Below are 57,651 nucleotides of genomic sequence, written 5' to 3' on the forward strand. Positions count from 1 at the left end.
AGTTCAACAGACACAGATGCACATGGTGTGTTGGAATGATAAGTTGATGGACCAAATGGCCAATTGTCATTCCATAATGCTGTACTTTAGGCCTTAACAATAATTACATCTTCTAAGTTACCTTATCTATGATTTTTATTTTAATATTTGCTTCAGTAATAAAACATAACTTTTGAATTATGACAAGATTAAAGCATAAGGACACAAACATTCTTAAACTTTAAGAACTTGTACAACTTTTTTCCTGTGATCAGTTTATACATTCACTCGCATTTCTACATTTCATTACATTCATTCATTCACGTGTGCTTCATCCAGAGTAGGTACTTGGCTCATTGTTTGCTGATGCTTCATCCTGAACTGTTTTCTTCAGTGTGGTTTGCTATTGCCTTCCACTGTCAGAGACAGGGCGCGGAGGCAAGTTCCAAATGTGCCTCAGCCAGAGCAGGAATCAAACCCGTGCTGTTAGCATTATTCTGAATCAGAAGCTAGTCATCTAGCCAACTGAGCTAGCTGGTCCTCTATTTCTACAGTAAGTACTGAATATTTAGTTTGATCATTGATTACAGGCAGCAGCAAAATATTCTCAAAAAGGTGTAATATACCATGCCATTAATTTTCCCGTGTGCATTAACTAAGCTCTTAATATTTGAAACAAAAAATAACCTCTCTTGGTAAAGGAGCTGAGGCAGAAATCTCCTTTCTACCATTACAGTGGGGAGATGTCCAGTGAACACTCAGTGCCTCCCCACCCACAAGTAAATAACTTAGATTGTTATCTCAAATGCAGTGGTAGGAAAGAATATACGTCCACTGTTCCATGGCACACTTATTATGAATTAAGAATTTAAAGAATAGGATCTGAAATATTTTTCATATTTACAAATCTTTATTTTATGCTGCAGAATACCAAGAGAGTGAATTTAAATGGATGGAAACAGATCAGGCACCCGTTACATACCTCGCCTGATTCAACTGTAATACATCTTTAATGTGTTGGAGTCAAAACTAATCTTCCTTCCTTTGACTCATTCCCTTCTACAGTCTCATATGCCATGGAACTTCCTCTGCACTTTAGTCTTTCCTTCCTCTTGCAGTCTTTAAAATATTAAAACTCAAGCTTGGCATCAGTCACTACTTCATATTCAATTCTTTCCTGTTACTCCACAGCCTTGGCGGTGTCCAAGAACTATTGTTTTTACATTAGAAAAGTAATTGAATTGCAGTGTGAATGTTAGTAGGTTAATATAGTTAGCCTCAATGCCCTTGTGTTCCTGAAGAAAAATATGCTGTTTCTCACTCCTGATCACTATCCATTGACCCTTTCCCTCTCCCTCACCCCCCACTTCTACTGCAATAAAAGTGAGAGGGTGGTTGAGAGGTGAAAGAAGGGTGTGAGACGGGTTATAACCTAATTTCCCCCTTGACTAATTATTAGTATTGAGCTTCATGAATCTTTCAGTAGGATGCATAGGTATTCACTCCTTTCAAGTTCATGCTCCGTGCTCTGGGACAGAAGCAAATACCACATGACTTGTCAATGAAAAGATTGGCGCTACACCTACTTGCTCAGTATCATTTTTTTTAAATCAAAAGTTCTTGGATTTTTCAATAAATGATGCATCAATATTTTATAATTTATAGGGTTTTAAATTTATCCAGACTTCACCAAATTCCTAATAAAGATCATTGTTTTATATCACAGACACAAGTCAACAAAAATAGTTGAACTTCTGGTTGGAAGCAACAAAACAAAAATATGGGACCATAGTTCTCCCCCACCAATCCACCCCCCCTTCCCCCAACACCGGTTTAAGAAGTCATTGAGGGAGAATCCACCCAGGGGAAGAATGGCTAAACCGCAGCCATTTGACGATTGGCCTTTAATAGAGTGGAGGCAGGAAGTCCCGCCTAGAGTGCTGCTGGCCAACCAGAGGCTGTCATCTCTCCAGTACCGATGAACCAGAGGCTGGCAACTGTACAGTACAGGCGGCAGCACAGAGAGTGGTAGCCACTGCCGATATTACGCTGGGGCCTTCACCAGGGACCATTGCTGGATCCCTGGAGAGAAGCAAGTGTGATGGGGTAGCAGGGAGGGTGTGCCAGAAGCAGGTCAAGTGGGGGGCAAGGAGCTGAAAGATTGTTGGAGAGGGTTTAAACATTGGAGGGGGCCTCCAATGTGCACAAGGGGCTCATTGAGGAGGAGACCCCTTGCCCGCCACCAGCCTACACAGAGAAAACTGCCAGGCTGGCCATTTGGTGCAGGCCTCTCCTGCATCGGTTAAAGTGAGTGGGAATTAATACCACTTAAGGGCCTCAACTGGCCCATTGGTGGATGGGCTGCCCAACACCCATCTCCGCCACTGGTATAACTGCACTGGGGGTCAGGGAGGGCGTGCAGAATGTGAGCTGGCCGCCTGCTGGGTTTAACTTGCCCCCCAAACCCCGCTGGCTGTGGAGCATTAAATCCAGTTCATGAACTATTTAATTTAAGTCTTAAATGATTTGTATATGTAGCTTCTGCTTTATTCCCTACATCCAATGAGCAGAGCTAGAAAAGAAAATAAACCATATGTACATATCACTTCTAAAAAAAATGTAATAAATGCTTTTGTTATACTGGGCTTTTCCTTAAAGTCCAAGTTTGTTCAAAACGGAACAAAATCGATTCTTCTGGAAAACTTTACTTCATGCATCTATATACATTCCATTTATTAGGTAATCAATTCTGGTATAGTGCCTTCTATTATATGACTCTGATATTCGTTTACTTATCACAATCATAACTATTATTAGAAATAATAACCCAAATAATAAAGCAGCAATTAGTCCACTCTGAACTTCCACTTCTGAATCTTCCATTTTCTCTGCAGATTTTACCTGACCTCCCAAATTTTGTTTTTGGTCCAGTGCTTTGTTTCTTCCATTACTTGATATTACAGTTATAATCCCAATGAATGGTGTTTTAGAAACTGGAATCCTTGATACAACGGATTGTTGAATCATCTTTGGTATCAACTTTGTTGATGAGACATTAGTGCTAGTCGGGAGGGTGGCTGTCGTTGTCTGAATGTTTTTGACTGGGAGAGTGGTGGTCACTGGGAGAGCGGTGGTTGTTGTCATCTGAGTGGTGGTCACTGGAAGAGCGTTGGCTGTTGTCGAAGTGGTGGTCACTGGGAGAGCAGTGGTTGTTGTCGGAGTGGTGGTCACTGGGAGAGCAGTGGTTGTTGTCGGAGTGGTGGTCACTGGGAGAGCGGTGGTTGTTGTCGGAGTGGTGGTCACTGGGAGAGCGGTGGTTGTTGTCGGAGTGGCGGTCAATGGGAGAGCGGTGGTTGTTGTCGGAGTGGTGGTCACTGGGAGAGCGGTGGTTGTTGTCGGAGTGGTGGTCACTGGGAGAGTTGTGGTTGTTGTCGGAGTGGTGGTCACTGGGAGAGCGGTGGTTGTAGTCATCCGAGTGGTGGTCAATGGGAGAGCGGTGGTTGTTGTCATCTGAGTGGTGGTCACTGGGAGAGCGGTGGTTGTTGTCGGAGTGGTGGTTACTGGGAGAGCGGTGGTTGTTGTCGTCTGACTGGTGGTCACTGGGAGAGCGGTGGTTGTTGTCGGAGTGGTGGTCAATGGGAGAGCGGTGGTTGTTGTCGGAGTGGTGGTCACTGGGAGAGCGGTGGTTGTTGTCGGAGTGGTGGTCACTGGGAGAGCGGTGGTTGTTGTTGGAGTGGTGGTCACTGGGAAAGCGGTGGTTGTTGTCGTCTGACTGGTGGTCACTGGGAGAGCAGTGGTTGTTGTCGGAGTGGTGGTCACTGGGAGAGCGGTTGGGAAGTTGGTGTTTGTCGTTGGCTGCATAGTGATCATTGAAAGAATAGTCTGGCGATTGGTTCTTGTTAGCTGGGTAGCAGTCAATGGCAGATTGGTTAGGAAGCCAGAAGTTGTTGTTGACTGGGTAGTTGGGAGAATGGTAGTTGTCTTTGACTTGTCAGTAGTCAATGAAAGAGTGGTTAGGAGTGGAGTGGCTGTCATTGATATTGGGAGTGTCCCAGTCATCTTTAACTGTTTGGTGGTCACTGGGAAAGTGGAAAATTTTGTAAGGGTGAAAGAAGTTGTTGGCTGAACTGTGGTTGTTTGAAGAGTGATGACTGCTGTTGACTGACGGGTGGTTATTTGGGTAGGAACAAGATTAGATGTAAGATTTTTGAGCAGCTCTGGAGAAATTCCATTATCTGATGATTCTTCCCCTCTGTGAGAACGTGTTTCTTTCATGGGCTCATCCAACTCCTTCATACTTGTTGGATCTGTGTGCAAAAAAGAATAAAATGTCTGTGTGTTTCTGAAATACAAGATATTGAAATATGGTAACTCTGCGAATTGGAGATTTTCAGATAGAAATACCCCCACATTGCATTTTGCTGAGACGGGTTTGAGGGTCTGATGCAATAGGTTCACATGTTGCTCTGGGGTCTGGGTTCAAATCCATGCAAGACTGAGGGGATATAAAGTATTTTTTCTGACGTGTTTAAGAGTGCCATGTGCAATAAAGCTTCAAGGCTTCTCTGTAATCATTAAGAAAGACTGACACAATATTTTGCCCCATTGTTTAGCCACTCAACTACTGAACTGTGCAATTTCCAATCCCCCATCTTTGGTGAGCACCATGTGGGAAGCCTGATATTGGCCGAGATGGCCTAGTTATTTAATCTCAGAAATACCTGAGAGATTGGTTACTACAGATTTGGTAAGGAGCTGTGGTGTAGATCTAAGACCTGATTACTTCTCCCTCAGGAATAGAAGTTCCCACTCTGTGCCCAGCTTTTCACACTACACATTGCAAGGGCTCAGACAATGTGCCTAATCCAAGAATAATATCTGATCCAAAGTCAGAAGGACACTGCCCAACACAGTATTGATTTATGCCATCAAAAGGTGCAGAGTTTAATTCATAGTCTAGGACTTTGGGCAGCAATGCAGTCAACTAAGGTTCCTGCTCTTGAACACAATGTAGATTTGGTTTGTATAACCTAACAACACTCATAGATTAGACTTATCTTTACAAAGAATCAGAGGCTGGGCAGTGCACACAGAACTGCCTCGGCCAGAGTCAGCGTCTGCAGGAGAGGAGGGGAGCCTGAGACAGTGGCTATGGAGAGGGTGTGCAATCAGTGATAATGGCATAGAGTTTGTAGTGGGGAATGAAGACAATAGCTCCCCAAAGATTACTGGGAGGAAATTGCAGCTTAAACAGGTTGACAACATTGAGGAAATGCAGGGTCCAAGAGACGAGGTAGAGCTGGGTAGGTGCCATCAGTTTACCTATGGAATCTGGCATCATGGCCTTGGATGATTTTGCCAAGCGAAGTATGTAGATGAGAAACAGGAAAGGGAAAAGAACAAATGGATAAGGACCAGGAAGGAAAAGAAGGCATTAAAGGAGATTCTCTGACTATGATTGGATAGGTAAAAGTAGAACAAAGTGAGGGCAGTTTGAGTTAGTTGTACAGAGGACGAGAGGAGGCTTGCAAAGTCAACAATTTCAAAGGATACAAACAGGTCCAGATTCAGAAAATGGTTACAGCATAAAAAAGGGTGTCACTCAGCCCGTCAAGTCCATGCTGGTTCTCTGCAGGTGCAACTCAGTTAGTCTCACTCCCCTACCCATTCCCCTGCAGCCCAGCAAACTTTTTTTTTTCCTTCAGATAATTATTCAATTCTCTTTAGAAAGCCTTACTTGAATCTGCCTCCACCACACTCTCAGGCAGTGCATTCCAGATTCTAACCACGTGCTGCATAAAAAAGTTTTTAATCATGCCACCTTTGGCTTTTTTTGCCAATCACCTTAAATCTGTGTCCTCTGGTTCTTGACCCTTCTGCCAAGGGGAACAATTTATCCTGATCTACACAATCCAGAACCCTCATGATATTGAACACCTCTATCAAATCTCCTCTGAACTTTCTCCAAGGAGAACAGCCCCAGTTCCTCATCCCTGGAACCATTCTCTTGAATCTTTCCTGCATCCTTTTAATGCCTTCACATTCTTCCTGAAGTGCGGTGCTTAGAATTGGACACAAAACTCCAGTTTAGGCTGAACCAGTGTTTTATAAAAGTTCACTATAACTTCCTTGCTTTTGTACTCAATGCTACTGTTTATGAAACCCAGGATCCCATATGCTTTCTTAACCACTTTTTCAACCTGCCCTGCCACCTTCAACAATTTGCACACATATACTCCTAGGTCCCTTTGCTCCTCCACCCTCTTTAGAATTGTATCCTTTATTCTATATTGTCTCTCCTTGTTCTTCCTACCAAAAATGAATCACTTCACACTTCTCTGTATTAAATTCCATTTGCCTCCTGTCCTCCCATTCCACCAAGCTATCCAAATCCTCTAAAAGACCATCACTGTCATCTGCAAATTTTGAAACTGTACCTTGAACACCCAAGTCTAGGTCATTAATATGGATCAAAAAAAGCAATGGTCCTAAATCAAATGCCTTTTGGAAATCCATGACACCATATCAACCATATTAATGCCATTAGCGCACACTGTTACCGTATCAAGAAACTCAATCTAATTAGTTAGACACGATTTCCGCTTAACAAATCCATGCTGGATTTCCCCACTAGTCCAAAAAATTGTTAATTTTGCCTCTGATTATCATTTATGAAAGCTTTCCCACCACTAAGGTTAAATGGATTGGCGTGTTATTGCTGGGTTTATCTAGTCCTCTGGCGCCACCCATGTATCTAAGGAAGATTATGGACAGTACCTCTGCAATAAAAATTTCATAAATATTGAAAAAAAGTACTAAAAGGGTATTGTAAACATTGAAACAGCCAAAACTCTTCTCATTTTAAGGACTTCATTGCCCTTAAATTATCTTTTACAGCCATTCAAAATGGGTTTTGAAGGCCAAGGAACACAAGCCTGGCGCAAATCCTAGGAAATTGTGTTCAGATTTTAGTTTAAATACCAGATCTTAATGAGGCCACAGCACAAAATGTTTGCAAGCACTCTAGTACACGAAATGTAGCCAGCCACAAAACTTTGGGCAGAAGAAACTTGATCCAAAACATGTGCAGGGCCTGTTCACTCAATCTTCGGATTCCCTGCACATGCACTACATCTGCAGAGCCAAGCACAAAATTTATTCTCAGGAGCATATGGTGGGCATCAATGTTGTTCATGGAAATCCCAGCGATAAAAGACCATAAGACATAGGAGCAGAAATTAGGCCATTCGGCCCATCGAGTCTGCTCCGCCATTCAATCATGGCTGTAAGTTTCTCAACCCCATTCTCCCGCCTTCTCCCCATAACCTTTGATCCCCTTACCAATTAAGAACCTATCTATCTCGGTCTTAAATACACTCAATGACCTGGCCTCCACAGCCTTCTGTGGCAATGAATTCCATAGATTCACCACTCTCTGGCTAAAGAAGTTTCTCCTTATCTCTGTTTTAAAAGGTCTTCCCTTTACTCTGAGGCTGTGCCCTCGAGTCCTAGTCTCTCCTACTAATGGAAACATCTTCCCCACGTCCACTCTATCCAGGCCTTTCAGTATTCTGTAAGTTTCAATCAGATCCCCTCTCATCCTTCTAAACTCCATCGAGTATAGACCCAGAGTCCTCAAACGTTCCTCATATGTTTAGCCTTTCATTCCTGGGATCATTCTCGTGAACCTCCTCTGGATCCTCTCCAGGGCCAGCACATCCTTCCTGAGATACGGGGCCCAAAATTGCTCACAATATTCTAAATGTGGTCTGACCTGAGCCTTATAAAGCCTCAGCAGCACATCCCTGCTTTTATATTCTAGTCCTCTCGAAATAAATGCCAACATTGCATTTGCCATCCTAACTACCGACCCAACATGCAAGTTAACCTTAAGAGAATCCTCGACTAGGACTCCCAAGTCCCTTTGCACTCCAGATTTCTGAATTCGCTCCCCATTTAGAAAATGGTCTATGCCTCTATTCTTCCTACCAAAGTGCATGACCTCACACTTCCCCACGTTGTATTCCATCTGCCACTTCTTTGCCCAAAAGGTTAATTCAATAGTCCTTTTTTAAAAATTAATAACACTCTTGGTAAGTACCTTGGGACATTTTGCTATGTTAAAGGTTTTATATAAATACAAGTCATTGTTGTTGCTGTTGAAACACACATCCCATTCACTACCTATAAAAAGGTTACATTTCAGTTCATAATGGTCGTGGACCTACAGGTGGAAGCTGTCTATTGCAGGAGTAAAGATTACTGGGAGAAAGAACAACCTTATTATTTTGCTAAATGTAAGCAAAAGATGCACAAATAACTTTACAATGTTGCTAAACAGAAAACCAAAGACATTCCTTATTATTATTTGAAAAATCTAATTAAAGTCATGAGTGCGAGAACTAATTAAAAGATGTGAGGGAACACGCATAACAAACTTTCATGTTCATTGTGATGACATTTGAGTTCCCGTAAATTAGTATCAAATTTAGTATTATAGGGGAAAGCATATTTGCACCACTTAATATTTTATGCTGCAGATATCATAGAATCATCATGTCTGTGCAGGTTCTCAGCAAGAGCAACTCACCTAGTCCCATTCCTTTTCCTTTTCCCTGTCCCTCTGCACGCTTATTTAATTCTCTTTTGAAGGCCTCAATTGAATTTGCCTTCACCACGCTCTCAAGCGGTGCTTTCCAGATGCTAACCACTAGGTGTCTAAAAAGTCTTTTCTCATATCGCTATTGCTTCATTTGCCAATCACCTTAAATTGGTGTCCTTTACTTCAGCCAACAAGAACATTTTCTCCCTATTTACTTTGTCCAGACCCCTCATAATTTTGAGCATCTCTATCAAATCTCCTTTTAATCTTCTCTTCTCCAAGGACAACAGCCCCAACTTCTCCAATCTATCCACATAACAGAAGTTCCTCATCCCTGAAACCATTCTCGTGAATCTGGACCCCCTCTAATGCCTTGACATCCTTCCTAAAGTGTGGTGCCTAGAAGTGGACATAATACTCCAGTTGAGGTCAAACCAGTGTTTTGCACAGGTTTATCATAACTTCCTTGCTTTTGTACTTTATGTCCCAATTTATAAAACCCAGGTTCCCGCATGCTTTATTAACTGCTTTCTCAACCTGTCTTACCAACTCCAATCAATGATTTGGTCCCTCAGCTCTTGCACACCCCTTTAGAATTGTACTCTTTTTATATTGCCTCTCCTTGTTTTTCAAAATGAATCACATCACACTTCTCTGCAATAAATTCTGCCACTTGTCCGCCTATTCCACCAGCTTTCTATGTCCTTTTGAAGTTCAACATTATCCGCCTCAGTTCAAAATACTTCCAGGTTGTGTGTTGTCTACACATTTTGAAATCGTGCCTGGCACACCCAAGTCTAGGTCATTAATACATATCAAGAAACGCAGGGGCCCTAACACCAACCCCTGGGGAACTTTACTATTTGGCTTTCTCTAGTCTGAAAAACAACTGTTCACCACTACTCTGTGTCCTATCACTCAGCCAATTTCATATCCATGCTGCCACTGTTCCTTTTATCCCATGAGCTCTAACTGTGTTGGCAAGCATGCTATGTGGCACTTTATCAAATGCCCTTTGGAAGTCCATACACACAACATCCACATTAACACTCTGCTACTTCAACAAAAAACTCAAGCAAGTTTGTTAAACACAATTTGCTCTGTAAAAAAAAAAAAAATCAGTGCTGGCTCTCCTTAATTAATCCACATTTGCCCAAGTGAGTGTTAATTTTGTCCAGAGTTATCATTTAAAGCTTCCCTACCACTGAAGTTAAACTGACAGGCTTGTTGTTGCTAGGCTTTTTAGACCCTTTTTTGAACAACAGTGTAACATTTGGAATTCTCCAGTCCTCTGGCACCACCCCTGTATCTAAAGAGGATTGAAAAATTATGGCTAGCGTCCGCACCCTTATTTCCCTCTGTAATCTTGGATGCATCTCATCCGGTCCTGGTGACTTATCAACTTTTAAGTACAACCAGGCTATCCAAATAACTCCACTTTATCAATTTTTAGCCCGTCCAGTTTCTCAACTACCTCCTCTTTCACAATAACTTGGACAGCTTCCTCTTCCTAGGTAAAGACAGATGCAAAGTACACATTCGGAACCTCAGCCATGCCACCTGCTTCCATGTGTAAATCAACTTTTCGGTCCCTAATCAGCCTGACTCCTCCTTTTATTACCTTTTTACTATAGATATTAGCAAAGAAGAATTTTGGATGCCCTTTTATGTTAGCTGCCAGTGTCTTCTCATACTCTTTTTTTAAACTTCCCCTCTGAACCTTTCATATTAAGCCTAGTCCATATGCACCCTTCTTCTACTTCATTGTACTATCACTTTCATTATTCAGGGAGCTCTGGATTTGTTGCCTTATCTGAACAAGATCTGCTCTCACTCCATTGTAGTTGGCCCTTCCCCAATTAATTATTTTATTCTGGCTTGCATTCAGACATATAACATTCAGATACAATAAACAAATTTATCTTCAAATTTAGTTTAAAACTTAAAATCAAATTGTAGCCTATAAAAATAAATGTCAACATTACCTCTTTGTATAAAGTGGCTTATATAACCTTTTGAAGGCATCAATGGACAAGCATCTTTGTTTGGACAGTAGAAAAGGTAGCAATTCAGAAATGAAGGCTTCTTTCTAGGATTAAATGTCATAAAGTTGCACAGGTTTTCTCCTTCCAAACAAAAACAGAAAGAGCAATATTTAGTTCACCAGACATCCACATTATCAAGCAGATCTACGGTACTCTGTTTTATTAAGGCAAGCAGAACAAATAAGACCTATGGTAGAATATCAAACCAACTGAGGTTGTAAAGAACTTATATTTTCTGAGGTTAAATTTTCTAACAGAGATTATATCAAAGCATTATCTGTCATTCTAAGCAGCAGATATGAAAATTAGGCAGGAGGCATTGGAATTATAAGGACAGATTTTGACTGTTGGGCAAGCAACCAGCAGAGGGCATCAGCGAAGAGTCTGGGTAGCTTTTGAGTCCTAGGTATCATCTGAACCTGACCATCGAACTAGGTGAATCCCAGTGTAGTTTGCCACTGTTGGGCATGGAATGGTGACCAGCTGGAACACTGGCATTAGCTTCAGGTAGGTCCTATGGTGGGGCAGGGGATGGCATGTCTGAGCTGGCAGCAACCCATCATTTATGGGGTCATTTGTAGGAGCACTACTGCCACTCCCAGTCCTCCAAAAAGAAACATTGGTTTATTTGTGGGATCTTCTTTGGTTGGATGCCAGCTGATCCTGAGCAGAACAGGCAGGACACACATTCCAGCCAGTACTCTTCCAAGATCTCAGTTGGAGTTCAATGAGTGCATCCTTTGCTCCATTCTGTGGTGCTGCTCCTCCTTCATTAGAATGGCACACAAGGTTATGCCTAGGGTACATGTTAATTGGAAATTATTGCTGCATTTGCTGTTTAACTTACTGCATAAGGTAACTCCACTAACAGATCGGTGTGGATGTAATTAGTGAAAATCTTTCCTTCTTATTTACATATTTTCATGAATTTAGTGATAGAAATTTATTTTATATATGAATTTAAGAAACTTAAAAGCAACTTACTGTATCAATGAGTTACACCAGACAGTGGTTTATTTGGAGATATATTTAGAGAATATGTACAGTGGGGTGGAGTTTCCACTTTGTGTGCAAACTGCGTCTGCTTTGAAAAGTCTTTTCCCCAATGTTTTTGAGGAACTCATTTGCATATCACCAGCTTGATCAGGCAGCATTTTGAAACTTTTGTTTTAAAAAAATACTTTGAGAATATTCCTTGATATATTTAACGGTGGTAACCAGCTGTTGTTTAATGAATACAGCTGAAAATGGGTTTAATCATAAAAAAATAAGCATTTTTAATCAAAGTCAATCCACCATCTGCGTAATCTGATTTCAAATGACTGAAAATCACTTAAAAAAAATATACAGAATCATTGGAGTACAGTAGTCAGTTTCTTAGCACATTAATTTAATTTTTAGGGCCTTCTCAAAGGCCCACAAATCAGCACAATTAGCAGAAACTCCCAATGGTGATTAATTCATTCTGGTGCTGTAACCTGCCTTCCAACACACTGGTTTTTTAAAAAAATAAAGCAAAAAATTATGCAGACTCTAGTTGCACTGAATGTAATTTGTGCTTAAAATTCCACAAGCCTTTGCAGCAATTACACCAGTTTCGACCCAATTACACCAAAAAAGTGCAACCAAGCAAAAATTCCAGGACAGTATGTTTACATTTTTAGAACTGCACTACTTTTCACAGGACAGACAGATAAATGTGTCAGCTTACAAAAAGGGATAATTCTGAGTAACTTGGTGGCAGCCACACCCATGAATCTGGTTGTCCTGCCTTCCATGTCCCTCAGGAATGTTTGAATGAGTGAAATTGTGTGTTCTTCCCCTCTGGCCTGGTGCCCTCTGGATCCAGATGGTGTTTGAGTGTTTTTGATTTTTGTACTGGTATAATAGAAATATTGTTTAGCTAAGCAGCTACTTGAGAGTGAAGTGAAAGAGCCAAACACTGTTCTTTTTCATCCTGCTTGTCCTCCAGCCTGATCTATCTTTTTAAGAGCTATCAATAGAATCATTACGGCACATAAGGAGGCCATTTGACCCATCAAGTCCATGCTGGCTCTTTACAGAGCAATTCTGTCAGTTCCATTCTCCTGCTCTATCTTTGTAGTCTGTATGAAAACTACTTGGTAGTTTGGTGTTTTATATCAGTGCCTCTGCCAATTGATGTGCAAATGATCAGTCAGGAAACTCTTATGCATCTCCCTCTAAAGGCCACAAGTGGATAAAACATTCATTTTAAAAGGTGATACAACACTGTAACCATCAAGGAAATTCAAGGCCAATCCAGAACATTTTCACTGGCCACACTGCTAGGTACAAGAAGTAGGTGATTATTCATAGTCCACAAAGGGATGCAATCGATGATGTGGTCCTCAAGCACATTGTCACATGTTTTTATTTTTTGACTCGTTGGCTGAGTTGTCCAACTCACTGGCCTCTTGTTCCTGAAACCTTGATTATGATAATGATGCAGCCAAAGATTAATAATTCAAGTATCAAATCCCTTCAAACTCAAAAAGTAAATATGTAGGAAATAAACTTGCCTTGTCACACCTCTAGGACATTCCAAAGTCCTTCACAGCTAAACAATACACTTCAAAGGTAATTAATAAGTAGGCAAATTTGCACCCAGCAAGGTTATGCAAATAGTAAATTACAACACTCAATTTATTCTTTGTGGTTTTTGGTCAGGGAGTAATGTTGTCCAACAAACTGTATTCCACATGAGGCTGCCTCTGATTAATGCCCCATCAAATGATGCAGTACTCCCTCAGTACTGTTAAATGGCAGATACATTGAAACTGAACCAAATAGGTGGAGGTCATAACCCAGTTTCGATCCCTGGTCTGTGCTAAGTTAATGTATATCTGACCTTTTTGGACTATCTCATCACATCAGCACAATTGAACATTAAATATCAAAGCTGGATATAATTCAAAATGTATAATTTTTGAGTTTTTATTAAATACCCTGTATATCTACAATTAACAAAGACTCAGCGAGTTATTCCGATTAAAGTCATAGTGGGAAGGTAGAATCCAAGGACAAAAGTAAAAACAGAATTATTAAGATATAGATATTTAATTAATATTTTATTAAGAGGTTATTTCTATGTCTGTATTTATGAAGGAAACCTTCAAAGTCAAATATCAAAGTAGCAAACTAGGAAATATGTATTAAATGGAAGAACGGTATAGTGTGTTGCTCAGGAAAAAGATCTAGAGGTTATATAGTGGATAAATCTGTGAATCCATCAGTATAGTTTTGTCTTCCAGTGATTCATGAAGTGCAATCTGCAAAGCTACTGAATTTTCAACCATGGTTCCTGCCACCAACAGCTCTTGTCAATACGGTGCCTTTAACTTAGAAAAGGTGACTATATGATTGTAAAAAGAGCATCAATGCCAAACTAACCAGATACAATGCTCTAAAGCAGGGGTTCTCAACGAGGGTCCATAAGCAGCTTTTCAAGGTGCCCACCAAAAATTAAACAAAATGTGATAGCAGGCCAATCAGAATCGGAATTGGAACAAGCAGTAGCCAAGATGTCTTGTCAGGGTTGGGGTCTTTCTGTGTTTGCACAACTTTAGGTTGAAGTGTGCAGAGAGAGACTAAAAGCAAGGTCCATGTGCAAAGCAGCAGTAGCAACAGGTTTATGGATGCAGCGCAGAAAGGAAGATCCCACAATGGAGGGGAGTAGGGCATTCAACAAATCTTATCCTTGATTATAAAATGTTTTTTTTTTTAAATTGTTGTTGGTAAAGCAGAAGCTAGCAAGGGCTAGTGGATGGTTACAGCCATTACACAAAAGCCCAAACTTTGGAAAAGTATTTATATGCCTTTTGGAGTCAGTGCATATGCAATTTGAACGGAAAAATACATCAAGACAAGGTTTGTTAAAATTGCTGTGCCGCTGAATATTAAATTAAATCATTAATGCAGATTTTAACAAGGTAATTCCATGAGTTAACTTACAAAAGTGGGAAAGCTGCATTTGAGTTACTGCCTAGTGTACCATTGGGATTTAAAAGTGCCCCATATCATATTTATACAATATATGCTTTTTTTCCCAATACAATGCTTGCTTAAAGTACAAAGAACTTGCACATTGGAAGGGTAATTTCCTGAGATGTGTCTGGTCAGTGGGAGTATGGAAAAAGGAGAGAAGCTGAGCCCAGGAAGAGAAAGATTGCAGGACAGCAGTCAAATTGTAAGTAAAATTTAAAAAAATGTATTTTTAATTGTGTAACTAATTTTTCTACAGAAAAAATACTTGTATTGTGTTACAGGTGGTCTGTGGAAGTTTTGTAACATGAGAGGGGCAGTAGCAGAAAAGATTGAGAAACCCCACTCTCTAGAAAACACACACAAAAAGCAGATGCTGCTGCCTACAGAAGGGAGACTGTGACCCAGAAGGCGGTATTCACCTCCCCCAAATCAGCTCTACAACTCAGGATGGAAACTGAAGCCTGGACAAAAATTCACTGCTCCTGCGTATGCTCCAAATCTCCCAGCAGAAAATATTTACAATCCAAGAGAAGTTAGATAGCAGGATCAGTGACCAGAACCTCAGCTGATATTTCAGTAAAACTACTCAAAAGCATAATAAAGCACAATCCCACGTGTCACACTACAGCAGAAATCACTTATAAACATAGCTACCTTCAGTGGCACTTGGTGCCTATTGCTAAATAAATACATTTCCACCTTCTCCACTTAATCTCTGAAAGAAATATAACTGGACTTTCTCTCTTTTATCCCATCCTGGCCAAGCCTATATTCCTTTCTGTCCACTGAAGGAGCTCCATGTTGTTCTTCTCTCCTGCTAGCAATTTCAAATTAAAGACATAGCGACCACAAGGAACCAGAGAAGGCTGCCAACAGGTTGGGCAAATTTTCAGCAGCTGGTTAATGAATCTCAATCACCTGAAATGACTCATTCTAGGTCTCCAATGTGCTCTGTAAACATCAGTGCAAATTGAATCACAGGAACAGGAGGAGGCCTTCAGCCCAACGAGACTGCTCTGCCATTCAATATGATCACGGCTCATTGAACACTTCAATTCCTTTTGCCCACGCTATCCCCATAACCCTTTACGTTATTATTAATCAGAAATCGATCAACCTCTACCTTAAACATACTCAATGGCTGAGCTTCCATGGCCCTCTGGAGTAGGGAATTCCAAAGATTCACAACCCTCTGAGTAAAGACATTTCTCCTCATCTCGGTCCTACGTGCCTTCCCTCTTATTTTGAAATTATGTCCCCTGGTTCTAGACTCCCCAACCAGGGGAAACATCTTACCTGCATCTACCCTGTCTATTCCTTTAAGTATTTTGTAAGTTTTAATGAGATCACCTCTTATTCTTTGAAACTTTAGAGAATACAGGCCCAGTTTGTCCAACCTCTCTTCATCAGACAGTACTGCCATCCCTGGAGCAAGTCTAGTGAGCCTACACTGCACTCCCTCTATGGAAATAATATCCTTTCTGAGGTAAGGGGACCAAAACTGCACACAATACTCCAGGTCCAGTCTAACCAAGCTTCTATACAATTGAAGCAAGACTTCACTACTCCTGTACTCAAATTCTCTTGCAATAAAGGCTAACATTCCATTAGCCTACCTAATAGCTTGCTGCATCTGTATTTTAGCCTTCAGTGACTTATGGACAAGGACACCCAGGTCCCTTTGTACATCTACACTTTGTAATCTCTTACCATTTAGGAAATAATCTGCACATCTATTCTGTCTACCATGTGAATAACCTCACATTTTCCACATTATATTCCATCTGCCATGTTCTTGCCCACTCACTAAATCTGTCCAAATCCACTGATAGATTAAATTTGTCTTTGTAAATTAGAGCATCCTACAGGAACGCCTGAGCCTTCTATGGAATACTGTTTGGCTTCGATATTTATGGAGAGGAGGGAGGGTGTGGACGAGTGCTGTTACATAGAAACATACGACCTAGGCACAGGAGTAGGACTTTTGGCCCTTCAAGCCTGCTCCACCATTTGATAAGATCATGGCTGACCTGGTTATGGTCTCAACTCTACTTTCCTGACTGTCCCCATAACCCTTGACTCCCTTGTCTATCAAAAATCTAACTCTGCTTTGAATAAATTTAATTATCTAGCCTCCACGGCTTTCTGGGGAAGAGAATTCCACAGACTAGTGACCCTCAGAAGAAAAAGTTTCTCATCTCCATCTTAAAAGGGAGACCTCTTATTCTGAAACTGTCCCCCCTAGTTCTAGCCTCTCCCACATGGGGAAACATCCTCTCAGCATCCACCCTACCAAGTGACCTTGGGATCTTATATATTTCAATAAGATCACCATTCATTCTTAACTCCATTGGGTTATGGGCCCAACCTGTTTAACCTTTCTTCATAAAATAAGCCCTTCATCCCAGGAATGAGCCAAGTGAACCTTCCCTGAACTGCTTCTAACAATTAAATCCATTTTCAAATAAGGAAACCAAAACTGTACACAGTATTTGAGATGTGATCTCTCCAAGGCCCTGTACAGCTGTCATAAAACTTCCCTACTTTAATATTCCATTCACCTTGCAATAAACACCAACATTCCATTTGTCTTCTTAATCACTTGCATACTAACTTTTTGTAATTCATATAACAGGACACCCAGATCCCTCTGTACCAGAGTTCTACAATCTCTCTACATTTAAATAACATATTGGTTTTCTATTCTTCCTGCCAAAGTGAAAAAGTTCACATTTTTTGACATTATACTCCATCTGCCAAATTTTTGCCCACTCACTTAATCTGTCTATATGCTTTCCAGGCTCTCTACCTCCTCTTGACAATTTACTTTCCTACCTATCTTGGCATCATCAATAAGTTTAGCTACCATATATTCATTCCCTACATCCAAGTCATTGATATAGATTGGAAATAGTTGAGGCCCTGGCACTGATTCCTGTGGCACTCCACTAGTCACAGCTTGCCAATCCAAAAAGGGCCCATTTATCCCTATGTCCTGTTAGCAAACCAATTCTTTATCCATGCTAATATGTTACCCCCTATACCATGTGCCTGAACCGCAGCTTAGGAAATGGTTGATACTAACTGTTGAGTACTTAGACAACAATTTCAGGTTCTGCCTGAAAAGCCAAGTGTTCCAACAGGAATAACCTGTAGACACTGCAAAGACTCTCCAGAGCTATGCAGCAAATAGCAAGGATGGTAGCAGAGCCCAATGCTAACTTTTGCAGCACTATCAGAGAAGGTTTCTCTACAATTCTGAACATCCTGCGATAAGTGGAAGCTCCAGGGCATTCTGTAGATGTCCTACAAAACAAAATTCCCCCAGGACAATGCTGACACTCCTGTGCAGTATTGGGGAGGCGCTGCACTGCTGGATGTGCCTTTGGAAGAGACTACCTTCTCAGGTGGGTGTAAAAGCTCTTATGTCGCTATTTCAAAGAAGAGCAGGTGCGTTATCCCTGGTGTTCTGGCCAACATGTATCCCTCAATCAACACCGCAAAAACAGATTATTCAGCCATTATCATTTCTATTTGAGGGAGCTTGTTGTGCACAAATTGGCTACTGCACTTCCTACATTACAACAATGATTACACTTCAAAAATACTTCATTGACTAAACAATGCTTTGGGATGTCTGGTGGTTGTGAAAGGCACTTTATAAATTCAACTAATTTGAGAAATGATCCGCTGAGGCTATTCAGACAGGAGGGTCTTGACAAGGTGGAAGTGAAGAGGATGTTTCCTCTTGCAGGAGAATCTAGAGTTAGGGGATCACTGTTTAAAAATAAGGGGTCACCCATTTAAGACAGAGATGAGGAGATTTTTTTTCTCTCAGAGGGTAGTGAGTATTTGGAACTCTCTTCCTCAAAAGTCAGTGGAAGCAGAGGCCAGGATTTTCCCCTCGGCGATTTGGGGACGGGGCCCGGTCACCGAGGGGAAAATGAGGCGGGATGACGTCGGGAGGAATCCCCAACGTCATCCCGGTCCCTTTAAATTTTTAGGAAGGCGGGCGGACAGCAAAATCAGCTGTCCGCCTGCCGACCTGTCAATGGCCAATTGAGGCCATTGACAGGCTATTTAAAGTAATTAAGGATCTGCCCGTCCAACCTTAAGGCTGGCGGGCAGGCCAGGAGCCCCAGCGGGCTTCTGATTATTCATGAAACTTCATCCACTGGCGGGATGAAGTTTCATGTCCGTTTTGTAAAAAATTAATAAAGTTTGTGTTCTTTATTAACATGTCCCATCTTGTGTGACATTGTCACATGAGGGGGACATGTTAATAATTTTTTAATGTTTCTATTTTTAATGTTTTTGACACTATCAGTATACTCCCTGAGACAGGACTTTGCCTCAGGGAGAAGTGCGCTCTTTCACGCACATGCGCGATAGTGCACATTTTGACAGCTGGGGATTCCCTCTCCCCCCCCCGCACAGGATGCACATAGCGTTTCCCGTAGGGGATGCCGCTGGGTGGGCCTTAATTGGCCCGCCCACTTAAAATGGCGGCAGGCCCCGTTTCAGTGGCGGGGGTCGGCTGCCCGCCCGCCATCCAAGCCGGTGGGGCCCGCCCGCCATCCAAGGGCAAGATTCTGCCCAGAGTCTTTGAATATTTTTAAGGTAGAGGTAGATAGATTTTTGATAAACAAGGGAGTGAAAGGTTATCGGGGGTAGGCAAAAGATTACAATCAGATCAGCCATGGCCTTATTGAATGGCGGAGCAAACTCGAGGGGCCGAGTGGCCTACTCCTGCTCCTAATTCATATGTTTGTATGACACATAACAAGAAAGATCAAGATCTCCTGCAGTGAAGGAGAAAAACGTGCAGCTTTTACTTCATTTTAAAGGAATATCCAAATGTGAAATTGTCTCTAGAGAGATTTCCAAATGAAGCTAGGAACTCAAAAATAATGAGGAAAAACAAATTGTTAAATGACCAACTTAAAGTTATCTAACAGTACAATGAAACTCACCTCCTGTCCATCTCTAATTTCCTTCACCACACCACTGGTGGTCATAGCCCTCAGCTATCCAAGTCTTAAGCTCTGGAATTCCTTCCCTAAACTTCTCCATCCCTCTCTTTCCTCTGTAAAGCCTATCACTCTGACCAACCCTGAATAGATGTCATTCTTGAATCGAAGTACAGCTGATGATAGTTTTCAACTTTTTTTAAGCAATACCTTTATCCAATCCAGAAGTTGTTTGGATCAATGAACTATTTGTCACCTTACTGCTCTTCAAACACAAAAAGGTTGTAAATTTTTAAAGTTTGCTTCACATGTAGAAATTGATGTATTACACAATGATAGTAATTACTTTTTCAAATGGTTGCTTACCTATTAAAGGTGGGTCAGTACAGCACTTATTCTGGCACTCCTCCACACTGTCAGTGTGGAAAGGAGCCAAGCTCGTCAGCCCTCTTGCTAGGGCAACTTTTACGTCAATTGTGGTATCCATGGTACTTGAGAAAGTGCACTTGGACTCTTGCAATAGACTCTTGTGGTTTGTAAGTATTGTCAAGAGCAGCAACAGAAATGATTCACTGTGATGCCAAACCATCTTGACTTACAAATTCTTAGGCACTTAATTGACAATGACTGTGCACACATTAGAAGCAGAGTAACACAAAAGTCTTAAGTTAGTTCTGAGAATGTGGTGTCTTCAATATACAAGCAGTGGGAACCAGGTCCTGTCAATTTGCAAATAAAAGATATTTAAAAGTGCTATCAATTAATCCACGTTCAATCATACATGTTTCAAATAACCTAAAAGCTGCAGCATAATCTAGATCATCTAGAAAACTTTATATCAAACTCTTCAATGCACTTTGATGACTGAAATACTGAAACATTTTTAAACAAAAGCTAAACAGCTGACACCTAAAAAAAAAATAAGGAAGCGACCACATAGCCCCCTTCATTGGGCCACCCCCTGCAGAGCCCAAAATAATGATTAAATCTTAATCTTGACTGATGTTTGCATTGAGGGATGCCCCTCACCAAGTGGGAACTGGGTAACCTTCCCTTGGTAATGCCTTGTGGTGCATTGACCAAGTAGCAGCAAGGAGAAAAGTGGGTTGGTTAAATACATAACTGAGCAGCATTTGAAATGAAGGCTGCAAAATGACCACACACAAGTGCATCTTAATCAGGCTTCTGCAGGTCATAACATTCATTCCTGCCCCAGTATTTTTTATCCATCACATGTTTCTTGCAGACATAACAATGATAAAACAGCAAGACACAAAAAGTAACAGAATTAAGAGAACAGCTTCAGCACATGCATTTTTTGGAAGAATCTAATGGTCCTTAATGTTAGTAAATCATTTGGAAGGTGGCATTGCCAGAACAGAGGTGATGGAGATGGAAAATCTGGGAGAAGTGGAGTGGAAGGAAGTTTAGTCAAGGTAGTTGTGGGAGTCAGTGAGCATTTAATGAATGTTGGTTGATAGGTTATACCCATCCATCTTCAGCTACTTTATCAATGACGTTCCCTTCAACAGAAGGTCAAAAGTGGGGATGTTCACCGATGAGTGCACAGCATTCGATATAATTCACAATTTCTCAGGTACTGAAGCTGTCAGTGCCCGCATGCAGCTAAACCTGAACAACATTCAGGCATGGGCTGATAAGTGGCAAGATACATTGATTCCACACCAGTGCCAGGCAGTGACCGTTCCAACAAGAGAAAAACCAACCATCTCCCTTTGACCTTCAAAGACGTTACTATCACTGAATATCCATTATTAACGTCACAAGGGTGACCATTGACCAGAAACTGAACTGGACCAGCCATATAAATACTGGGGCTACAAGAGCAGATCAGAGGCTGTGAATTCTGTGCTGAGTAACTCACCTCCTGACTCCCCAAAGCCTGTCCACCATCTACAAGGCACCAGTCAGGAGTGTGATGGAATACTCTGCACTTGCCTGGATGAGCGCAGCTCCAACAACATTCAAGAAGCTTGACACCATTCAAAACAAAGCCATCCAAGGCCATTCGATCAACACCCCATCCACCACCTTAAACATTCACTCCTCCCACGAGCACCACACAACGGCAGCAGTGTGTAACATCGACATGATGCACTATAGCAACTCATCAAAGCTCCTTGGCAGCACCTTCAAAACCCACAACCTTGCCAGCTATATGAACAAGGCAAGCAGATGCATGGGAACACCACCACCTGACCACCTGCAAGTTCTCCTCCACATCCATATTTTTCTGACTTGTAACTATAACGCCATTCCTTCATTGTCACTGGGTCCTGGGACTCCCTCCCTAAAACGTTGACTTTGCCAGCAACACTCAAATCCCAGAACAAATTTTTAAAAAGCAAAATTTGCAGTATTTTTGCTTTTGTGTTGCAGTAGGCTAATGGAATGTTGCCATTTTTCATAGGCGGCTATCATAAAAGTGGGGGGGAAACAGGTTATACTGCTATTTAAAGCCTTGGTCAGACCCCATTCCATTCATTACAAAAGCAAATATACATACTCCATTCAGTAGTGGGCACCACATGGGATGGCGGGACTTTCCTGTGAAGAGAGATTGGGGAAAGTGGGCCTGTATTCTTAAGAGTTTCGAAGAATGAGAGGTGATCTCATTGAAACCTACAAAATACTTAAAGGAATAGACAGGGTAGTTGCAGGTAAGATGTTTCCCCTGGTTGGGGAGTCGAAAACCAGGGGACATAATTTCAAAATAAGGGGGAAGCCACTTAGGACCAAGATGAGCAGAATTATTTTTTTGCTCAGAATGTTGTGATTCTTTGAAATTCTCTACCCCAGAGGGCTGTGGACGCTCAGTCCCTGAGTATGTTTAAAGCAGAGATTGACAGATTTCAAAATGCCAATTACATAAAAGGATATGGGAATAATGTGGGAAAAAGACATTGAAGTGGATGATTAGCCATGATCATATTGAATGGCAGAGCAGGCTTGATGGGCTGAATGGCCTACTCCTGCTCCTATGTTCCTACATCTTTGAATGATACAGTTGCTTGGAGGCAATGCAGCAGGATGATAATAGAGTGGGGTGGCATAAAGGGTTTAATTATGAGGTCAAATTGCATAAAAGTGGCTTCTATCCCATTGAGTATAAAAGATTGAAGGGTATGTAAAAAGATGAAAGGATTTGATAGGGTAGATAAACTATTTTCTCCGATGAGGAATTCAGAATAGGGGTAAACTGGAGCCAAGCATTAGAGTGAAATCAAGAAACACTTCCTCACAAAATGGTTGCTAGAAATATGGAACCATCTCCCCAAAATGCCGTGGACACTGAGACAATTCTAAGAGCAGTAGATGTTTGTTAAGCAAGGAAATCAATGGATATGAAGTAGAGCGGGCAAATGGGGCTGAGATACTGATCAGCCATGACCTAATAGGATAGCACAACAGACTGGAGGGGCTGAATGGCCTACTCCTGTTCCTATTAGGTGATGGTAGCCTGGTGATAATGTCATTGGACTAGTAATCCGGAACAAAAATAAAAATAGCTGGAATGAAACTCAGCAGGTCTGACAGCATCTGCAGAAAGGAATACAGAAAGGAATTCGAGTCCGTATGACTCTTCATCAGAACTGAGAAAAATTAGAAATGTGGTGAAATATAAACTGGTTGAGGAGGGTGGGACAGGTAGAGCTGGATAGAGGGCCAGTGATAGGTGGAGGCAAAGAAGAAAGGACAAAGGGGTGTTGACGGTGGTGATATTAGCTAAGAAATGTGCTAATGGCGACATTAAGGATAGAAAGCAGGACGAGCAAGTGACAGATAGCCCTAGCGGGGGTGGGTGGGAGGGAAGGGATCGAAATAGGCTAAAAGGTGGAGAGGAAACAATGGATGGGAATGCATTTAAAAATAATGGAAATAGGTGGGAAAAGAAAAATATATTTTAAAAATATAAATAATTAGAAAAAAGGGGGATCGGAAAGGGGGTGGGGATGGAGGAGAGACTTCATGATCTGAAGTTGTTGAACTCAATATTAAGTCCGGAAGGCTGTAAAGTGCCTAGTCGGTAGATGAGGTGCTGTTCCTCCAGTTTGCGTTGAGCTTCACTGGAACATTGTAACAGACCAAGGGCGGACATGTGGGCATGAGGGCAGGGCGGTGTGTTGAAATGGCAAGTGACAGGGAGTTCTGGGTCATGTTGGCGGACAGACCGAAGGTATTCCACAAAGCGGTCACCCAGTCTGCGTTTGGTCTCTCCAATGTAGAGGAGACCGCATTGGGAGCAGCGAATGCAGTAGACTAAATTGAGCGAAGTGCAAGTGAAATGCTGCTTCACTTGAAAGGAGTGTTTGGGACCTTGAACGGTGAGGAGGTGGGGAGTAAAGGGGCAGGTTTTGCACCTTCTGCGGTTGCATGGGAAGGTGCCGTGGGAGGGGGTTGAGGTGTAGGGGGTGATGGAGGAGTGGACCAGGGTGTCCCGGAGGGAACGATCCCTGCGGAATGCCGCAGGGGGGGGCGAAGGGAAGATGTGTTTGGTGGTGGCATCATGCTGGAGTTGGCAGAAATGGCGGAGGATGATCCTTTGAATGCGGAGGCTGGTAGAATAATAAGTGAGGACAAGGGGGACCCTATCATGGTTCTGGGAGGGAGGGGAAGGTGTGAAGGCAGATGCTCGGGAGATGGGCCGGACACAGTTGAGGGCCCTGTCAACCACCGTGGGTGGAAAACCTCGGTTAAGGATGAAGGAAGACACGTCAGAGGAACTGTTTTGGAAAGTGGCATCGTCAGAACAGATGCGACGGAGGCGAAGGAACTGAGAGAATGGGATGGACTCCTTACAGGAAGCGGGGTGTGAGGAGCTGTAGTCGAGGTAGCTGTGGGAGTCGGTAGGCTTGTAATGAATATTGGTGGACAGTCTATCACCAGAAATTGAGACAGAGAGGTCAAGGAAGGGAAGGGAAGTGTCAGAGATGGACCATGTGAAAATGATAGAGGGGTGGAAATTGGAAGCAAAATTAATAAATTTTTCCAGGTCCAGACGAGAGCATGAAGCAGCACCGAAGCAGTCATTGATGTACTGGAGAAAGAGTTGCGGGAGGGGGCCTGAGTAGGACTGGAACAAGGAATGTTCCACATACCCCATTAAGAGACAGGCATAACTGGGGCCCATGTGGGTACCCATGGCCACACCTTTTATTTGGAGGAAGTGAGAGGAGTTTAAGGAGAAATTGTTCAGTGAGAGAACAAGTTCAGCCAGACGGAGGAGAGTAATAATGGATGGGGATTGTTCGGACCGCTGTTCGAGGAAGAAGTGGAGAGCCCTCAGACCATCCCGGTGGGGGATGGAGGTGTGGAGGGATTGGATGTCCATGGTGAAAAGGAGGTGGTTGGGGCCAGGGAACTGGAAATTGTTGATATGATGTAGGGTGTGAGAGGAATCACGGATGTAGGTGGAAAGAGACTGGACAAGGGGAGAGAGAATGGAGTCAAGATAGCAAGAAATGAGTTCCGTGGGGCAGGAACAGGCTGACACGATCGGTCTGCCGGGACAGTCCTGTTTGTGGATTTTGGATAGGAGGTAGAAACGGGCTGTCCGAGGTTGGGAGACTGAGGTTGGAAGCTGTGGAAGGAAGATCTCCAGAGGAGATGAGGTCAGTGACAGTCCTGGAAACAATGGCTTAATGTTCAGTGGTGGGGTCATGGTACAGGGAGAGGTAGGAGGAAGTGTCTGCGAGTTGACGCTCAGCCTCTGCGAGGTAGAGGTCAGTGCGCCAGACAACAACAGCACCACCCTTGTCAGCGGGTTTGATGACAAAGTCAGGGTTGGACCTGAGAGAACGGTGTGTGGCAAGTTCAGAGAGAGACAGGTTAAAGTGGATGAGAGGAGCAGAGAGATTGAGACGACTGATGTCACGCTGACATCTGTGATCTGGAACCTGGGCTAATGGTCTGGAGATATCAATTCAGATCCCAATAATTGGGGGAATTTAAATTCAACTCATTAATAAATCTGGAATAAAAAGTTTCTTTCAGTAATGATGATCAAGAAACTACCAGATTGTCACAAGAAATCCATCCCGCCAATAACTTGCTCCAGGCTTGTATGTGACTCCAGGCCCATAGCAATGTTATTCAATGAAATAGTCGCCAAGCCACTCAGTTGTCTCAAACTGCTGCAGAAAAGTCAACTTGACACTCTAGTGGAAAACGGGCTGAGGAATTATTTTGTAACTCCTGCACAATACAAAGAAAGTTTGGGATGAAAATTCCTCTGGTCGCTAAACGTAGCCAATTCTAAAAGGACGTGATTGTGACTTCACTCGAGAAAAATGGCCAAAAAAAAAAGCCCACATTCAGTGCTTCACTGGACACGGCATCTTTGGAATTCTTACATCTCTGTGGTTACAAAGAAACAAAAAAACTGCGAACTGCAGAATCTGGGCCAAAGCAACATTAGATTTCAGACTGTGGTGGGAAGCTTCGCTCGAACAAGAACATCCCCATAACCTGCTCGGCCAGCCTGGGCCGGAATCAGAAATATGGTCAGAAGATCACCACAAGAAGTTAGGAACAAAAATACAACGGCTTTTCACAAAAAAAATACCAGAGTGTAGTGGCAGTGCCGCTCGGTGCAGTGTGGGCTGCAGTAAATAACACAGACTGCCCGAGACTGAACCCCAGTCTGTATTCAACCTCTCAATCCCAGCCTGGGGGGGGGGGGGCATCACCTCAAAAATCTACTCAAACCCTTTCTATATATATATATATAAACAAAACTACTCACTCTACAGTAGCACGTTCTAAGGTAAAATCATTTCAAAAAAACATACCTTTCAATCCAGGAGTCCCCGAGCCGATAGGCGAAAGTATCCAACTCGGAACAAAGTTACCGAGCCGATGTCGGCGCCCTGCAAACCTACGGGTTTCAGGCCATTAAAATGAAATACCAGGGTTATCAGTTAACGTGTTTTGCGTTACGATATGCCATTTTGTGAAGCAGTCCCTTTACAGAGAAAGCAAACACTAAAGCACACAAACCCAAAAGAGTGCGGACAGGCACAGGCTGAGTGACTTGCCTAACAATCCAGTGTCTGTAAATATGGGTGGAACTTCATTGTGGCTGAAGGATTTGGGTGTGTCGCACTGAACTTTATGCCTGTCATTCAGCCTGATTCTGAGCAAACTAGTGTGTGATTTTTTAAAAATATATTTCCGCAAACCCAAACTAACAATTTAAGATCACTGCAATGGACTGAAAGCATTTGCAAACACAGTCAAGATTTTTTTTTTTGCTTTGTGTCATGAAGCCTTGGGAGGCCACAAACGCCAATGCTCCATTTCTATTTCTATGTCAAGTTATTGTTACTAACATATCTTTACATCCTTTCCAATACTCCATGCTCACAAAAGCAGGATCGCTAGAAATTGAGACTGCATGTGCCCCATGGGCTGCACATTCAATACCAATGGTAGAGAGAAAACAGTTCTCATTTTCGTATTGTATCTATGCTAGGATGGTGGATAATGTGGTTAAGCATATAAGGCTTTCAAAACTACAAAATATTTGGAATTAAGTTTATGCTCAGGAAATGAAATAAATGCCATATTTGCCATTCTAAAGAGGGCTGAGGGACCTGGGGTTATATGTACACAAATCATTGAAGGTGGCAGGGCAGGTTGAGAGAGGAGTTGAAAAAAAACATTAACCATCTTGGGCTTGAAAAATAGGGGAATGGAGTACAAAAGCAGGGAAGTGGTGATAAACCTGTGCAGCCTCAACTGGAGTATTGCATCCAATTCTGGGCACCACACTATAGGAAGGATGTTAAGGCATTATAGAGGTTGCAGAAAAGATTCATGAGAATGGTTCTAGGGATGAGAAACTTCAGTTACATAAGTACATTGTAGAAGCTGGGGCTGTTCTCTTTGTAAAACAGAAGGTCTAGAGGGGATGTAACAGACTTATTAAAAATCATGAAAGGCCTGGACAGATTAGATAGGGAGAAACTGTTCTCATTGGTGGAAGGATCAAAAACCAGAGGATGCCAATTTAGGGTGATTGGCAAAAGAAGCAATCGTGGCTTGAGGAAAAGCATTGTTTTTTACACAGCGAGTGGTCAGTATCTGAAGTGCACTACCTGAGATTGTGGTGGAGGCAGATTCAAATGGATGCCTTCTAAAGGGACTTGGATCATTATCCGAAGTGGAAACATTTGCTGGACTATGGGGGGTGGTATGGCAATAGGTGAATTGACAGAGACGGCATGAACTAGACAGGCCAAATGGTCTCCTCCAATGCTGCAAACATTATATGATCTTATGATTCTATCTTATTTAAAATATGGAACTTTTTTTTAAGAATAAAGTATAACAAAATGGTATGTTCAAACAAAAAAATCCGTAATCAGCCAAACGCTTTGTTCTCTTTGACATGATGAATCACCTACCTTTGCTGAGAGCACAGAGATGGAACTGATAAACCAAGAGTTTGGAGTGTGTTGTTGAAGGTCAGGTCTTTCTCTTGAGATTGTTTCAAATGGAATTCTGAAAGTTACACCCATTAAAAACCAGATTTATTATAAGTGGGTGCTACTGATGATACACTCTTCCCCATTGATATTAAAGTTAGCCACAAGTATGCAATTCTATCTCTAAAAAGCAATGCAAATTGTGTGTTGTGGCACTGTTGAAAAAAAAAAAATCCCCACCAGTCCATGTTCAACAAATTTCAATTAAGCTTCCACTCTTCCCACATCACTGAGATTATGCTAGTCAAAGTCAGAAATTGCTTATGATTGTAACTATCATTCACTATCCCATTCATCCTCCTAAAGCTCTCCAATGCCATCAACATGATAAAACATACTTGTCTCTTCAAATGTGCTTCTTCAACAGATTTCCACGGTGACAAGTGACGCTGTTCTCTCATGGTTCCGATCCTGGACACATGGTAGACATTATATTGTCTTCAATAGCTTCTTCTCCCTTGTCCACATGAATAGCTCTTATATCTCAGAGATCAATTGTTCCCTTCCTCTTCATCATATATGTGATACCTTTCGGCTATATCCTTTGGAAACATGTGATCAACTTCCAGTTGTACATTACGCTGATGACATTCAATTCTACCTCTCTCCTTCCTTAATTGACTCCAAGGCTGTTACTACTCTCTCCAACAACTTGTCAAACAGTATAATCTGCATGACCTGAAACTTCATCCACCAACAACTCAGCTTATGCATAATACCAAAGCTCATGTCCTCATCTCAATGCTGCATCCCAATTACTCCATCCTCACCCAACTTCATTGGTTCAATGAGCCCAATTAATTGACTTTAAGATTTTTGTTGGCACCTTCAAATCTCTTTAGGGTCTCCATTCAGTCAACCTTAAATGACTTCCTCCAGCCGTATATCTTGCATGCACACTACACACCTTCAACACCAGCTTATCCCATGTTCTGTTTCCACTTCTCCATTGTCACTAGCCACTTCTTCAGTCATTATGCCTTCACTTGCTGACACTCTCCTTCTCAACACTGTCTTCAAAATCCTCCCTCAGACCTTTCTCTTCAACCATTCCTTCACCTCCCAACTCTTCCCCTTTTCTCTCCTCTTTTTTCCCTTTCCTCCTCTCAGATGGTATCTACTTTTAGTGCATTGTTCCGTAAACATGTTGGGACATCTTTCAATAGGTCAGGAGCACTACAGAAATGCGGGTTGTTGTTCCTGGCTGTTTTTAGTTTGTGGCAATATAAAATTCTAATTTTCTATACTGTTTACTCATGCATCAACCAAAAAAAAATAATTTTGTACATGGACACCTGTTTATTTTAACATCCTTCACTTCCTTTGTGAGAGCTTTTTGTTTGTATGAAGAAAGCATTTAGTTCCACCATACAGAAATATTTCTGCGTACTATTTATACTTAGTTCTGTACCTTCAGTTAATGCTGTTGTACAAAGGTTTGTCCTGTCATTTTCGATTGGTTTGCCTTTATTTCTAGACTGATAGGGGGAAAGAAAATTAGACACATTAAAGATTTTAGTGGTCTGCAAATACAGTATTAAAATGTCAGTGAAATTTGTGTTTATACTCTGGATAGAATACATATCAAACATTGTTATTAGAATCATTGAATCATATAGCACAGGAGGAGTCCACCCAGTCCACCTATCCCTTGGTGCATTTCTAATAAACTTGAAACCCATTTGTTGACAACAGCTTATCTACTTCCTTCTTTAAATCCATTAAGGTTTCTTGTTTCACTACCCATGCCAGTAATCTGTACCATCTATGAGCCATACTTTTACAAACAAAATTCCTCCTGCATTTTTCATGTTCTATTGTTGTCCTTAATTTGTAATTTTGAGCCCTTTGCCTAAGGGTATATGACAGAAAAACTTAAGTGGGTCCATTTTTTTTTAACCCTTTCATAATTTGTAATATACTTAAAGTTCACTTGTATCAAATTGCCTCTCAGTCTTCACTTTTCAAAAGGTAAAGACCAGGTCCTTGTGTCACTCCTTTCTCACATCATCTCCTTATGTTCCAGGATCAGCCATGAAGCCTTTGCCTCCAATAACCCAATACTCTTTTTGAAATAGCAAGATCAAAACTGTGTGCAGAATTCCACATGTGGTCTCGCCAGGGCCAAATACAGTTTTAAAACAAGAACATAGGAACATAATAAATAGAAGCAGGAGTAGGCCATTCAGCCCCTCAAGCCTGCCCCCCACCATTCAATAAGATCATGGCTGATCTGCCCCAGGCCTCAACTCCTCTTTCGTGCCAGCTCCTCATAGCCCTCAACTCCCCGATATTTCAAAAATCTATCTACCTCCTCTTTAAATACTTTCAGTGATCTAGCCTCCACAACTTTCTGGGGTAGAGAATTCCAGACATTCACTACCTTCTGAGGGAAGAAATTCCTTCGCATCTCAGTTTTAAATGAGTGTCCCCTTATTCTGTACCTACATCTTCTCAACGTCTACCCTGTCAAGTCCCCTCAGAATCTTATACATTTCAATAAGATCGCCCCTCATTCTTCTAAACTCTAACTCTAATGAATAAAGGCCTAATCTGTTTAGCCGTTCTTGATAAGTCAACCCCTTCATCCCAGGAATCAGCCTAGTGAATCTCTTTTGAACTGCCTCCAATGCCAGTATATCCTTTCTTAAATACGGGGACCAAAACTGTACACAGTACTCCAGGTGCGGCCTCACCAACACCCTGTACAGTTGTAACAAGACTTCCCTATTTTTAAACTCCAACCCCCGAGCAATACAGGCCAAAATTCCATTTGCCTTCTTAATTACTTGCTGCACCTGCTTGCTAGCTTTTTGTGTTTCATGCACAAGAACACCCAGACTCTCTGTGTTGCACTCGTTTGGAGTATCTCTCCATTTAAATAATAGCCTGCTTTTTGATTCTTCTTACCAAAGTGCATGACCTCACACTTTCCAACATTAAACTCCATGGGGAGAAATCTCTCCCCCCCCCCCACCCCCGTTGGGGGGGGGGTTTGTGCCGGGGTAGGCGCAGGCGGGTGTGGACCCGCTGTGCGTGAAAGAACACAGAGATCTCCCCGAGGCACAGAGGTGCCTCAGGGAGATTAGTTTTAAGTTTTAACAGTTCAATATAGTGTTGAAAAATTTTTTATGTCATGTCCCCTTATGTGAAACTGTCACATGAGCATTAATTTCAATAAAAATTTTTGAGAAAATTTAAAATCATTCATGAAACCTCATCCCGCCTGTGGATGAGGTTCCATGAAAAATGCGAAGGCCGCCTGGGCTGCCCGCCATCCTTAAGGTTGGACGGGCAGCTCCGTTAATTATTTTAATTGTTAGTTAAATGGCCTTAATAGGCCTTTGACAGTTTGGCGGGTACGTAGCCGACTCGGGTACGCGCCCGCCAAACTGAGAATCTAAACGACGCATGGTGACGTCGGGACGCATGCCCGATGTCACCCCATGTAATTTTATGCCTCAGCGAGTGGCCCCCACTTGCCAAGCTGAAGATTCAGCCCCATCTGCCAAGATTATGCCCACTCACTCAACCTATTTATATCCCTTTGAAGATTCCTTATGTCCTCATCACAACATGCCCTCCCACCTATTTATGTATCGTCAGCAAATTTGGATATATTACACTCTGCCCCCTCCTCCAAGTTATTAAATAGATAGTAAATAATTGAGGCCCTAGGACTGATCCTTGTGACTCCACTAGTTATGTCTATCCAACCCGAAAATGACCCTTTAATCCCGACTCTCTGTCTTCTGTGTGTTAACTAATCCTCAATCCGTGCTAATACATTACCACCAATACCATGAGCTTCTAACTTGTGCAATAACCTTTTATGTTATGCACCTTATTGAATGCCTTCTGGAAATCCAAATACACTACATCTACCAGTTCCCCTTTATCAACTCTGCTTGTTGTATCATCAAAGAACTCTAGCAAATTTGTCAAACATGATTTCGTTTTCACAAAACCATGTTTGATTACATTAAATTGACATCACTGGATTTATATGCTATACCCCTCACTATGCATTCCAACATTCTGTTTGTTTTTTTAACAGACTGGGAACATTGGTCTGCTAGATTTAGTGACCTGTTCATTAGAATCTCAAAATTCATCTCCTGCTTCAATACTTCAAATATATTCCCCATTTAGCACATAACTAACATTAACCTTTCTACCAGATTTTATAACCTTATATTTTCCTGTATTAAATATATCTGCCTTTTCTCCGCCCATTAATTTAGCTTGTCAAGATCCTTTTGAATTCATCTAGGCCTGTCAATCAAAGAAACAAGTCAAGCATGACCTCCCACTCTTAAAACCACATTGAGTAGTTTGAATTAGCTCATACAGTATTTCTTATCTTATCCCTCAATATTTTCAATACTTTCCTAGTAGAAATGAGTTATACACAGATATATAATTTGACGGTGCATCCCTTGTCCTTCTTTTTGAAGAAGGGAGTCACATTTGCTATTTTTTGACTCTTTGGAATTGGACCTGAGCCCAGTGAATTCTGAAAAAAAAGAGGACTTGTAATCATTTGAACCAATTCCTTCAAAACTCTGGGGCGAGATGTCCAAAACCAGGAACCTTATCAACCTTGTGCATCAACCTCCTCCATATGTGCTGCCTTGTGAATTTTAAACTTTTCAGTCTACATTCACCTTTAACACTTACTCCCAATTCTGACACTCCTTCATCCATTTCTTAATCGATTGCTGTTGAAACAGTTAAAGTTCTTCAACTATTTATCTTCGAGTGCCGAGAGTGAGATCTTAACCCATTCAAATCCCATCCACTTCCATAGACTTAAATTTGAGCCCCAATTCTCCATTGTTATTTTTAGTGTGTCAACTCTTCTTTGTTTACTCTTGACATGATCGAAGAATGCTTCACTGTTCCAATTTATGTTTTCAGCTACACTTTCCTAATACCTACTGTCCAACTTACTGTGACCAAATCTGTTTCGTTACAAAAGCTGACAGAAGGTGGGCAGACCCAACCATCACTTTAAATACAGTGGGCGGAATTTTCCCAGATTTGCACTAAGTGTGGTAGCGGGCGGGTAAAACAATGTTTTACCCACCAGCTGCGATGACGGGTTTTCACGCCGTATCATCCCAAACCCGCCTCATTATTTATGCATTCCCGAGAAACACGCTGTTTCCATGGCGGGCGGGCTCTCATTCGCCCTCCTGCCATCACCCCGTCGTTGCATCACACCAGCTGCCATGTTTAAAAGCCAGCCACCAGCACACCGCTCATGGCTACCAGCTCACCAACGCTGTCCAGGAGACATAGCCAGCAAAGGAAAAAAAACACCACAGCTCCCCTGTTTAATGGTGGGTCCCTCGAGCGACTGCTGGGCGCCGTGGAGGCCCGTCGGGATGTCCTGTACCCCAGCTCTGGCCGCAGGGTGGGCAGCATAGAGTCATAGAGGTCTACAGCTCAGAAAAAGGCCCTTCGGCCCATCGAGTCTGCGCCGGTCAAACAAGTACCGAACTATTCTAATCCCATTTTCCAGTACTAGGCCCATAGCCTTGTATGCCATGGCATCGCAAGTGCACATCCGAATACTTCTTAAATGTTATGAGGGTTTCTGCCTCTACCACCCTTTCAGGCAGTGAGTTCCAGATTCCCACCACCTTCTGGATGAAAAAATTCTTCCCACATCCCCTCTAAACCTCCTGCCCCTTACATTAAATCTATGCCCCCTGGTTATTGATCCCTCCACCATGGGGAAAGGTTCCTTTCTGTCTACCCCATCTATGCCCCTCATAATTTTATACACCTCAATCATGTCCCCCTCAATCTCCTTTGCTCCAGGGAAAATAACCCCAGTCTATCCAATCTCTCCTCATAAATAAAACTCTCCAGGCCAGGCAACATCCTGGTAAATCTCCTTTGCACTCTCTCTAGTGCAATCACACTCTTCCTATAATGCGAATTCCAGAACTGCACGCAATACTCTAGCTGTGGCCTAAACAGCATTTTATACAGTTCCAGCATAACCTCCCTGTCTTATATTCTATGCCTCAGCTAATAAAGGCAAGTATCCCATATGCCTTCTTAACCACCTTATCTACTTGTCTCGCTATCTTAAGGGACTGGTGGATATGCACATCAAGGTCCCTCTGAACCTCGGTACTTCCCAGGGTCCTACCATTCATTGTGTATTCCTGTGCCTTGTTTGTCCTGCCCCAGTGCATCACCTCACACTTATCTGGATTAAATTACACTTGCCACTGATCAGCCCATCTGACTAGCCCATCTATATCCTCCTGTAATCCAAGGCTATCCTCCTCACTATTTACCACCCCACCAATTTTCGTGTCATCTGCGAACTTACTAATCAACCCTCCTACATTCAAGTCTAAATCGTTTATATATACCACAAACATCAAAGGACCCAACACCGATCCCTGTGGAACCCCACTGGACACAGGCATCCTGTCACAAAAACACCCCTCGACCATCACCCTCTGCTTCCTGCCACTCAGCCAATTCTGGATCCAATTTGCCAAATTGCATCGGATCCCATGGGCTCTTAACTTCGTTATCAGTCTCCCATGCGGGACCTTATCAAAAACCTTGCTGAAGTCCAAGTAGACTACGTCAAATTCATTACCATCATCTACTCACCTGGTCACCTCTTCGAAAAATTCAATCAAATTGGTCAGGTGTGACCTCCCCTTAACAAAACAAAACCATGCTGACATGCTGACTGCAACATGACCAACCCGGCTTGGGAGGCAGCGGTGGTCAGCGCCAATGCCCTTCAGAAGAGGACAGCCAGTCAGTGTCGCAAGAGGATGAATGATCTCTTCCGTTCCACCAGGGTAAGTCACTCTTTTCATCACTCTCAACTTACACACTCACAAACTCATCACAGATCCACAGGGCCCTCACTCACTGGCAGTTCAAGGGACATCACCATTCACTCTTTCACACACACCTTCATTGTCCTCATCCTGTCCATGGGACCACTCATCCCCCACACAGGCCAGGCACATTTATCATCTGGCCTGGCAGGCGTCCTGCTTACACTTTCTCCATCTCTTTTTATGCAGGACAAGCTGGCACACAACAAGAGGGAGAGGTCGCAGACCAGTGGGGGAATGCCTGAAATCAAGGCCCTCACGGACTTTGAAAACAGAGCCATTCAGCTGGCCGGCAAGAATCTCAACCAGTCCTATGCTGATGGTAAGGTCAGCGCTGCTGTACCAAGTGAGGGTCCAGCAGTGCAACATCCATCAGACAACCATGCTGTGAGTGATGTGTCCTCTTTCACAGGCCACTACCATGCACTAATTATCTCTCCTTGCTTTCGCAGGCACTTCTGCCAAACAGCCGACAGAGTCCATAACCCAGGGCCCCCAGTCAAGCCCTGAAGAAACCTCTGAAGGGGAATCTGAACTCACTCTCTGTCACAGCACTCACCCACATCCTCCACCAGCACAGAGGCACACATCTTGGTGGGACCTAGCTTTAGAATAGACATGGGATCACAATCTGGTGAGCTCATCGCACTGTCTGATCCACAGAAGGCAGTGGCAGGGACTTCCCAGGTCCCCGGCACTCGGAGCACTGCAGGAGGTCAGAAACTTGCTGAGTCTGACTCAGATGAAGAACGTCTGGACTTGGTCATGTCTCAGTTGCTGGAGTTGCTGAAGCTCAGGCACATTAGGAAGGGATGTCCGCTACACTCCTCAGATTGCAAGACACGATGGAGGAGTCTGTCCATCTTCAGGCTGAGGTGATAGCACCGGCAATGCCAATGCACCAAGGTCAACGCTGGTAGGATGGCAGCCACCATGGAGACCTTGGTCCAGGATGTCACTCCTGTACTGCTGGGTGGGTTTAACTCTATCGCTGATGCCATAGTTGGCCAACAACAGTGTGTACATTAGAGGGGTGCGGGGCAGCTTGGTCTCACCCCAGCTACCCCTACCCCTCAAGGGGGGGAGCCCACGGGAGGAGGATCAGCAGGTCCAAGCCCATCCACCCAGGTGACTCCGGGAGTCACCGGCCCATCCGAATCCCCTCTTCCTGTGACCTCAGCAGCTCCAGCTCCACAGGCCGAGGAGGGTGCCAATGCCACACAGCAGGACCCCGAAAGCAGGCCGGGGCTCTCCAGGTCTCAGCCCCCCAGAGGACGCCTGCCAACGTCATCACAGACAGGGTGTCACAGTCAGCAGGCTGTCTCCACCTCTGCTGTGGATGTCTGGGGAGCACCAAGACGTAGCGGCAGGGTTAGGAAAGTGTACGGGTGTTGATCACATGTACATACTGTTCACTACTGTCAATAAACTCTCAAAATGTCTCCCTGCCTATGGCTCCTTGTTCTGATGAGCAGTGTTCGTGTCACTCAGATGCGAAACCTTTCTGCACAAGATAAAAGGCAGGTGTCTCAGTCCAGGGCCTCTTCCCTGTGCTCTGTGCAGCCTCCAGACCACAGTGATGGTCCAGCCTCACACTCCCTGGAAACATTTCTGATACCTGCACCTCGGCGGTGCTCGTCATTGCTGCCAGCATGTAGTGGGCAGGCGCCACAGAGTTCTCTCATTCTCTCTCTGTGCTCTCAGCACCTTTAAGGTGGGGCTGGCCCCCATCACACCAGCATCTGCGACCAGTGATGCTGTGCACCAGCTCCTGAAGGGCTCAGGTGCTGAAGGCGGACGAAGTATCAGATGCTTCTAAAATGTTTTGGCTGCGTCTCCATTATATGACCCTGATCACGGAGCATGAGTCGGCCAGACAGGAGTCAGACATTCTCAGGGGCTATGTGAAGATCTATGGAGTGTCCTCACTGCGTGTTGTCATCATTCTCCTGCAATCGAGCGACTATTAAAGCCTCCACTGCGTCTCCATGACAGGAGCATTATCACAGAGGGTATGTGTGCTGCCATAAGCCAGACTGGAGTCAAACATTCACAACTGCGATGTGAGGATCTATGGGGACACCTCATTGCATGTCGTCATCATTCTCCACAAATCTGGCAGCTATGAGGGCCTCCCGAGCATATCTGCCTCGTTTGGACAGTGTGAGGGCCTCATCCCCATCATCGTTGCCTATGAGACTTCCTCACCCTCATCCCCATCATATCCTCCTCATCGGAGGAGACGTGCAGCTCCTCCATCTCCTCCTCAGCCAGCTCGTCTCCCCATTGGAGCACTAGGTTGTGAAGGGCGCAGCAGATGATGACGATGCTTAACTCTCTCTGTGGACTGTGTTGCAGGGCTCCACCAGACTGGTCCAGGCACCGGAACCACATCTTCAGATCCCAATGGTTTGCTCCACCAAGTTGTGAGCTGCAGCATGAGCCTCATTATAGGGTCGCTCTGCTGCAGTCTGAGACTGCCCCACGGGTCCCATCAGCCACGGCCTATGTGGGTAGCCCTTTTCCTCAAGGAGCCATCCCTGCAGCTTCTGTGGACCCTGGAAGACTCCAGGGATCTGTGACCAACTGGGGATGTAGGCTTCGTGCACACTCCCTGGAAACCATGCGCACACCTGCAGGATGTTTTTTCTGGTGGTTGCACACCAGCTGCATGTTCAGTAAGTGGAATCCCTTTCGGTTGATGTAGTTGACCGTGTATTGCGACACATGAGTGCAGTCAATTGCACTCTGCACCTGTGGGAATCCTGAGATCCAGGAAAATCCAATGGCCCTTGCATCCTGGCTGTCCCGGTCCCGGGCGAAATGCACAAAGTTGTGTGCCATGGAGAAGAGGGCATCTGAGACCTCATGGATGCGTTTGTGGGTGGCGGATTGTGAAATCCCACAGAGGTCACCTGTGAAGCCCTGAAAGGAGCCACTGGCATAGAAATTGAGCGCCACGGTCACTTTCACAGCCACTGGCAGTGGATGCCCTCCATGTTCCCTTGGTGCCAAGTCCTGCAGTAAGTGGCAGATTTGAGCCACCAGGTCCCTAGGCATGCACCGTCTCCGGCGACACTGGTTCTCAGTCATCTGCAGGAATGGCAGACGGCCTCTATAGACCCTGGGTGTCACTAAGTGCCGACCAGCCACACTCACTGTCGCTCCTGGGCAGCGCGTGCGGGAGCCCCTGCTGCCCCTTCTTCATGAGGTTGCTGCTCCTGCCTTTGCATGGCCAGGAGCCTCAGTCATTCTCTCCTCTGGCTTCTTTGTTCTCTGTAGGCCATCAGGCATACAGCTAGGTCACCAGGATCCATGATCCTGACATGATCCTCATGCAGCATGAAAGAGAGAGAGACGTGGTTATCATGGGTGTACTTAGCACCATTCCTGGCCCTGTGTGACCGCTCCTTAACGCTTCCCAGAGAGAGCTGGTCACCCCTCGGATGGCCAGAGATGAGTGCGCTGCATGGCTGCCCTGTCAGCCTGCGACATGGGGGACACTGGTCCAAACCAGGTTGCTGAGATTACAAGGGGCTGTGAGCACCTCCGGCAGTGACTGTTACATGGCCAGCGTTGGCGAGGAGATTGTACGTGTGCAGTCCAACTGGTGGTCGTGCACTCGCAGTCTGTGCTGGGGGAGTGAGGGTCGGGTAGGGAGTCGGGTAGGGGGTCAGGGTAGGGGGTTGGGTGGGTAAGGTCTGGAGCGCTTGGTGGAACTTTGGTGCCTCCGTGTTGCTTGTGTGGACGGGCAGGCTAGGTGCCTGACCTCAACCATATCAATGTGGCTGCTCCTGAGCTGTCTCAGTTGGAGAGGAATGGACAGTTTATACAGGTGTCCCCACCGTGTGGCTACTTCCCTCACCTACCCTGCGCCCACCTCGATTTCTTGTGAGCGGATCCAACGCCAGGGCAGAAGTACAGCAGTATCCCCGACCACCACCCCCCCCGCACACACCTGACCCCCCCCTGCGCACACCCAACACCACCCCCCACACACACCCGACCCCCCCGCACACGCCTGACCCCCCCGCACACGCCCGACACCCCCCCCCCCGCATACACCCACCCCCCTGCACACACCCGACCCCACCCCGCACACACCCGACCCCCCCCCACCCCCTCCGCACATGCCCGACTCCCCCCCCCTGCACACACCCGACCGGCCCCCGCACACACCCGACCGGCCCCCGCACATACCCGACCCCAGCCGCACACACCCAACACCCCCCCCCCCCCCCCCCCACCCCCTCACCCCCGACAATAGCAACAGCCGCCTCTGAGGCTGGGCAACAGTTGCCCCAGACACTCCCCCCTCTACCCTGGCAACAGTCACCTCCGCGGCAGGGCGGCTCTTCACCCAGGCACCCCCCCCCCCCCCCCCCCGCCCCCAGTGCCCCTGAAACCTGCAAAGCAACAGGCGACCCTGGTGAGCTGTGGAAAAAGATTCTGTTCCCTCACCTCAGATCCCCCAAAGTGAAGGCTGCCAAGCCCGCCCACATGGACAGATGATCCAGCGGGATGGCCTTTCAATGATATGCTGATGTATTACAATGAGCTCCCCAACGACCATTGTCAGTAAACGTGACCCACCGTGGGCTGGCTTCGTGGATGATCGCGCCCTGCCTTCTCACTGTTGTGAAATCGATCACACCATATTGTCTGTGCACGCCACCTATCACGCCCTCTGCCAGCGGGCACGGAAAATTCTGCCCAGTATGTTTTAGTGCACCGCCATAAAATGTTAAAATACACATCATGACAGTCCATGTGGAAACATAATTGCTGTGTGCGTAGATAAGCTCCATGACTACTGAAATTGTACCTATTAAGATGTGATAGTCTAGGAAAAGCTAGTGGAATGTGCCAAAAGTTCCCTTGAAGTCACTCCTGGGCCAAAATGAAATTGGGCCATGATTTGTGGCGGTCAGGCATCTATCAGTGTCTGCTGTTTGTTAGACTTGTCCTTGCATGCTTAGAGTTTTACATTTTTTGTGTAGCAAGTTGCTGAAAGTGTCAGCTGACAATATGGCAACAAGAGAATCTAAGCATCTGGAACCTGAATGAACAGGACAAACATTTCCTTAACCAATGATCAGATTGAAAAGATTGTGTAGTTAACAATGCAAGGGCTCAGAAGGAAATGTAAATTAGAGTGGGCGAATTCTTCCGCCAGGTCCCACAAGGAATTCTTGGGCCACTCCAGACTAGCCACGGTCACCTTGTACCACAACCCCCACCCCCCCGTTCATTTACCTTGCCATTTCTTGAATTAATGATGGTGGTCTTTTGTCCACTCCTGTATATTGGCATAGTGTCATTGATGCTGTGATTTGCTGTAAGTGAAGCCTACATTTAAATCAAGCCTGGGAGTTAAAATGGTTTGGGCTCATATTTGTGAGCCAGGTGAATCTGAGACTCATCCCACTAGCTTCTCACCCATAGTTAAAATTGGGCTCTTATACTTACCTCAGTCTCTAAGTGTTTGGATGGGTTTGCACCACTCCTTCAAAAAAAATGGACCACACTATCACCCTTGCCAGTTTGGCATATTGATCTTTACCTAGCGAAGGCTAAACACAAACCCACTGACACCTCAGCCTACCTCCCCCGGACCATCATCCCATCACTGATCGTCACGCTATTGTTTCCAAGACTGTCACTGTCCTCATCTCATCTGCAGATCTTCCCTCATAGTCCCTTTACTCTATACAGCTGCTTCTGCCAACTTGCGAAGATTCAAACAGGAATGTCCTGGCAGTCTAATCATTTCAACCTGTCCTTTCCTCATGAACTGATTTCTCCTATCTTGATTCTATTCTATATCCCCTTGTCTTGTCACTTCCCAACTAAATGAGTGACTCTTCCAATGTTGTCTGTCACTTATCACAGTTTCCGATGTCCTGACCCTAATTGTCCTACTTGCCGTCACCTTCCACCCACCACCTCCACAGTCAATGGATCATCCTTCACCATTTCTGACTCCTCCAGCATGATGCTGCCAGCAAACACACCTTCCCCTCTGTCCCCTTGTAGCTTTCTAAACAGACTGTTCCTTCTGCGATATCATGGTCTACTCTTCAATCACCCCTCACCTTCCCCTGTAACTTTCTATACAGACACAGGAGATGCAACAGTTATCCTTTTACCCCTTAACTTTTCCACCATCCAGAGCCTGAAACACTCCTTCCAGGTAAAATAGTAACTTACTTGTTTCTCTTTCAATACAGTATACAGTATTTGTTGCTCGTAAAATGGTCTCCTGTATGTGTGAAGGCCAAACACAGACAAGATCATCACTTTACATAACACCTCTGTCCAGTCCGCAAGTATGACTGTAAGCTTCATTTTAACCTGTTATTTTAATTCTTTGCCCAACCCCCACTCTGACCTCTTGCCCGTCTGCCTTCTATACTGTTCCAATTATGCTCAACAGAAACTGGAGGAACAGCACCTCATCTTTGGATTCAGAACTTTCCTACTGTCTGGGTTGAACATTGAGTTTGGCAATTTCAAATCATTACTACTGCCCCCCCATTTTTTTTGGACAGCAACTGTTGGTGATGATTCGATTATTTCCATTTACAATTCCTCTACCTGCCTTTTGTTTCTTTACTTGTCCCATTACCACCCCCTTTTTGATGTGCTCCATCACCCCTTGCAACATTTAATCTCTGCTGCCTTCCGCCTTATCACAGGCCTTCTGTTTTGTTTTCCCCTCTGCCTTTTTCTCTCCCCCTTTGTACTTGCTTAAAACCTATTGCATCTCTAACTTCTTTCAGTTCTGACAAAGCTCAAACTAAAATGTTGGATGGATTCTCACTGCTTTAGTCTCTGACACAGCAGTGGGACCACTTTCCGATCTGGAACCCAACCTCCCAATAAAGCAGGCCTTCTGGTTGCTTTTTACCAGAGCAATCCAATTGACAGCCCACCTCTGGGCTCTCTGATCAATGGGAAGGGCAGGTTGATGTGTCCATTCTGTCAAAGGAAGGATTTCTAATTAAAGAAGTCACTGTATTTATCAGAGAAACTCATCAACACTTGGGGCAGGAGCTTATGGACAGATTTCCTGCCTGCCACCCAAAGAGTCAGTGAGGAATGCATCCCTGTGTTAAAGTAGGGGACAGAGCCTCCAGTGAAATCTCTGACAACAAAAGACACATCTGCAAAAGAGATATAATGATGTCACAACAAAGGAAGGAACCAATTGGTTTATAGCTAGTAAGTGTTACTCTAGATGGTAGTCCAGAAAGTAAAGGGATGGTAGGGCACCTCGGCCCTGTGGCATGCGCATCCTGTACCATGTGGGAAATCTGAATGATCACATGTGCAGCAAGTATCACCGGCTAGGAGCTCCAGGTTTCGGAGATTGAGCTGTGGCTAGAGTTATTACGGGGCATCTGCAAGGCTGAGAGCTTCAAGGATGTCCTATTTCTGGAAGTGGTCATCCCACAGCTTAAAAATGTGCAGGCATAAAGGGAATTGGTGACCACCAGAAAGACAATGAGGACCAGGCAAGCAGGACTGAGATCCTATGAGTGCATCTCGCTCGCCAACCAGTATTTGATTCAGAATACATGTGAGAGTGATGGTTCCTCTGGGGAGTGCAGGCACAGCCAAGTCCACAGCACTATGGGTAGCTCAGCTGCATAGGGGGGTGGGGAGGCAGACAAGTGGAAGACCTACAGTGCTAAGGGATTCAATAGTGAGGGAAATGGACAAGCACCTTTAATGTGAATCCAGGATCAGCTGAGTGGCTGAAGGATATTCTGAGGGAGAAGGGTGAACAGCTCGAGTTCGTGGTCCATATCAGTACCAAAGACAGAAGGATGAAGCCCTGAAGGGAGAGTTTAGGGAGCTAAGAGAGAGATTGAAAAGCCGGACATTAAAGGTGGTAATCTTTAGATTACTCCTGGTGCCACATGCTATTGAGCATAGAAATAGGAAGATAGAGATGATGAATACATGGCTAGAGAAATGGTGTTGGAGGAAGGGCTTTAGAGGCATTGGGACCACTTCTGGGGGAGGTGAGACCTGTACAAGCTGGATGGCTTGCGCCTCAAGGGCCAGGACCAATATCTTCACAGGGGGTTTTGCTATCTCCTTCCCAAACCTGTTTGAACCTTAGCTTGTTTGAATTCCACCCTAAAGGCATTAGTGATGATTGGTGCAATGGAGATCCCATAGCCACAACATTTGTTTGTTTGAAATAGGAACTTCACTATTGAAATGATGCTGAATTTAGACATATCAGTAGAAGATTGTAAATTTGATCTGTTGACTTTGGAGTTCGAAACTGACCATCGTGTCTGAGGAGTTGATTGTCTACTCAATCAGTGACAAAAAACATCTACAACAAAAACTTTGCCATATTAAGTAAACACTTCAACTCACTGGTTTCCCTTCACACAACATTAACATAAGCCCACCTGATACTCGCTCCATAACAACTACTTCCATTAAGAGAAGAGTCAGCCTTCCATACATCGGCTTTGCCTCACACATATTGTATATATTGTATACATATACAATGTATACTCAAGTCAGCAGATAAAGAAGTCTGACACAAATCTTCTAAGAAGTTCCACTTCACCCCTCATATTCAAAAAGACAAGAAAACATCACATAATTAATCAGACTCGTCTACATAAGGGAAATAGGCTTTAGCCTACGCACTTAACTCACGGAACATCAGGCCTGCTTCAAAAACAGTGGGCTGAATAACATGCTCCATGATCAGGAGTATTTCCCACATTGCGGAGTGTATTATGGGGCAGGGTGACATTGGGTGCCGTTCATGATATCATCACACCAGTTTACAAAAATACCATACGTGGGTGAATCAAAAAGTCGGGAACCTGCCCGTATTATTTAAATGCCAATTTAAAACCTAATTGAGCCAATTAACTACCTATCTCACTGAAATAATACGGTCAGAAGGCAATAAGATGCCTTCAGGGGAGATTTACGACAGGTGGGGAATCAGTTTTTTTTAAGGGCAAGCTTATCTCGGTGGGGTTTTAAACTGCAGCTGAGAGCAGAGTCTCAACCTTGCAGTTCAAAATCAATTGACTGCAGGGACTGATCATTTCCGTGGGCAAATTGCATTTTGGATACTTTTTCATTCAAAGGACTCTCCTCTAATTTGGAGAGCTCTGACGATTGTACATTGAATATTCTCCTGTAGGTAACCCAGGGGTGAGGGGTGAAAACTCTTGAAGACATATGGGGATCATTGTCTCTGTTGGAGACACAACCTCCAGCGAGGAGGAGAGGAGGATTAGGAGGAGGAGGAGGAGGAGAAGGGTGAGAGGAATAAGGGATCACAGGGAGGCTCAGGATACTGTGGGTCCTCAGGAAGGGAACAGAGCAGCGCCAGACCCCAATGGTCAGGAGGAGCCTAGAAGCCCTCAGCAGAGACGCAGATTGCCCTTGTGCTGCCCCAAGACTATACAGGCAGTGATCCAGCTACCTGCAACTGAGTGAAACTCAGTGCAGAAGATGACTTAGGCTTCCAAGGGCAATAACGAGTATAATGAAATATTTTCCCTCCATCTCCCAGTTGCAATGAGAGAGTCCTGAAGCCCTTACATCCAAACCTTCTCCATAAATCCACATGTTTCCCTTGACCTTGATTTCGTACCTCAACCTTCACACACAAGTCACATGGTCATAGCCATCAATAAGAACATAAGCATGAGGGAATGTGAGTTGTGTTTATTCACAAGCCTTCAATGCATACCAACATCATTAAAGAAAAGTGTCACCCATGTGCTCCGATTCGTGATTAATAATGTGGATATTTACAAACAGGTTTACGAGTGCTCCAGTATAGTGATCCCCCTCGCTTGCGGCTGCATTGGAGAGAGGTGTTTGATCTGCCACCTCAATTGCCCTGGATGACTTCAATGGGCATCCTCTGTGAGGCTGTGGCCTTGAGCGGCCGGCCACTCCAGGAGACTCTTGCTGAGATGCATGCAAGTTCTGAGCCACAATGGCAATGGTCGAGGCCCTTGTCAATGGCCAATGAACGGAGGAGATAATGCCACCATCAGAAGTGCCTCGAGTGGAACTTTCAGATGGAGGCAGCTGCTGCTCATCACCTGTCATTCAGACTGGTTGGTCCTCCCTGCCAACCGGTGAGGTTCCAGGAGCTGGGTGGGCAACCAAGCTCCCAGTTCCCCTGTCGCCCTGGGTCTATGCCTCTGAGCTCAGAGCCAGGGCGATGGTGTACAGGCTGGAGCGCATCCCAATGACTGCATCTGCAATGTGCTCAGCTTGCCCCTCCAGGACAGTCACCAGTCTGTCTATGGGGTAGCTTGGTGCTCTGAAGAGTGGGTGACCACAGCGCTCATGGCCTGGATGGATACCTCCACAGTCCAGGCCCGAACACACAAGCCCTCTGGTATACCTGCCAAATCTACATGGACCTTGCACTGAACACCCAGCATCCGCTGCCTTATGGATGCCTCCAGAGGCTCATCATCTGACTCAGAATCAGTCTCTGGATGACCTCGGACACTCCTCCAACTGCCTGAGGCCTGCTCCAGCACACTCTACAGCAGCTGCACGTGTGAATGTGAAGTGCCCTCACAAGTGTGTGCATGGCCCCCTGTCCGACCCACTGAACCTTGTTGAATTGCCAGTATCTGCGAAGGTGCTGGGTACAGAGAGAGGATGTAATGCTGCATCCTCCAAGGGTTCCTTCTCCTCATCAAAGGAAGGCTGCTGCACAGCCTCTGCTGCAGCCTGTGCTGAAGAGGCTTCTCCTGCAACAGAGAGAGATCAGTAAGGGGGTAATCGGGTATCAGATTACTTGACGCATCAGCCCAATCATACAACTCACATAAACCTTTTTGCAGCCTGACAGGCATGAATGAACTCTGCAGGCACTATGAAACCTTGTATGATGATGTGAAGCTTCTGATAATGAAGCTTGTTAAAGTTCCAGTGCATGAACTCTATTCACCAAACATATTGCACATTTCCTAACCTCCTTTAAACTAACATTAGCCATTCCCCCTTATCAACTAGTCTGATACTTTTGCCATCTCATCAGAACCAGGCCTCCCTGCAATCTCGTCACTGCCTATACTCCTGGATATGTCGGGTTCCAGCAGGGCCAGCACTTCTCCTCAAAAGGAGTCAGGACTGTAATGTTGGTTATATCCCCGCCTGTATGGGCTTGCTCTCAGGCATTGTGGGCCCGCTTCTCCTGAAAAGATTTGACACAGAGATTTCATCAACAATTTCAAACTATAACATGTCTCAATCCCATTGCCAAATCAGCATGTGCTAGACCGAAATCTACACTTCGTCAAAAAGTGATCCTGCCAACTACCCATCGTTGAACTAGATCATTGCTTGGAATGTGCAATGGCACAGTCTAGGACAGACTGGTGTGAAAACATGCAACTTTTGATGAGCAGCTAATCTTGAATACCTACTGCATTCGCTTGTGAGACCTGTATCACGATGGACCAATATTGCTCATACTGATGCCATACTCACATCTTTGCCACCCTCATGAGGTCATTGAGCCTTTTGTGGGACTGGGACCAGATTCCTCTCATGTCAACACTGTTGACCTCGTCAGCTGCCTCCTTCCACGTAGCACAAATCTGCCTGGGCTTCCTCCTTCTTCTTCCCAGCGCTTCACATCTATACTCAACTGCACACAGGAGGGCACCAAGGGCAGCCTCACTAGGGACAGCTTTGCCCTTTTTGGAGCATCCCTCCCCACACTCCGATGGTGCAGACATCTATGTCATTCAAATGCAACTCCTCAATGGTTAAAGGTTGGAGACTTGCTAATTTATGAAAGTTTTGCCACCTATGAAGATTGAGATGATTGTCAGGCAAAAACTCAAATTAAAATAGACTTACCGGGATAGACGGCAAAACTCAGAAATCTTCACAATACACAGTTTCTCCTCTTCAATGGGCATATGCTGGGTCGCCTGACACTGACCCTTACCCTTTAAAGAGCTGACCATGTCCTTGTTCCGGGTCATGGCCTGCAGCCTCCGAGACCAGACATCCTGCCCTCCAGCACACATTGGGCGGGATGATGGTCTGTAACCCACCCTTGCCGCTAATTGATGGCAATTAGCGTATTATCAGATGTGAGACTACGGCAGGCCCGGAAGGCGGAAGGCTGTCATTGGTGCCAGACTGTTTTATTCAGCCCAGTGAATGGAGCAAGTCAGTTATCTTCAAATATGCTCAACTTAATAACCACTGCATTCAATGGTCCAACTCTAGACTTACCTCATCCATCATGCATTGGCATACAAGACAGGTCAGGGAGGCAATGGAGATCTAACAACACCACACCACCCCCCAAGACCGTGGCTTTCTCCTCAATGACACCTAGATTCAAGAATCCATTCTGCACTGCTGACCAACCAGCCACAAGAATATCAACATGTAGCGACCTATTACAAACACGATTGACTGACCAGTCGCCAGTAAGATCCTGCTCATATTTCCCATTCGCCGCTATATAAATGCCTCTTTTATCTGTTCCAGTCATTCCACTAGGGAACACGACGCAAAATGTTGAGGCCTACCAGTTCTTATAAGCTACTTTTTTGGCAATAACTGCTCTTTTCAGTAACCTTGATGTGCGTCTGGGGGAACATGAAAAATCCAGTGGGTGGTCTTCCTGCCACCTACCCGCCTGCACCCAAACTGTCCAAAATTTTACAGGAGGACTGGGGAGGAGTCTGGCTTTGGGCCTACTGAGGTCCTTAAGTGGCCAATTAATGGCCACTTAAGGGTCTCATCCTGCCCCCGCTGGAATTTTATCCTCAGTAGAGGGAGGCCCATGCCATACAGTAAGCCTACCAGATTTAGCTGTGCAGGCTGGTGTTGGGCAAGGAGGTGACCCTTCTTTGCTGATCCCCTGGACCTATCAGTGAAGAGTGCAGGAGGACATGCCAGGCATATCTAAAAATGAGGGATTAACCTTGTAAAGCTCCAACACACGACTACTTGCATGCCAAAAAGTGGAAGCTGCATGGAACAAGCAGAGCTAAGTGATCCTACAATTAATGTTTCACATCTCAGGTCTGCAGTCCTGAATGACAGTGGACAAGCAAACAACTAGCCGGAAAAGGAGGCTTCACAAATATCCCCAACCTCAATGATGGGGGGAGCCCAGCACATTAGTGCAAAGTCAAGGCTGAAGCATTCGCAACAATCTTCAGCCAGAAGTGTCGAGTGGATGATCCATCTCGGCCTCCTCTGGAGGTCCCCAGCATCACAGATGCCAGTTTTCAGCCAATTCAATTCACCCCACATGATATCAAGAAATGGCTGAAGGCACTGGATATGGGCCCCGACAATTTTCCTGCAATAGTACTAAAAACTTGTGCTCCAAAACTAGCCATGCCCCTAGCCAAGATGTTTCAGTACAGCTACAACACTGGCATCTACCTGGGTATGTGGAAAATTGCCCAGGTATGACCTGTACACAAAAAGCAGGACAAATGCAACCCAGCCAATTATCACCACCCATCATCGACTCCCCCCGACAACTGCATCAATCTACTCTTGGTCATCAGAAAGTGATGGAAGGTGTTTCTGACGGTGCTATTAAGCAGCACTTGCTCATCTGCTCACAGATGCTCAGTTTGGATTCTGCCAAGGCCACTCAGCTCCTGACCTCATTACAGCCTTGGTTCAAACGTGGACAAAAGAGCTGAACTCCAGAGGTGAGGTGAGAGTGACTGCCCTTGACATCAAGGCAGCATTTGACCGTGTGTGGCATCAAGGAACCCTAGCAAAACTGGAGTCAATGGGAATCAGGGGAAAACTCTTGACTAGTTGGAGTCATGCCTAGCACAAAGGAAGATCATTGTGGTTGTTACAAGTCAACCATTTCAGTTCAGTTCCAGGACATCAGTGCAAGAGTTCCTTAGGGTAGTGCCAAGGCCTAACCACCTTCAGCTACTTCACCAATGACCTTCCCTTCATTCCGCCCTTCAACTCTCCCTTGACCTGTTGAACCCAGCAGCCCCCACACCACACTCCTTCACTGAGAACCCTGACCCGGGGCTTACCTGGGCTCCTTGATGTTGTTTTTTTTTCCCTTGTGCTTACTTAGTAGATAAACATCAAGGCACCAACCATCAATAAGGGATTGGTTAACACAAAAATATGTAGGTTCATTTATTAAGGATTTGAGAAGTTGGTAGCAGCATTTCACAGTTAGAGAACTTGTACACATGTCTGAGTTGGTAGCTTTCTCAGAACAAACTGTGACTAAGTCTGAGTCACATGATACATTACATCATTTCCCTCTAGTAATGTATACAGAAAACATAACCACACCCACTTAAAGCTGTACCACAACATCCCCCTTTTTTCATATAACTGCCTTACAAATAACCATAACTATTTACAATACATGGAAATGCTTATTTATACATTACAGAGTTCCGAGTTAAGGAACTCAAAGACTTATAAGTCCCTGTAATGTAGTGGAGGTCTGCTTATACTCCCTAATTCAGGAACTGTTATTGTTAGCTTGAGGTTGCTGAGTTTTCTCACAGTGGCCTGTGGGAATGTCTCATTTGGACGTTCCTTTGGATTTTGACTTGGATCTTGTCCTGGATGTAATGGAGTTACACAGTAGATGATTTGGTGCTCCCCTGATTTGTCCTCTGTTCCACCTCACAATTGCACCATTGGTGTGATGGCTTTGTATGATCTCAGCTCTGGTCAGATCCTTGTCACTTCAGCTGGTTGTCACATGTCTTCCATGGGCTGCTGAACTCAAACCTGGGTTGTCCTACCTTTAAATCTGGCCACTCTTTTTCTCCATTCCTGTCATGTGTGTCTTTCGTTCTCCCCTGTTTTCCCAAAAGTCCTTCTCTGGCTTCTGAATTGGTGAAAGCTAGATTTGGGGCTCTGCACACCCTGAAGGACAAAGAGATTTAATTGGAAAGGACAAGCTCTTAATAATGCGGGTTATAGACACTACCAGAGCACATGAAGCCACGAGTAGACAGATGAAGACTCTGACTACTCAAACAGCCAGCTTTCAGTTAAGCCAAGAGAAAAGCAGCAGGGTTGATGCAGTGAAGCAGCAACAAAGGAATGCACACCAGACAGAGAGAAAGGTGTGCAGGTGCTGTGGATGGCCACATGAGATCACAGACAGGAGGAGATTCCTACATACGGATCAAACTGCAGAGCTTGTAGAAAGCCAAATCACTGGGAAAAGATGTGCAAAGCAAAGAAAAAAAATTCTGCCAGTGATGGAATGGTTGCACTTAGGGTTGTTGCTCTAAGGTGTAGCATTGTAATGTGTACATCTTCTTTGGTCTGTCTACACTTTAAAATGAAAGATTTCACTGTACAAATCATTCTTCTGGCTAAGCTGTTAGATCTGAGGTAGTGCAGGGAAGTCACATGATCTATTCCTCACTTCTCATACATGCCCCTGAATGGTTTACCAGTAAATTGAGAACCATTATCTGAGATTATCTCCCTGGATGCCCGTAATGAACTGAAAATAGCTTTTCAGTGTGTGCTACATTGTGCTTGGCGTAGCATGCAATTGACAGATGATAGGATATTTAGTTAAATAACCAGTGACAGCTGAGAAATCATTCCCCTGCATGTGAAAGAGGTTGGAAGCAATCTTGGCCCAAGGATGAGTAGGAACTTCACCTGGTAAAGGCAGTTTCTTGTGCTGATTTGGTATATTTTCCTGGCATGCCTCTTCTGATGCTGATCTGCCTTCCAGTACCTAGCTGATTCCATGGATAGTTACTAATATGAGTAGACCTGCTATCCTTTGGTTTCTACTGTGTAGAATATCAGTGACACCCAAGATGACTGGTTGTTTTTACACTCTAGCATGTTGGATCCTACACATGGTATTACTGAGCCATTACATGCTGAAAGCTTCATGGTAGTGGGTTTTGCCAAGGCTTTCCACTTCAGTGGGTACAAAAGTCACTTGCCCTCATGCCATTTTTGCCAATAGTGAATGTTTACCGACTTTCTGAGGACAGATGATCTGAATCATGGCAAATACATCTGACAGTGTTCTGCGACATGGATGGTGTGGAATGTGTGCACACTGTACCTCGCAGCGTCTTGATCATCATCATCGTTGTCCATTTAGTCCACCACCTCAAGTATGTTTTTTATATGGAATCTGGAATGGTCATTGTTATTGCTCCAAGATATTGTCTGTTTACGATCTGCTTGAGCCTCAACATGATTCCTTGTAGCTTCTTCAGCCTTTGCTCTCTTGCATTGCTGTTGTCAGTGGCCCTTTTTACCACAAGCTTTGGAGAAATCATGAAATGCTGGGAATTTTTTCAGTGCATGTAGAAGCCCGCACCTTCCAAATGTCTTTCCATGGTTGGCTATTCTAGTGACTGTGTCAACGGTTGGGGTTGCACATAAGACCTATAAGCTTTATTGGCCTGTCATAATCACCTCATACTTTTGTATGTCTCTGAGTAACTCACTGCTGCTGTAGTTTTTGGGTTTGTTCAGAAAATCTTTTTGAAATGCGTCTATTGGAGTAGATGCAATCACTAATTTGACGATTCTCTTTGCCAGCTCTGCTTCTGATAAACCAGAGTAGGCAGGCACCCTTTTCTCTGCATCAGCTGACAAAATGATCGAAGAATTCCTTAGGTTGTTGATGATAGGACATAAACTTCAGATGATGGATACAGAAATTCAATTGAACCCAAAGTCATCCAAATCTTCTTTAGATATTTTTGGTCTTCTTCTGTGAGCCTGGATGTGTTGAATCAATGTAAACCTTTATTTCTAATGGCTAAATTCATCTTTATGGCCTTCTCTCTCCCCCCTTTGATTCATTGAATGATTCCTCAGCAGCTAAGTGGTTATACGTTTTCTATTCGTTTCTATTAGCCCTAATACTAGGTACTAATACTGATCTCTATACTGGATTCTTATGGCAATCCTCACCCTCTGACAATTACTTTAGTCACTTCTGAGTTCCTACAACAACCCCCAACCTCGGGTAAATACCTGTTGACTAGAGTGCTCCTAGCTTCCTCACCACAAATTGAGCCAATCAACTTTGTAGCCTTGGTGTCCCTTCTAACTGCCAACAATAATTTGTAACTAAGCAGGAGGTCCTGGAACAGCTGGTGCTCTGACCACTTTCCTGACCATAACTTCAGTTTTTTTCTTCAAGCTACATCATAGTATTTGCCACTGAAAGAGATGCCAGCTTTAAGACTTCTTAACAACATATCCCAAAATTCACAAATTATCCCAATAATACATACAATTTAAGACTTTTCATCACTAAGCTTATGTATAATATAATTTCATAACTTAGGCCTTATTACTTACACAAATGTGCCAATGAGGTGAAGTCTAACATGGCCATCCAATTGGCTGGCAGCTTTCTAAGGAGGTACTTCCTACCGAGATAGAGGCAGATGTCGTGCCTTAAAGGGTGTTTTTGAGTGGAAGTCTGTTTCTAGTAGAGTTGCTATGAGGCCCCTTGCTTTTTCTGGTGCACATCAATGACTTGCACTTGAATGTAGGGGGAACGATTAAGAAGTTTGCAAATGATACTAAAATTGACTGTGTGCTTGATAATGAAGAAGAAAGCTGTAGACTGCAGGAAGATATCAATGGTCTAGTCAGGAAGGTGGAACAGTGGCAAATTGAATTCAGTTTGGCAAAGTGTGAGGTAATTCATTTGGGGAAAGCCAACAAGGCTAAGGAATACACAATAAATGGTAGAATACTGAACAGTGTTAGAGGAACAGAGGGACCTTGGAGTGCATGTCTACAGATCTTTGAAGGAGTTGGACAGGTAGATAAGATGGTCAAAAAGGCACACAGGATAGTTGCCTACATTAGCCAAGGCATTAAAAAAAAGAGCTGAGAGGTTATGCTGGAACTACATAAATCACTAGTTAGGCCACAACTGGAATACTGCGTGCAATTCTAGTCAACAAATTACAGGAAAGTTATGATGGCATTCGTGAGGGCACAGAAGCGACTTACAAAAATGTTGCCTGGGCAGAATTTTAGTTATTAGTAAAGATTGGATAGGTTAGGGTTTTTTCATTTGGAACAAAGGAGGCCGAGGGGAGACCTAATTGAAGTATACAAAATTTTGAGGGGGTCTAGACAGAGTAGATTGGAAGGCCCTATCCCTTTAGTTGAGGGGTCCATAACCAGGGGACATAGATTTAGGCTAAGATGGAAGAGGTTCAGAGGGGATTCTAGAGGATGGTGGGGATCTGGAATTCACTACCTGAAAGGAAGCTTCATAATAATATTTTTAAAGTATCTGGATATGTGCTTGAAGTGCTGTAACCTACAAGGATACTGAGTTAGAGGCCTGAAGCACAGGCACCTCCCAGTTTCTACATAAAATATCGGCTGGAGTCCTATTAATGACCTGAAAATGGAAAAGAAATGATTCAGTGTTTGTGGGGAAATAATGAGTGAGAGTTATTCACTAAGCCATGGATCAAGGTCACTTCTATTAAAGTGAGGCAACCATTAAATGTTGTGGTTCCCAGCACTGTTTCAGGGCTAGTCAGGTCATAGGTCATGTTTTCCATTTGATTAGAGGCTTATTGCCTGAAACACGTGGGGGAGAATTTTCCCCATGTCTGGTGGGCCGTGCGGGAGCGGGCGCGGACCCGCTCCGCCATTTTACGCGGGCGGGCCAATTAAGGTCCGCCCAGCGTACTTCACGACTCCCGTGGATAGGTATGTTTGGCAAGCACTGAGGTCACCATATGTGTCCCAGCAGCCATGGCACTGCTGAACGCTCAGTGATTGAAGTTAGCAACATGGGATGACCATTGATTATGGAAGGATGAGCACATAATGATCCGGGGGACAGGGACGCACATTGACATTGTCTCCACTTTAACTAATCAAATGTCCTTTTTCTTTCTTTCAGCATCACCGGAGCAGGGCCAGGAGGAGGAGACAGAGGGCCCACCTCTCACCCCTGAAGCCACCGAGCAAATGCACTCTCCAGCATCACACCATCTCAGCCAGGCAGGCACCAGTGCACATGGGCGGGAATGAGATATTTGGCTGTGTCCCGGGGCACGGCAGTGAGGGCACCTCACACTCGCTTGAGGCGCGGGCAGAGACAGAGTACCCAGGGCACCGCCAGTCGAAAGACCACTGGGGACCAGGTACATGCTCAGTCGATGGCTGATGATGAGCCTCTGGAGTCGTCCCTGAGGCAGCGAATGCTGGAAGTGCAGCAGGGTGTGTGGGAGGATCTGGCTGTCATAGGCAACTTTCACACTTAAATACCTGAAACATCACATTTGCGGCCCCACTCACCCCTCTTATCCCGCCTGTGGATGAGGTTTATACAAATGTCTCCTGCCCGCCTGCCCGTTGCGCCCGTGCGATGTCCTGAAGATCGCATGGGCTGCGAAAAATCGAGATCAATTGCTGCCCCAAGAGCCTTAACTGGCTCGTTAATTGATGGCGGGCGCGCATCCGAACTTATAGTGCGCCCGCCTTTCCAAATATCGTGATGGCGCGTGGTGACGTTGGGACACACGACCGACGTCACTGTCACTGTGCATCATTTTACGCGTCAGCTTGTGGGGTCTGCCCCCGCACGCCAATGGGAAAATTCTGCCCATGATGTTTTGGACACTCTGATGATAGGCCCCTTTCAAACTGGAGTCACCACATTGCCAGTGGTTTTAAAAATTCTTTTGTGGGATGTGAGTGTCAATGGCAAGGCCAGCCTTTATTGCCCATCCCTAATTGCCCTTGAAAGGGTGGTGATGAGCTACCTTCTTGAACTGCACAGTGCCGTGAGAAAGGGAGTGTCAGGATTTTGATTTAGCGACAGTGAAGGAATGGCGATATATTTCCAAAGTCAGGGTGGTGTGTGGCCTGGAGGGGAACTTGCAGGTGGTGGTATTCCCATGTATCTGCTGCCCTTGTCCTTTTGGGTGGTAGAGGTCACGGGTTTGGAAGATGTTGTCTATGGAGCCTTGGTGAGTTGCTGCAGTGCATCTTGTAGATGATACACACACTGCTGCTACTGTGCGGCAATGGTGGAGGGAGTGAATGCTGAAGGTTATGGGTGGTGTGCTAATCAAGCGGGCTTCTTGAGTGTTGTTAGAGCTGCACTCATCCAGGCAAGTGGAGAGTATTCCATCACAGTCCTGACTTGTGTCTTGTTGCTGGTGAAGTCAGTAAGTGAGTTACTTGTCTCAGAATCCCTGGCTCTTGTAGCCACAGTATTTATATGGCTAGTTCCGGTAAGTTTCTGGTCAATGATAACCCCAAAATGTTGTTGGTGGGGGATTCAGCAATGGTAATGCCATTGAATGCAAAGAGTGGTGGGTGGGGGAGGGGGGGAAGAGAATAAATTCTGTTGTTGCATCTGGTCATTGCCTGGCACTTCTGTGGCGCAAATGTTACTTGCCACAGTACAAAACTGATGTTGTCCAGGTCTTGCTCCATATGGACACAGATTGCTTCAGTATCTGAGGAGTTGCAATGGTACTAAACACTATGCAATCATCAGCGAATATTCCCACATCTGACCTTATAATGGAAGGAAGGTCATCGATGAAGCAGTGAAGATGGTTGGGCCTAGGACACTACCTGGAGGAACTCCTGAGGTGATCTCCTGGGGCTGAGATGATTGACCTCCAACAGCCACAACCATCAGGGTGGTTAGGCAAATCATCCCATTTTGAGTCAGTTATTGCCTCAGATGAGAGAATTGAAAATCAACAGCCATCTGTTGGAGAGGCCTGGAAAACAATGACCCAACATTCCAGTGGATGGTGTGTGATCCTGGGAGTGGTGGAGGGGCAGGGGGGAGGTGGGTGATGTGAAGGTGTATGTAGATGTGGGAAGGGCGGGGGGGGTGGGGGCAAATTCTCTGCACTTCCTGGAGGATTGTGAAATTGTGCATCTCGAGCGCCGCTGGTCTGTACTGGGGAAAGATAATATAGTCAATCTCAGATGGTCAAGTGCCGATACAGCCAGAGCAAATCAAAATCTTGGCCCTTCTGAAGCAGAAGAATTCCCATCCATAGTGATAAAGTACATCATAATTAAATGTGTGCAGCACTAAGTCAACTTATCTCCTGCCTCTCTGGCTCGTTGTGGTAGCTCCTTGCTTTACTCCAAGTCCCATTCCAGAACTTGAGCACAACCTGAAAGGCCTACTCCTGCTCCTAATTTGTATGTTTGCATGTGAATCCAGGCCAAAAGAACAGGGAGTGCTATAATGGCATTAATGCTCTTTGGCAACACACTAAACCAAGGTTCTATTGACCTATTATGCCAGTTTGGGGAGCTTTCACAAAGAGCAGAGCGTTGCCTCTGGTAAATCAACATCGTGCAAAAATAAAACAGGACTCTCGTCATTGCTACTCACTGGACAGAAAATTAATAAGGCCATTACAAAAAAGCAAAGCTCATTTCTAGAGTGATAGAATTTAGAAGCCAAGTTAAAGATATATAGAATCTTGGTTAGACCACAACTGGAGGGCTGTGCTCAGTTCTGACCCTGGTATGATGATAGAGCACAGAGGCACTGGAGAACGTGCAAAAAAAAAAAGCCTCTTTAAAATTATGCTAGGGTTTAATAGAGTACATATAGAAAATGTTTCCAGTTGTGGGGGTGGAGGTGGGAGGAGACCCCAAAACTAGCAGCATTAAATATAAGAAAGGCATTAATAAATCAAATTGGAAATTAAGGAGGAACTTATTTAGCCAGAGCATGGCTACAAGAAGCTGAAGAGGAACCCTGAATTAAAAGGGAAGCTAAATAAACATTTAAGAGAGAAAGGAATAGAAGGCTATAGTGTTAGAATTAGATGAAGACAGGTGGGAGGAGGCTTGGGCAAAGCACAAATACCAACATTGATGAGTCAGGTTGAATGCCTTGTATCTGTGCCGTTAAGTCTATGTAATTCTATACAATTATAAGCTTGCTTTTTTCTCTTTAGAAAAGGCATCAATGCCATCTAGTGGCCACTGTATACAAAGCAGTTTTCAATCAACTGCTGGTGAGGTTTGAAAATTCAGCTTGATGGAACACTCAGTTAAATAAGGTGCTCAACATAGTTAAACATAATGTCGCTAGTGGTTAGTTTTAAAAACTTTTATCCAATGTTTAAATTCATATTTTAGATTTTAATTCCATTTATATAACCTGTCAATTCAATGTGATCATCTAAATATCCACACCTTTCAAAACTGTGTGAAGGACAAAATGCAAATATATTAGGGAAGCAGGCAGCCCTTGTCAAGGGTGCAGCCTTCAAAGATATAACCTATGTCCTATAACTGACCAGAGCTGGAAAGGGAACACAAAGGCAACACTTCATTTGGCAGCATACACCTGATTATTCAGCATCTGTGTAGGGTTTTGGTGAGACTACATCTGGAATACTGTGTGCACTTTTCAGTCTCCACGTTTAAGAAAGGATATACTTGCATTGGGGGCAGTTCAGCAGATTGGACCCTGGGAAGAGGGGCTGAGTAAATTGGGCCTATGTTGTCTGGAGTTTAGACGAACAAGAGAAGATCTCACTGAAACGTACAAGATTCTGAAGGGGCTTGATAGAGTGGATGCTGAGAGATTGTTTCCGCTGGTCGGGGAATCTAAAACGAGGG

At 44.5% G+C, this 57,651-nt stretch overlaps 1 protein-coding gene across 4 annotated transcripts; it reads right to left on the reverse strand.

The window, feature by feature from the left end:
* Nucleotides 1-869: 869 nt before the first annotated feature.
* On the reverse strand, nt 870-26,701 carry LOC144696623 (uncharacterized). Of its 4 annotated transcripts, XM_078568146.1 has the most exons (5): nt 26,414-26,700; nt 25,638-25,817; nt 19,968-20,320; nt 10,567-10,707; nt 870-4,286 (listed from the first exon to the last, which is right to left on the reverse strand). In XM_078568146.1, the coding sequence occupies exons 3-5, from the start codon at nt 20,188-20,190 to the stop codon at nt 2,689-2,691; spliced, it is 1,962 nt and encodes a 653-aa protein (XP_078424272.1). In that variant the 5' UTR covers nt 20,191-20,320; nt 25,638-25,817; nt 26,414-26,700; the 3' UTR covers nt 870-2,688. The 4 variants fall into 4 exon arrangements, with proteins under 4 accessions (XP_078424272.1, XP_078424271.1, XP_078424273.1 ...); XM_078568145.1 differs by lacking the exon at nt 25,638-25,817; XM_078568147.1 differs by lacking the exons at nt 10,567-10,707; nt 25,638-25,817 and having other exon boundaries at nt 26,414-26,701.
* Between the last annotated feature and the right edge of the window lie 30,950 nt (nt 26,702-57,651).

The sequence above is a fragment of the Cetorhinus maximus genome, chromosome 22 (assembly GCF_964194155.1).
Source record: "Cetorhinus maximus chromosome 22, sCetMax3.hap1.1, whole genome shotgun sequence".
NCBI lineage: Eukaryota > Metazoa > Chordata > Chondrichthyes > Lamniformes > Cetorhinidae > Cetorhinus > Cetorhinus maximus.

Coding starts and splice junctions, on each gene's coding strand:
- LOC144696623 (XM_078568145.1), bottom strand. CDS start 20,190: ATGGTTTGGCATCACAGTGAATCATTTCTGTTGCTGCTCTTGACAATA. Junction 10,708..19,967: donor TACTGACCCACCTTTAATAG/GTAAGCAACCAT, acceptor TTTGTTTGGAAG/GAGAAAACCTGTGCAACTTT. Junction 4,287..10,566: donor AAGCCACTTTATACAAAGAG/GTAATGTTGACA, acceptor TTTTGCACACAG/ATCCAACAAGTATGAAGGAG.